Consider the following 71,797-nt stretch of genomic DNA (forward strand, 5'->3'; position numbering starts at 1 on the left):
TTGGAATTATCTTATTGAATTAAATTGGAATTAGTTTTTACTTTTGGTGGTTCTAACTTTTATACTTTTAAAATTATTTAGAATAACTAACCGCACATTTTTCCACAAAAATTTTAAATCCTTTAAATCTTTCTGTTGTTTTTAACCTTTCAACTTCTTCAACTAAGACTTCTGCAGTTTTTGCCAACAGGTTTAAATTATTCCACTATTTTATTTTCACCTTCAACCTGCTTCAACCAGGATTTCAGCAACTTGCTTTCAGCTAAACTTTCACTCTTTCTAGTTTTAGAAATGTCACACTTTAGAAATGTCAAGACATTTCACTTATTATCTGCTTGAAACCCTTTTGTTGTTCTTAACCCTTCAGCTTTTCTTTGCTGACAGTTACTCCAGCACCTTTGAATTGTTCCACTATTGTCTTTTTGACCTTCAAATTCCTTCAACCAGGACTAACAAGTACTCAGTACACACAGGACAACAAAAACGGAACGGAAAATACATTCGGAAAAATACACCTACGCCATTACTTCGGCCTAAGCTCCCTTTCCTTTTCTTCCTCCTCATTAATGAGCTTAATGGATAGGGAAATAAATGAGTAGTTGAGGCGATTATGTTTACAGAGTGGAACCCTGTACGTTCTTCCTGACTTTAATAATGTGTATTCTGGACTGAGCACATGTGATGTGCCAGTTGGAAACTCTGACGTTCTTTTGCACATTTTCAGCTGCTGAGTTCAGATGGCCTGAAGTGATTGAAGCATTAAAGAGACAGCAAGGAGAACAGGTTGATTTTGAATCGCTTGACTGGACTATAAAGTTCGAGATTCTGCGATCCAACCCTGTCACCTGCATGCGCTTGTTTGATAAGCGTGTTGAGGCACTATTCAGAGATCTGCTGCTCTCAGATGCTCAGCCACTGGGGAAAGTGATTGACTTTTTCTGCAGAGTTGAGTTTCAGCACAGAGGAAGTCCACATATTCATGCAATGCTTTGGGTTGACGGAGCACCTGAACTGGATGTTTGTGATGATCAGACTGTGTGTAATTTTGTAGACAGATATATCTCAGCACAACGGCCTGACCCAGAAACACAACCCGAACTGTTCCAGAAAGTCTCTGAAGTTCAGAAGCACAGTAAGAACCACACTAGGGGCTGATTCAAGAGTGTGAACTCTGGTTGTCGGTTTGGTTTTCCAAAGCCACCCTGCAGAATCAGCAGAGCTTTGGTTGTAAAAAAGGATTCAGACCCAGATGTGTTATGAGATGAATACATACAGATGAGAGATCAACATAGTTTAAGTGACAGCAGTTCATTTTTCAACAACCTGAAGTATCAGAAACAAACATTTCAATCAAAGGTAAATTCATTTGTGTTTGCCATACTGTAAGTTTTTAAAAAGTATTATTGAAAGGAGCTGGAGCTGTATGAAGGCAGAAAAGTAGAGAATAGAGAACATGCAAAGAAAGTGTTTTGTTGCCTGAGCTAGCATTAATATTACTGGACTCGTCCAGGTTAAGCTCTCAATTATTCCTTTCTTTCTAATATCAGAGTGCATTCCAATGGTCATATTAGCTTCTTTAAATGTTTATATGTTTCACAGCTGAACTTCTTTACATGGTAGTGTTCAGCACTGTTCTTTTTACATGTTCAAGTCGCTGTTTGTTTTTCTAATCCTCTCAGCTTTTATTCAGCTCCAGGTCCTTCAATAATTGTTTTTCAGCCCTTTTTCAACTAATTTTCTGCTAAGTTGTTTCCATCTTTTCAACTCCTTCTTCTTCTCAACAACTTTAGGTGCCATCATTCTATTATGATTGAAACAGAATTTAAAACTATCAACTGAATTCTTCTCCTTCTGTTCTTAATCAGGTCTTCAACCAAGACCAGGTCCTTTCAAAAATACCTTTGAAGTGCTTTGAAGCTTCAGCTAATAACTTTGTGCTAAATTTTCAGCTTTTTTAGCATGGTCAGCTATACCCATTCAGCAAATAAGCATTCTCACTGCTGTTTCGCAGGAACAGCTCTTTCTAGTTATTATTATTGTGAGAATGCATGGCATTCTCACTATTGTTTTCCTGTTTATCTTTATTATTATTATTATTATTATATTTTCCGTACGTTTTTTGCCGTTTAACTACTCCTTCATACTTTAACCGATTTCAACCATTTTGGTATCAAAACGTTCAGCTCCTTCAGGAGATTTATGCTATGACTTTTGGTGTTTATAACTTTTATACTTTTTAAACTATTTAACTTTTATTCAACTTTATTCCTCATTAAAATGAATGGCAATTTCTTTCAACTCTTCAAAAACGTCCTCCTCTTTCCAACCTAACTAGTTGAGCATACGTTCAGCTAGAGACACCATTCAAACTTTAAAATGTTCACAAGACATTCAGCTATTACCAAATGTTTCAGCTTTTTCAAATGTTAAGCCAATTTTGAAATATGACAGTTTCAAAATCATGAACATTTTTGCTCCTTCATGATTTTCATGCATGAAAATAGGACAGTTTGGGGCTCAACGAGCCCCAAACTGCCCTATTTTAGAGGGCTGTAACTCAGCCATACGGTATCACAGAGACATCATTCAAAGTTTGTATGTGACAGGAAAGACTCAACTTTAACTGTGGTAAAGGGCTTGTTAATAGCTTATACAGCTTTGACACAACGGCAGTTTACGTTTTATGGTGCCAGAGGACTTCGTCTGATGGAGCGCACACTCTAATTCCCACTCTAAAATGATTTAAAAAGAACTTCCTCAAACAAATGCCTCTCACGTCCAAAATGTCTGCCTGATCTAGACAAATTATACATCAAAACGTAGGTATTTTAGTCCTCTTTCACACAAAGTCACTCTCATTGAGCTTGGCCTCACAGATTTCTCACAAATCAACTCTAAGCGCAGAGAGCAGCACTCCAGCTCACATACTTTTCCATTATAAACAGGCTGAGCAATGAAATCAGTGAGAAAGACTCGTTTTAAAACTGCCATAAAAAACAAACCTTACACAAGATCAGAATAAAAATTACACCTCTGGCTTCCCACATCCCTTCTGGCGCTCACGGTGAAAGAATTATTCGGATACGACTTCTACTTTTCGAACAGCGACCGTTTGTTCCAGACTTGTCGTTCATTATTAAACCCCCAGATTTTAAGGGGACAAAGTGAGGTGCAGATTTGTCAGTGGGCACGTGCAGCTGTTGCCCACAGCAACTAATGAGGAGGCCAGACTCAACGAGCCCCAAACTGTCCTATTTTAGAGGGCAGTAACTCAGCCATACGGTATCACAGAGACATCATTCAAACTTTAAAATGTTCACAAGACATTCAGCTGGCTTTTTCAAATATTAAGCCAATTCTGAAATATGACAGTTTAAAAAACATGAACATTTTTGCTCCTTCTTGATTTTTATGAATGAGAAGATGAGAGTGGCAGACTGATCATTTTAACTTTTTCTGATATTCAAACAAATTACTCAAACTTTCATGCTGTTTAACTCAGACAAACAAATTATACCTTAAAATGTAGGTACACTTGTCCTCTCTCAGCTGATGTAACTACTAAATAGCTCACATTTACAGAATTTCAGCTATGAGCCTTGAAGCGAGAGAAACCTTTCAATTTCTCTCACTAACTCCAATGTAAATTTGGTGGAACGCCAGAGACAGGTTCAACTGTGTTCAACCTGCTGCCGTTTAAATTTTTTTCACTCCATTGAAATAAAAACTACATTGCCGCGTTCCTCCAAGCCTTCTGCTTCTTACGGTCTTCAAATTATTTTCCTCGCTCTTCCAGTTTTCTCACAGGAGGTCATAGTATCCAAAATGCAAGTTCTGCCGGTTATACAGGGAGAGAGCTGCAGCTGTTGACAAACATTGCTATCACTGATGACATCACTCTTCCACTCCTTGCTGTATATTACACTGAAGCCATTTTTACTATTATTCACTTGTTTCTGATAAATTTCCACTAGATTCAGCTATTTTGAGTATGTTCAACTAATCCATTCAACTTTAAATGCATTCTCACAGCTGTTTCGCAGGAACAGCTTTTTTCTAGTTGTGAGAATGCTTTAAGGCATTCTCACTATTGTTTTCCTGTTTCCCTTTATTATTATTATTGTGAGAATGCTTTAAGGCATTCTCACTATTGTTTTCCTGTTTCCCTTTATTATTATTATTATTATTATTATTCCGCCGTTTTTTGTAGCTTAACTACTCCTGCAATCTTTAACCGATTTCAACAATTTTGGTATCAAAACGTTCAGCTTGTTCAGGAGATTTGTGCTATGACTTTTGGTGTTGATATCTTTTACACTTTTTAAACTATTCAACTTCTATTCAACTTTTTTCCTCATTCAAATGAATGGGAATTTCTTTCAACTCTTCAAAAGCTTCCTCCTCTTTCCAACCTAACTAGTTGAGCATACGTTCAGCTAGAGACACCATTCAAATTTTAAAATGTTCACAAGACATTCAGCTATTACCAAATGTTTCAGCTTTTTCAAATGTTAAGCCAATTTTGAAATATGACAGTTTAAAAATCATGAACATTTTTGCTCCTTCATGATTTTCAAGCATGAAAATAGGACAGTTTGGGGCTCAACGAGCCCCAAACTGCCCTATTTTAGAGGGCTGTAACTCAGCCATACGGTATCACAGAGACATCATTCAAAGTTTGTATGTGACAGGAAAGACTCAACTTTAACTGTGGTAAAGGGCTTGCCAATAGCTTATACAGCTTTGACACAACGGCAGTTTACGTTTTATGGAGCCAGAGGACTTCGTCTGATGGAGCGCACACTCTAATTCCCACTCTAAAATGATTTAAAAAGAACTTCCTCAAACAAATGCCTCTCACGTCCAAAATGTCTGCCTGATCTAGACAAATTATACATCAAAACGTAGGTATTTTAGTCCTCTTTCACACAAAGTCACTCTCATTGAGCTTGGCCTCACAGATTTCTCACAAATCAACTCTAAGCGCAGAGAGCAGCACTCCAGCTCACATACTTTTCCATTATAAACAGGCTGAGCAATGAAATCAGTGAGAAAGACTCGTTTTAAAACTGCCATAAAAAACAAACCTTACACAAGATCAGAATAAAAATTACACCTCTGGCTTCCCACATCCCTTCTGGCGCTCACGGTGAAAGAATTATTCGGATACGACTTCTACTTTTCGAACAGCGACCGTTTGTTCCAGACTTGTCGTTCATTATTAAACCCCCAGATTTTAAGGGGACAAAGTGAGGTGCAGATTTGTCAGTGGGCACGTGCAGCTGTTGCCCACAGCAACTAATGAGGAGGCCAGACTCAACGAGCCCCAAACTGTCCTATTTTAGAGGGCAGTAACTCAGCCATACGGTATCACAGAGACATCATTCAAACTTTAAAATGTTCACAAGACATTCAGCTGGCTTTTTCAAATATTAAGCCAATTCCGAAATATGACAGTTTAAAAAACATGAAAATTTTTGCTCCTTCTTGATTTTTATGAATGAGAAGATTAGAGTGGCAGACTGATCATTTTAACTTTTTCTGATATTCAAACAAATTACTCAAACTTTCATGCTGTTTAACTCAGACAAACAAATTATACCTTAAAATGTAGGTACACTTGTCCTCTTTCAGCTGATGTAACTACTAAATAGCTCACATTTACAGAATTTCAGCTATGAGCCTTGAAGCGAGAGAAACCTTTCAATTTCTCTCACTAACTCCAATGTAAATTTGGTGGAACGCCAGAGACAGGTTCAACTGTGTTCAACCCGCTGCCGTTTAAATTTTTTTCACTCCATTGAAATAAAAACTACATTGCCGCGTTCCTCCAAGCCTTCTGCTTCTTACGGTCTTCAAATTATTTTCCTCGCTCTTCCAGTTTTCTCACAGGAGGTCATAGTATCCAAAATGCAATTTCTGCAGGTTATACAGGGAGAGAGCTGCAGCTGTTGACAAACATTGCTATCACTGATGACATCACTCTTCCACTCCTTGCTGTATATCACACTGAAGCCATTTTTACTATTATTCACTTGTTTCTGATAAATTTCCACTAGATTCAGCTTTTTGAGCATGTTCAACTAATCCATTCAGCTACTTTTCTGCCTTCTTAAAGCTCCAGCTCCTTTCAAAAATACATTTCAGGCCTTTTGAAACTGCAGCAAATTACTTTTTACTAATATTTCAACTGCACATTTTTCCTCAAAAATTTTTAACCTTTCTACTTCTTCAACTAAGACTTCTGCAGTTTTTTCCAAAAGGTTTAAATGATTCCACTATTTTATTTTCATCTTCACTGCTTCAACCAGGATTTCAGCAACTTGCTTTCTGCTAAACTTTCACTATTTTTAGTTTTAGAAATGTCACACTTTAGAAATGTCAAGACTTTTAACTTATTACCTGCTTGAAATCCTTTTGTTGTTTTTAACCCTTCAGCTTTTCTTTGCTGACAGTTACTCCAGCCAACATAGCGGCCCTATTGTAAAAGCTTTATGCCAGCCTGTGTTATGTGTGCTCCTAATACAATGTAACATGGCGTTATCTGTCTCTCAGCCATCACAGCACAAACTTCCATGATAAAGAAGCTGCACTTCTCTCCTTTAAACTGACAGTGAGGGCTGTATTCAAACTGCTATAAAACCTATATTTTACACAGGACCTTGATAGAAATGACATAACTGTCTGCAGCGTACCTTTCTGCTATTAACAGGTTAAAATAGTCTTTTACTATGACTTATAAATCTATTGAAGCAGCTGATTGTTCTGAACAGGCACAACCTGTCCTCCTCTGTCTCTCTGTGGCTCAGGCCATTCTATGTACTTTCCCTCACTCATGCTGTCTAAAGCACACATATGATACCTCAAAACGTGCGTCTGGGTCTGCAGAAGTGTGCTTGTATTTTTCTCTCTCATTACTAAAATGGTTTTTGAGAAAATGACCTTAGAATCAGCACTGTCCCTCTCTCTCCATTAGAAATACAGGGAAATCCACAGAAACCACTCATCCTCCACACTAATCACAGCCTAAAACCTCCTTAACATCCACAATTTCTCTTAAAACTGGATCAATTCTAGCTTAACATGAAGCTATTTATGTCTTCTTTCCATATTTGTGCTTTAACTTGTGCTTTTTCTCTCAAATCACCTCAGATTCAGAGCAAAATCACACATTTCCATTATAAACAGGCCCTCCTTCGCTCCTTTAAGCTGACAGTGAAGGCTGTATTCAAACTGCTATAAAACCTGTATTCTACACAGGACCTTGATAGAAATGACATAACTGTCTGCAGCATACCTTTCTGCTATTAACAGGTTAAAATAGTCTTTTACTATGACTTATAAATCTATTGAAGCAGCTGATTGTTCTGAACAGGCACAACCTGTCCTCCTCTGTCTCTCTGTGGCTCAGGCCATTCTGTGTACTTTCCCTCACTCATGCTGTCTAAAGCACACATATGATACCTCAAAACGTGCGTCTGGGTCTGCAGAAGTGTGCTTGTATTTTTCTCTCTCATTACTAAAATGGTTTTTGAGAAAATGACCTTAGAATCAGCACTGTCCCTCTCCATTAGAAATACAGGGAAATCCACAGAAACCACTCATCCTCCACACTAATCACAGCCTAAAACCTCCTTAACCTCCACAATTTCTCTTAAAAGTGGATAAATTCTAGCTTAACATGAAGCTATTTATGTCTTCTTTCCATATTTGTGCTTTAACTTATGCTTTTTCTCTCAAATCACCTCAGATTCAGAGCAAAATCACACATTTCCATGTGAAACAGGCCCTCCTTGGCTTCTTTAAGCTGACAGTGAAGGCTGTATTCAAACTGCTATAAAACCTATATTTTAAACAGGACCTTGATATAAATCACATCAGTGTCTTCAGCAGAGCTTTCTCTTACAGAAAAGTTCAATTTTTAAAAATTTTGACTAAGCCAATTCTCAAATATGACAGTTTAAAAAACATGAACATTTTTGCTCCTTCTTGATTTTTATGAATGAGAAGATTAGAGTGGCAGACTGATCATTTTAACTTTTTCTGATATTCAAACAAATTACTCTAACTTTCATGCTGTTTAACTCAGACAAACAAATTATACCTTAAAATGTAGGTACACTTGTCCTCTTTCAGCTGATGTAACTACTAAATAGCTCACATTTACAGAATTTCAGCTATGAGCCTTGAAGTGAGAGAAACCTTTCAATTTCTCTCACTAACTCCAATGTAAATTTGGTGGAACGCCAGAGACAGGTTCAACTGTGTTCAACCTGCTGCCGTTTAAGTTTTTTTCACTCCATTGAAATAAAAACTACATTGCTGCGTTCCTCCAAGCCTTCTGCTTCTTACGGTCTTCAAATTATTTTCCTCGCTCTTCCGGTTTTCTCACAGGAGGTCATAGTATCCAAAATGCAATTTCTGCAGGTTATACAGGGAGAGAGCTGCAGCTGTTGACAAACATTGCTGTCACTGATGACATCACTCTTCCACTCCCTGCTGTATATTACACTGAAGCCATTTTTACTATTATTCACTTGATTTCTGATAAATTTCAAATAGATTCAGCTATTTGAGCATGTTCAACTAATCCATTCAACTTAAAATGCATTCTCACTGCTGTTTCGCAGGAACAGCTCTTTCTAGTTATTATTATTATTATTATTCCGCCGTTTTTTGTAGCTTAACTACTCCTGCAATCTTTAACCGATTTCAACAATTTTGGTATCAAAACGTTCAGCTTGTTCAGGAGATTTGTGCTATGACTTTTGGTGTTGATATCTTTTACACTTTTTAAACTATTCAACTTCTATTCAACTTTTTTCCTCATTCAAATGAATGGGAATTTCTTTCAACTCTTCAAAAGCTTCCTCCTCTTTCCAACCTAACTAGTTGAGCATACGTTCAGCTAGAGACACCATTCAAATTTTAAAATGTTCACAAGACATTCAGCTATTACCAAATGTTTCAGCTTTTTCAAATATTCAGCCAATTTTGAAATATGACAGTTTCAAAATCATGAACATTTTTGCTCCTTCATGATTTTCATGCATGAAAATAGGACAGTTTGGGGCTCAACGAGCCCCAAACTGCCCTATTTTAGAGGGCTGTAACTCAGCCATACGGTATCACAGAGACATCATTCAAAGTTTGTATGTGACAGGAAAGACTCAACTTTAACTGTGGTAAAGGGCTTGCCAATAGCTTATACAGCTTTGACACAACGGCAGTTTACGTTTTATGGAGCCAGAGGACTTCGTCTGATGGAGCGCACACTCTAATTCCCACTCTAAAATAATTTAAAAAGAACTTCCTCAAACAAATGCCTCTCACGTCCAAAATGTCTGCCTGATCTAGACAAATTATACATCAAAACGTAGGTATTTTAGTCCTCTTTCACACAAAGTCACTCTCATTGAGCTTGGCCTCACAGATTTCTCACAAATCAACTCTAAGCGCAGAGAGCAGCACTCCAGCTCACATACTTTTCCATTATAAACAGGCTGAGCAATGAAATCAGTGAGAAAGACTCGTTTTAAAACTGCCATAAAAAACAAACCTTACACAAGATCAGAATAAAAATTACACCTCTGGCTTCCCACATCCCTTCTGGCGCTCACGGTGAAAGAATTATTCGGATACGACTTCTACTTTTCGAACAGCGACCGTTTGTTCCAGACTTGTCGTTCATTATTAAACCCCCAGATTTTAAGGGGACAAAGTGAGGTGCAGATTTGTCAGTGGGCACGTGCAGCTGTTGCCCACAGCAACTAATGAGGAGGCCAGACTCAACGAGCCCCAAACTGTCCTATTTTAGAGGGCAGTAACTCAGCCATACGGTATCACAGAGACATCATTCAAACTTTAAAATGTTCACAAGACATTCAGCTGGCTTTTTCAAATATTAAGCCAATTCCGAAATATGACAGTTTAAAAAACATGAAAATTTTTGCTCCTTCTTGATTTTTATGAATGAGAAGATTAGAGTGGCAGACTGATCATTTTAACTTTTTCTGATATTCAAACAAATTACTCAAACTTTCATGCTGTTTAACTCAGACAAACAAATTATACCTTAAAATGTAGGTACACTTGTCCTCTTTCAGCTGATGTAACTACTAAATAGCTCACATTTACAGAATTTCAGCTATGAGCCTTGAAGCGAGAGAAACCTTTCAATTTCTCTCACTAACTCCAATGTAAATTTGGTGGAACGCCAGAGACAGGTTCAACTGTGTTCAACCCGCTGCCGTTTAAATTTTTTTCACTCCATTGAAATAAAAACTACATTGCCGCGTTCCTCCAAGCCTTCTGCTTCTTACGGTCTTCAAATTATTTTCCTCGCTCTTCCAGTTTTCTCACAGGAGGTCATAGTATCCAAAATGCAATTTCTGCAGGTTATACAGGGAGAGAGCTGCAGCTGTTGACAAACATTGCTATCACTGATGACATCACTCTTCCACTCCCTGCTGTATATTACACTGAAGCCATTTTAACTATTACTCACTTGATTTCTGATAAATTTCCACTAGATTCAGCTTTTTGAGCATGTTCAACTAATCCATTCAGCTACTTTTCTGCCTTCTTAAAGCTCCAGCTCCTTTCAAAAATACATTTCAGGCCTTTTGAAACTGCAGCAAATTACTTTTTACTAATATTTCAACTGCACATTTTTCCTCAAAAATTTTTAACCTTTCAACTTCTTCAACTAAGACTTCTGCAGTTTTTTCCAAAAGGTTTAAATGATTCCACTATTTTATTTTCATCTTCACTGCTTCAACCAGGATTTCAGCAACTTGCTTTCTGCTAAACTTTCACTATTTTTAGTTTTAGAAATGTCACACTTTAGAAATGTCAAGACTTTTAACTTATTACCTGCTTGAAATCCTTTTGTTGTTTTTAACCCTTCAGCTTTTCTTTGCTGACAGTTACTCCAGCCAACATAGCGGCCCTATTGTAAAAGCTTTATGCCAGCCTGTGTTATGTGTGCTCCTAATACAATGTAACATGGCGTTATCTGTCTCTCAGCCATCACAGCACAAACTTCCATGATAAAGAAGCTGCACTTCTCTCCTTTAAACTGACAGTGAGGGCTGTATTCAAACTGCTATAAAACCTATATTTTACACAGGACCTTGATAGAAATGACATAACTGTCTGCAGCGTACCTTTCTGCTATTAACAGGTTAAAATAGTCTTTTACTATGACTTATAAATCTATTGAAGCAGCTGATTGTTCTGAACAGGCACAACCTGTCCTCCTCTGTCTCTCTGTGGCTCAGGCCATTCTATGTACTTTCCCTCACTCATGCTGTCTAAAGCACACATATGATACCTCAAAACGTGCGTCTGGGTCTGCAGAAGTGTGCTTGTATTTTTCTCTCTCATTACTAAAATGGTTTTTGAGAAAATGACCTTAGAATCAGCACTGTCCCTCTCTCTCCATTAGAAATACAGGGAAATCCACAGAAACCACTCATCCTCCACACTAATCACAGCCTAAAACCTCCTTAACATCCACAATTTCTCTTAAAACTGGATCAATTCTAGCTTAACATGAAGCTATTTATGTCTTCTTTCCATATTTGTGCTTTAACTTGTGCTTTTTCTCTCAAATCACCTCAGATTCAGAGCAAAATCACACATTTCCATTATAAACAGGCCCTCCTTCGCTCCTTTAAGCTGACAGTGAAGGCTGTATTCAAACTGCTATAAAACCTGTATTCTACACAGGACCTTGATAGAAATGACATAACTGTCTGCAGCATACCTTTCTGCTATTAACAGGTTAAAATAGTCTTTTACTATGACTTATAAATCTATTGAAGCAGCTGATTGTTCTGAACAGGCACAACCTGTCCTCCTCTGTCTCTCTGTGGCTCAGGCCATTCTGTGTACTTTCCCTCACTCATGCTGTCTAAAGCACACATATGATACCTCAAAACGTGCGTCTGGGTCTGCAGAAGTGTGCTTGTATTTTTCTCTCTCATTACTAAAATGGTTTTTGAGAAAATGACCTTAGAATCAGCACTGTCCCTCTCCATTAGAAATACAGGGAAATCCACAGAAACCACTCATCCTCCACACTAATCACAGCCTAAAACCTCCTTAACCTCCACAATTTCTCTTAAAAGTGGATAAATTCTAGCTTAACATGAAGCTATTTATGTCTTCTTTCCATATTTGTGCTTTAACTTATGCTTTTTCTCTCAAATCACCTCAGATTCAGAGCAAAATCACACATTTCCATGTGAAACAGGCCCTCCTTGGCTTCTTTAAGCTGACAGTGAAGGCTGTATTCAAACTGCTATAAAACCTATATTTTAAACAGGACCTTGATATAAATCACATCAGTGTCTTCAGCAGAGCTTTCTGTTACAGAAAAGTTCAATTTTTAAAAATTTTGACTAAGCCAATTCTGAAATATGACAGTTTAAAAAACATGAACATTTTTGCTCCTTCTTGATTTTTATGAATGAGAAGATTAGAGTGGCAGACTGATCATTTTAACTTTTTCTGATATTCAAACAAATTACTCTAACTTTCATGCTGTTTAACTCAGACAAACAAATTATACCTTAAAATGTAGGTACACTTGTCCTCTTTCAGCTGATGTAACTACTAAATAGCTCACATTTACAGAATTTCAGCTATGAGCCTTGAAGCGAGAGAAACCTTTCAATTTCTCTCACTAACTCCAATGTAAATTTGGTGGAACGCCAGAGACAGGTTCAACTGTGTTCAACCTGCTGCCGTTTAAGTTTTTTTCACTCCATTGAAATAAAAACTACATTGCTGCGTTCCTCCAAGCCTTCTGCTTCTTACGGTCTTCAAATTATTTTCCTCGCTCTTCCGGTTTTCTCACAGGAGGTCATAGTATCCAAAATGCAATTTCTGCAGGTTATACAGGGAGAGAGCTGCAGCTGTTGACAAACATTGCTGTCACTGATGACATCACTCTTCCACTCCTTGCTGTATATTACACTGAAGCCATTTTAACTATTAATCACTTGATTTCTGATAAATTTCAAATAGATTCAGCTATTTGAGCATGTTCAACTAATCCATTCAACTTAAAATGCATTCTCACTGCTGTTTCGCAGGAACAGCTCTTTCTAGTTATTATTATATTTTCCGTACGTTTTTTGCCGTTTAACTACTCCTTCATACTTTAACCGATTTCAACCATTTTGGTATCAAAACGTTCAGCTCCTTCAGGAGATTTATGCTATGACTTTTGGTGTTTATAACTTTTATACTTTTTAAACTATTTAACTTTTATTCAACTTTATTCCTCATTAAAATGAATGGCAATTTCTTTCAACTCTTCAAAAACGTCCTCCTCTTTCCAACCTAACTAGTTGAGCATACGTTCAGCTAGAGACACCATTCAAACTTTAAAATGTTCACAAGACATTCAGCTATTACCAAATGTTTCAGCCTTTTCAAATATTCAGCCAATTTTGAAATATGACAGTTTCAAAATCATGAACATTTTTGCTCCTTCATGATTTTCATGCATGAAAATAGGACAGTTTGGGGCTCAACGAGCCCCAAACTGCCCTATTTTAGAGGGCTGTAACTCAGCCATACGGTATCACAGAGACATCATTCAAAGTTTGTATGTGACAGGAAAGACTCAACTTTAACTGTGGTAAAGGGCTTGCCAATAGCTTATACAGCTTTGACACAACGGCAGTTTACGTTTTATGGTGCCAGAGGACTTCGTCTGATGGAGCGCACACTCTAATTCCCACTCTAAAATGATTTAAAAAGAACTTCCTCAAACAAATGCCTCTCACGTCCAAAATGTCTGCCTGATCTAGACAAATTATACATCAAAACGTAGGTATTTTAGTCCTCTTTCACACAAAGTCACTCTCATTGAGCTTGGCCTCACAGATTTCTCACAAATCAACTCTAAGCGCAGAGAGCAGCACTCCAGCTCACATACTTTTCCATTATAAACAGGCTGAGCAATGAAATCAGTGAGAAAGACTCGTTTTAAAACTGCCATAAAAAACAAACCTTACACAAGATCAGAATAAAAATTACACCTCTGGCTTCCCACATCCCTTCTGGCGCTCACGGTGAAAGAATTATTCGGATACGACTTCTACTTTTCGAACAGCGACCGTTTGTTCCAGACTTGTCGTTCATTATTAAACCCCCAGATTTTAAGGGGACAAAGTGAGGTGCAGATTTGTCAGTGGGCACGTGCAGCTGTTGCCCACAGCAACTAATGAGGAGGCCAGACTCAACGAGCCCCAAACTGTCCTATTTTAGAGGGCAGTAACTCAGCCATACGGTATCACAGAGACATCATTCAAACTTTAAAATGTTCACAAGACATTCAGCTATTATCTGATTATACGGCTTTTTCAAATATTAAGCCAATTCTGAAATATGACAGTTTAAAAAACATGAACATTTTTGCTCCTTCCTGATTTTTATGAATGAGAAGATTAGAGTGGCAGACTGATCATTTTAACTTTTTCTGATATTCAAACAAATTACTCTAACTTTCATACTGTTTAACTCAGACAAACAAATTATACCTTAAAATGTAGGTACACTTGTCCTCTTTCAGCTGATGTAACTACTAAATAGCTCACATTTACAGAATTTCAGCTATGAGCCTTGAAGCGAGAGAAACCTTTCAATTTCTCTCACTAACTCAAATGTAAATTTGGTGGAACGCCAGAGACAGGTTCAACTGTGTTCAACCTGCTGCCGTTTAAATTGTTTTCACTCCATTGAAATAAAAACTACATTGCCGCGTTCCTCCAAGCCTTCTGCTTCTTACGGTCTTCAAATTATTTTCCTCGCTCTTCCAGTTTTCTCACAGGAGGTCATAGTATCCAAAATGCAAGTTCTGCCGGTTATACAGGGAGAGAGCTGCAGCTGTTGACAAACATTGCTATCACTGATGACATCACTCTTCCACTCCTTGCTGTATATTACACTGAAGCCATTTTTACTATTATTCACTTGTTTCTGATAAATTTCCACTAGATTCAGCTATTTTGAGTATGTTCAACTAATCCATTCAACTTTAAATGCATTCTCACAGCTGTTTCGCAGGAACAGCTTTTTTCTAGTTATTATTATTATTCCGTACGTTTTTTGGCACTCAACTAGTTCTACAATCTTTGACCGATTTCAACAAATTTGGTATCAAAACGTTCAGCTCCTTCAGGAGATGATGGCTATCATTTTTCATGTTTATAACTTTTATACTTTTTAAACTATTTAACTTTTATTCAAATTTCCCCCTCATTCAAATGAATGGCAATTTCTTTCAACTCTTCAAAAACTTCCTCCTCTTTCCAACCTAACTAGTTGAGCATACGTTCAGCTAGAGACACCATTCAAACTTTAAAATGTTCACAAGACATTCAGCTATTACCAAATGTTTCAGCTTTTTCAAATGTTAAGCCAATTTTGAAATATGACAGTTTAAAAATCATGAACATTTTTGCTCCTTCATGATTTTCAAGCATGAAAATAGGGCAGTTTGGGGCTCAACGAGCCCCAAACTGCCCTATTTTAGAGGGCTGTAACTCAGCCGTACGGTATCACAGAGACATCATTCAAAGTTTGTATGTGACAGGAAAGTCTCAACTTTAACTGTGGTAAAGGGCTTGTCGATAGCTTATACAGCTTTGACACAACGGCAGTTTACGTTTTATGGAGCCAGAGGACTTCGTCTGATGGAGCGCACACTCTAATTCCCACTCTAAAATGATTTAAAAAGAACTTCCTCAAACAAATGCCTCTCACGTCCAAAATGTTTGCCTGATCTAGACAAATTATACATCAAAACGTAGGTATTTTAGTCCTCTTTCACACAAAGTCACTCTCATTGAGCTTGGCCTCACAGATTTCTCACAAATCACCTGTAAGCGCAGAGAGCAGCACTCCAGCTCACATACTTTTCCATTATAAACAGGCTGAGCAATGAAATCAGTGAGAAAGACTCGTTTTAAAACTGCCATAAAAAACAAACCTTACACAAGATCAGAATAAAAATTACACCTCTGGCTTCCCACATCCCTTCTGGCGCTCACGGTGAAAGAATTATTCGGATACGACTTCTACTTTTCGAACAGCGACCGTTTGTTCCAGACTTGTCGTTCATTATTAAACCCCCAGATTTTAAGGGGACAAAGTGAGGTGCAGATTTGTCAGTGGGCACGTGCAGCTGTTGCCCACAGCAACTAATGAGGAGGCCAGACTCAACGAGCCCCAAACTGTCCTATTATAGAGGGCAGTAACTCAGCCATACAGTATCACAGAGACATCATTCAAACTTTAAAATGTTCACAAGACATTCAGCTATTATCTGATTATACGGCTTTTTCAAATATTAAGCCAATTCTGAAATATGACAGTTTAAAAAACATGAACATTTTTGCTCCTTCCTGATTTTTATGAATGAGAAGATTAGAGTGGCAGACTGATCATTTTAACTTTTTCTGATATTCAAACAAATTACTCTAACTTTCATGCTGTTTAACTCAGACAAACAAATTATACCTTAAAATGTAGGTACACTTGTCCTCTTTCAGCTGATGTAACTACTAAATAGCTCACATTTACAGAATTTCAGCTATGAGCCTTGAAGCGAGAGAAACCTTTCAATTTCTCTCACTAACTCCAATGTAAATTTGGTGGAACGCCAGAGACAGGTTCAACTGTGTTCAACCTGCTGCCGTTTAAATTTTTTTCACTCCATTGAAATAAAAACTACATTGCCGCGTTCCTCCAAGCCTTCTGCTTCTTACGGTCTTCAAATTATTTTCCTCGCTCTTCCGGTTTTCTCACAGGAGGTCATAGTATCCAAAATGCAATTTCTGCAGGTTATACAGGGAGAGAGCTGCAGCTGTTGACAAACATTGCTGTCACTGATGACATCACTCTTCCACTCCCTGCTGTATAATACACTGAAGCCATTTTAACTATTATTCACTTGATTTCTGATAAATTTCCACTAGATTCAGCTATTTGAGCATGTTCAACTGATCCATTCAACTTAAAATGCATTCTCACTGCTGTTTCGCAGGAACAGCTCTTTCTAGTTATTATTATTATTCCGTACGTTTTTTGGCACTCAACTAGTTCTACAATCTTTGACCGATTTCAACAAATTTGGTATCAAAACGTTCAGCTCCTTCAGGAGATGATGGCTACTATTTTTTATGTTTATAACTTTTATACTTTTTAAACTATTTAACTTTTATTCAAATTTCCCCCTCATTCAAATGAATGGCAATTTCTTTCAACTCTTCAAAAACTTCCTCTTCTTTCCAACCTAACTAGTTGAGCATACATTCAGCTAGAGACACCATTCAACCTTTAAAATGTTCACAAGACATTCAGCTATTATCTGATTATACAGATTTTTCAAATATTCAGCCAATTCTGAAATATGACAGTTTAAAAAACATTAACATTTTTGCTCCTTCTTGATTTTTATGCATGAGAAGATTAGAGTGGCAGACTGATCATTTTAACTTTTTCTGATATTCAAACAAATTGCTCTAACTTTAAAACTATTCAACTCAGATAAACAAATTATACCTTAAAATGTAGGTACACTTGTCCTCTTTCAGCTGATGTAACTACTAAATAGCTCACATTTACAGAATTTCAGCTATGAGCCTTGAAGCGAGAGAAACTTTTCAATTTCTCTCACTAACTCCAATGTAAATTTGGTGGAACGCCAGAGACAGCTTCAACTGTGTTCAACCTGCTGCCGTTTAAATTTTTTTCACTCCATTCAAATAAAAACTACATTGCTGCGTTCCTCCAAGCCTTCTGCTTCTTACGGTCTTCAAATTATTTTCCTCGCTCTTCCGGTTTTCTCACAGGAGGTCATAGTATCCAAATATGCAATTTCTGCAGGTTACACAGGGAGAGAGCTCGTTAAGCTGCAGCTGTTGACAAACATTGCTGTCACTGATGACATCACTCTTCCACTCCCTGCTGTATATTACACTGAAGCCATTTAAACTATTATTCACTTGATTTCTGATAAATTTCCACTAGATTCAGCTATTTGAGCATGTTCAACTAATCCATTCAACTTAAAATGCATTCTCACTGCTGTTTCGCAGGAACAGCTCTTTCTAGTTATTATTATTATTCCGTACGTTTTTTGGCACTCAACTAGTTCTACAATCTTTGACCGATTTCAACAAATTTGGTATCAAAACGTTCAGCTCCTTCAGGAGATGATGGCTACTATTTTTCATGTTTATAACTTTTATACTTTTTAAACTATTTAACTTTTATTCAAATTTTCCCCTCATTCAAATGAATGGCAATTTCTTTCAACTCTTCAAAAACTTCCTCCTCTTTCCAACCTAACTAGTTGAGCATACATTCAGCTAGAGACACCATTCAAACTTTAAAATGTTCACAAGACATTCAGCTATTATCTGATTATACAGATTTTTCAAATATTCAGCCAATTTCGAAATATGACAGTTTAAAAAACATGAACATTTTTGCTCCTTCTTGATTTTTATGCATGAGAAGATTAGAGTGGCAGACTGATCATTTTAACTTTTTCTGATATTCAAACAAATTGCTCTAACTTTAAAACTGTTCAACTCAGATAAACAAATTATACCTTAAAATGTAGGTACACTTGTCCTCTTTCAGCTGATGTGACTACTAAATAGCTCACATTTACAGAATTTCAGCTATGAGCCTTGAAGCGAGAGAAACTTTTCAATTTCTCTCACTAACTCCAATGTAAATTTGGTGGAACGCCAGAGACAGGTTCAACTGTGTTCAACCTGCTGCCGTTTAAATTTTTTTCACTCCATTCAAATAAAAACTACATTGCTGCGTTCCTCCAAGCCTTCTGCTTCTTACGGTCTTCAAATTATTTTCCTCGCTCTTCCGGTTTTCTCACAGGAGGTCATAGTATCCAAATATGCAATTTCTGCAGGTTACACAGGGAGAGAGCTCGTTAAGCTGCAGCTGTTGACAAACATTGCTGTCACTGATGACATCACTCTTCCACTCCCTGCTGTATATTACACTGAAGCCATTTAAACTATTATTCACTTGATTTCTGATAAATTTCAACTAGATTCAGCTATTTGAGCATGTTCAACTAATCCATTCAACTTAAAATGCATTCTCACTGCTGTTTCGCAGGAACAGCTCTTTCTAGTTATTTTTCCGCTTCCGTCACGTTTTTCGGCGCGCTACTCGTCCCACAGCGTTGGTCCGACTAAAATAAAAAATACATGGCTGCGTGCGCGCCGATGGGCAGAAGTGTGCTATTACTTTTCTCTCTCATTACTCGACCGGAATAGCGGATAAATGGGAAAAAGCGGGCAAATTGTCAATGGGAAAATGAATGGAGAAGGCCTTAACGAGGCAGTTTTGGGCTCGAAGAGCCCAAAACTGCCTCCCCTTGGAGGCCTCTGAACTCAGCCATACAAGGTCACACACACATCATTCAAAGTTTGTGTGTGACAGGAAAGACTCAGCTTTAACTGGTGTAAAGGGCTTGTTAATAGCTTATACGGCTTTGACACAACGGCAGTTTACGTTTTAGGTGTCCAGAGGAGCTCATTTTGTGCCTCCTCCACTCTACCTCTCACTCTAAAAATCTTTAAAAAATTATTTTTCAAACAAATGCCTCTCACGTCCAAAATATCTGCCTGATCTGGATAAATTATACATCAAAACGTAGGTATTTTAGTTGTCTTTCACCCAATGTGACTTTCATTGAGCTGGGCCTCACAGGTTTCTCACAAATCACCTGTGAGCGCAAAGAGGGAACATTCCATCCCATTATAAAACGGCCGAGCCCTGAAATCAGTGTGAAAAATCATTTTAAAACTGCCATAATAAAGGAGCCACGGGGGTTAGAAGAATAAAAATGACACCGCTGGCTTCCCCCGTCCCTTCTGGCGCTCACGGTGAAAGAATTATTCGGATACGACTTCTACTTTTCGAACAGCGAGCGTTTGTATCCAGATTTCTGCCTCAATATGAAAACCCCATGATTTTAAGGGGACAAAGTGAGGTGCAGAATTTTCAGTTGGCAGTTGGCAGGCACAGCTGTTGCCCATAGCAACTAATGCTGACCACACCCAAGAAGGCTGCCCTGTTCTATCACAGCTGATGAGGGCAGAGCCAAGATGGCTGATGAGGGCAGAGCCAAGATGGCGGATGAGGGCAGAGCCAAGATGGCTGATGAGGTCAGAGTAAGCAGGGCAGGAGCAGGGCAGCAGCAGTGCAGGAGCAGGGCAGCAGCAGGGCAGAAGCGGGGCAACAGCAGGGCAGCCAACATGGTTAAACAGATTCATGCCAGCCGCTCGTGAGACAAGTGCGTGCGATAGCACGCATTAACTCATAAGTTTCCATTATTCAGAACAGATTAACAGGTTCATGCCAGCTGCGGAGGAGACAAATGCGTGCGATAGCACGCACTAACTCATGTTTTTCATTAATCTGAACAGATTAATAGGTTCATGCCAGCCCCTGATGAGACAAATGCGTGCGATAGCACGCACTAACTCATAAATTTCCATTATTCAGAACAGATTAACAGGTTCATGCCAGCTGCTGAGGAGACAAATGCGTGCGATAGCACGCACTAACTCATAAATTTCCATTATTCAGAACAGATTAACAGGTTCATGCCAGCTGCTGAGGAGACAAATGCGTGCGATAGCACGCACTAACTCATGTTTTTCATTAATCTGAACAGATTAATAGGTTCATGCCAGCTGCTGAGGAGACAAATGCGTGCGATAGCACGCACTAACTCATGTTTTTCATTAATCTGAACAGATTAACAGGTTCATGCCAGCTGCTGAGGAGACAAATGCGTGCGATAGCACGCACTAACTCATGTTTTTCATTAATGTGAACATATTAATAGGTTCATGCCAGCTGCTGATGAGACAAATGCGCGCGATAGCGCGCACTAACTCATGTTTTTCATTAATCTGAACAGATTAGCAGCTTCATGGCAGCCCCTGACGACACAAATGCGCGCGATAGCGCACACTAACTCATGTTTTTCATTAATCTGAACAGATTAGCAGCTTCATGGCAGCCCCTGACGACACAAATGCGCGCGATAGCGCGCACTAACTCATATGTTCTCCATTATTCTGAACAGATCAACTGGGCCTTATGTGTCTAAAGCAGGCAGATTTCACCAGAACAAGCCTGAATCTCATATTTAAGACTGGATTATGATCATATAATGCTTGACTGGCAACTACCAGCTTCTCTGTGTGTGTGTGTGGACGGGCAGAAGACGGGCAGCAGCTGGGCACCCATCAAAATTTCTTCAGAAATTTTCTAGTTATTATTATTCCGTACGTTTTTTGGCACTCAACTAGTTCTACAGTCTTTGACCGATTTCAACAAATTTGGTATCAAAACGTTCAGCTCCTTCAGGAGATGATGGCTATTATTTTTCATGTTTATAACTTTTATACTTTTTAAACTATTTAACTTTTATTCAAATTTCCCCCTCATTCAAATGAATGGCAATTTCTTTCAACTCTTCAAAAACTTCCTCCTCTTTCCAACCTAACTAGTTGAGCATACGTTCAGCTAGAGACACCATTCAAACTTTAAAATGTTCACAAGACATTCAGCTATTATCTGATTATACAGATTTTTCAAATATTCAGCCAATTTTGAAATATGACAGTTATAAAATCATGAACATTTTTGCTCCTTCATGATTTTTAAGCATTATTAAGCACTATTTTAGAGGGCTGTAACTCAGCCATACGGTATCACAGAGACATCATTCAAAGTTTGTATGTGACAGGAAAGACTCAACTTTAACTGTGGTAAAGGGATTGTCAATAGCTTATACAGCTTTGACACAACGGCAGTTTACGTTTTATGGAGCCAGAGGACTTCGTCTGATGGAGCGCACACTCTAATTCCCACTCTAAAATGATTTAAAAAGAACTTCCTCAAACAAATGCCTCTCACGTCCAAAATGTCTGCCTGATCTAGACAAATTATACATCAAAACGTAGGTATTTTAGTCCTCTTTCACACAAAGTCACTCTCATTGAGCTTGGCCTCACAGATTTCTCACAAATCACCTGTAAGCGCAGAGAGCAGCACTCCAGCTCACATACTTTTCCATTATAAACAGGCCGAGCAATGAAATCAGTGAGAAAGACTCGTTTTAAAACTGCCATAAAAAACAAACCTTACACAAGATCAGAATAAAAATTACACCTCTGGCTTCCCACATCCCTTCTGGCGCTCACGGTGAAAGAATTATTCGGATACGACTTCTACTTTTCGAACAGCGACCGTTTGTTCCAGACTTGTCGTTCATTATTAAACCCCCAGATTTTAAGGGGACAAAGTGAGGTGCAGATTTGGCAGTGGGCACGTGCAGCTGTTGCCCACAGCAACTAATGAGGAGGCCACACTCAACGAGCCCCAAACTGTCCTATTTTAGAGGGCAGTAACTCAGCCATACGGTATCACAGAGACATCATTCAAACTTTAAAATGTTCACAAGACATTCAGCTATTATCTGATTATACAGATTTTTCAAATATTCAGCCAATTCTCAAATATGACAGTTTAAAAAACATGAACATTTTTGCTCCTTCTTCATTTTTATGAATGAGAAGATTAGAGTGGCAGACTGATCATTTTAACTTTTTCTCATATTCAAACTAATTACTCTAACTTTCATGCTGTTTAACTCAGACAAACAAATTATACCTTAAAATGTAGGTACACTTGTCCTCTTTCAGCTGATGTAACTACCAAATAGCTCACATTTACAGAATTTCAGCTATGAGCCTTGAAGCGAGAGAAACCTTTCAATTTCTCTCACTAACTCCAATGTAAATTTGGTGGAACGCCAGAGACAGGTTCAACTGTGTTCAACCTGCTGCCGTTTAAATTTTTTTCACTCCATTGAAATAAAAACTACATTGCTGCGTTCCTCCAAGCCTTCTGCTTCTTACGGTCTTCAAATTATTTTCCTCGCTCTTCCGGTTTTCTCACAGGAGGTCATAGTATCCAAAATGCAATTTCTGCAGGTTATACAGGGAGAGAGCTGCAGCTGTTGACAAACATTGCTGTCACTGATGACATCACTCTTCCACTCCCTGCTGTATAATACACTGAAGCCATTTTAACTATTATTCACTTGATTTCTGATAAATTTCCACTAGATTCAACTATTTGAGCATGTTCAACTGATCCATTCAACTTAAAATGCATTCTCACTGCTGTTTCGCAGGAACAGCTCTTTCTAGTTGTGAGAATGCATTAAGGCATTCTCACTATTGTTTTCCTGTTTATCTTTATTATTATATGTTCCGTACGTTTTTTGCCGTTTAACTACTTCCACACACTTTAAGCAAATTAAATCATTTTTGCACAAAACGTTCAGCTCATTCTGGACATGATGGCTATGACTTTTGGTGTTTCTAACGTTTATAGTTTTTAAAATATTAAGGTTTTTGTGCAAAATTTTCTCCCTTTAAAAGTAATGGTAAATCCTTTCAAATCATTCAAAGAGCTTCCTCCTCTTTCAAATTTAACTACTTCAGCATACGTTAAGATAGAGACACCATTCAAACTTTAAAATGTTCACAAGACATTCAACTATTACTGAATGATTGAGCTTTTTAAAATATTCAGCCAATTTTGAACTATCACAGTTTAAAAATGTACTAAAATCCTTGATGATTTCTGAGTTTACAATGCATTCCAATGACACGGAATGTTCATGTGTAGAGTGGAGGCTCCAACTGGCAGAGTGGAAGAATACAGCAAGATTCTTCAGAAAAAAAGTTTTTAACCTGTCACTGTTTTCAAAATATTTAAGCCACAGAAATAATTTTAGCATTAAAACGTAGGTCATTTTGTCCTCTTTCAGCCAATGTGACTTTCATAGCCTTCAGGACTTTACTTTTTTAATTAGAAGCCTTTGAATCACAGCAGTACCTTCCAACTGCCAGTCCTTTTTGCATGTTTCTTCTCTTTCCTGTATGTTTCTGCCTTCATACAGCTCCACATCCTTTCAATAATGCATTTCAGGCCTTTTGAAGCTTCAGCAAATGAATTTCTACTAAATTTTCACAATTTTTCTATAGTGTTTCTCTTCTTTTTGAATTTATTCACTTTTTGTTTAGCATTTTTCTTCTCTGTCCTGTACATTTCTCAGGTCCTTCAGGTCCTTTCAAAAATACATTTCAGGCCTTTTCAAACTGCAGCAAATGACTTTCTACTAATATTTCACATTTTTAGCAATATTTAACATAACTAACTGCACATTTTTCCACAAAAATTTTAAATCCTTTAAATCTTTCTGTTGTTTTTAACCTTTCAACTTCTTCAACTAAGACTTCTGCAGTTTTTTGGACATTAACTACTGCATATTCTTCACCGATTTCTACAACTTTGGTATCAAAATGTTCAGCTATTTTAGGAGATTACTGCTATATCTCTTGGAATTATCTTATTGAATTAAATTGGAATTAGTTTTTACTTTTGGTGGTTCTAACTTTTATACTTTTAAAATGATTTAAAATAACTAACCGCACATTTTTCCACAAAAATTTTAAATCCTTCAAATCTTTCTGTTGTTTTTAACCTTTCAACTTCTTCAACTAAGACTTCTGCAGTTTTTGCCAACAGGTTTAAATTATTCCACTATTTTATTTTCACCTTCAACCTGCTTCAACCAGGATTTCAGCAACTTGCTTTCAGCTAAACTTTCACTCTTTCTAGTTTTAGAAATGTCACACTTTAGAAATGTCAAGACATTTCACTTATTATCTGCTTGAAACCCTTTTGTTGTTCTTAACCCTTCAGCTTTTCTTTGCTGACAGTTACTCCAGCACCTTTGAATTGTTCCACTATTGTCTTTTTGACCTTCAAATTCCTTCAACCAGGACTAACAAGTACCCAGTACACACAGGACAACAAAAACGGAACGGAAAATACATTCAGAAAAATACACCTACGCCATTACTTCGGCCTAAGCTCCCTTTCCTTTTCTTCCTCCTCATTAATGAGCTTAATGGATAGGGAAATAAATGAGTAGTTGAGGCGATTATGTTTACAGAGTGGAACCCTGTACGTTCTTCCTGACTTTAATAATGTGTATTCTGGACTGAGCACATGTGATGTGCCAGTTGGAAACTCTGACGTTCTTTTGCACATTTTCAGCTGCTGAGTTCAGGTGGCCTGAAGTGATTGAAGCAATAAAGAGACAGCAAGGAGAACAGGTTGATTTTGAATCGCTTGACTGGACTGTAAAGTGTGAGATTCTGCGATCCAACCCTGTCACCTGCATGCGCTTGTTTGATAAGTGTGTTGAGGCACTATTCAGAGATCTGCTGCTCTCAGATGCTCAGCCACTGGGGAAAGTGATTGACTTTTTCTGCAGAGTTGAGTTTCAGCACAGAGGAAGTCCACATATTCATGCAATGCTTTGGGTTGACGGAGCACCTGAACTGGATGTTTGTGATGATCAGACTGTGTGTGATTTTGTAGACAGATATATCTCAGCACAACGGCCTGACCCAGAAACACAACCCGAACTGTTCCAGAAAGTCTATGAAGTTCAGAAGCACAGTAAGAACCACACTAGGGGCTGATTCAAGAGTGTGAACTCTGGTTGTCGGTTTGGTTTTCCAAAGCCACCCTGCAGAATCAGCAGAGCTTTGGTTGTAAAAAAGGATTCAGACCCAGATGTGTTATGAGATGAATACATACAGATGAGAGATCAACATAGTTTAAGTGACAGCAGTTCATTTTTCAACAACCTGAAGTATCAGAAACAAACATTTCAATCAAAGGTAAATTCATTTGTGTTTGCCATACTGTAAGTTTTTAAAAAGTATTATTGAAAGGAGCTGGAGCTGTATGAAGGCAGAAAAGTAGAGAATAGAGAACATGCAAAGAAAGTGTTTTGTTGCCTGAGCTAGCATTAATATTACTGGACTCGTCCAGTTTAAGCTCTCAATTATTCCTTTCTTTCTAATATCAGAGTGCATTCCAATGGTCATATTAGCTTCTTTAAATGTTTATATGTTTCACAGCTGAACTTCTTTACATGGTAGTGTTCAGCACTGTTCTTTTTACATGTTCAAGTCGCTGTTTGTTTTTCTAATCCTCTCAGCTTTTATTCAGCTCCAGGTCCTTCAATAATTGTTTTTCAGCCCTTTTTCAACTAATTTTCTGCTAAGTTGTTTCCATCTTTTCAACTCCTTCTTCTTCTCAACAACTTTAGGTGCCATCATTCTATTATGATTGAAAGAGAATTTAAAACTATCAACTGAATTCTTCTCCTTCTGTTCTTAATCAGGTCTTCAACCAAGACCAGGTCCTTTCAAAAATACCTTTCAAGTGCTTTGAAGCTTCAGCTAATAACTTTGTGCTAAATTTTCAGCTTTTTTAGCATGGTCAGCTATACCCATTCAGCAAATAAGCATTCTCACTGCTGTTTCGCAGGAACAGCTCTTTCTAGTTGTGAGAATGCTTTAAGGCATTCTCACTATTGTTTTCCTGTTTCCCTTTATTGTGAGAATGCATTAAGGCATTCTCACTATTGTTTTCCTGTTTCCCTTTATTATTATTATTATTATTATTATTATTATTCCGTACGTTTTTTGACACGCTACTACTCCTGCAATCTTTCACCGATTTCAACAAATTTGGTATCAAAACGTTCAGCTCCTTCAGGAGATTCCTGCTACTATTTTTTATGTTTATAACTTTTATACTTTTTAAACTATTTAACTTTTATTCAAATTTCCCCCTCATTCAAATGAATGGCAATTTCTTTCAACTCTTCAAAAACTTCCTCCTCTTTCCAATCTAACTAGTTGAGCATACGTTCAGCTAGAGACACCATTCAAACTTTAAAATGTTCACAAGACATTCAGCTATTATATGATTATACAGATTTTTCAAATATTCAGCCAATTTTGAAATATGACAGTTTAAAAAACATGAACATTTTTGCTCCTTCATGATTTTTAAGCATGAAAGCAGGGCAGTTTGGGGCTCAACGAGCCCCAAACTGCCCTATTTTAGAGGGCTGTAACTCAGCCATACGGTATCACAGAGACATCATTCAAAGTTTGTATGTGACAGGAAAGACTCAACTTTAACTATGGTAAAGGGCTTGTCAATAGCTTATACAGCTTTGACACAACGGCAGTTTACGTTTTATGGTGCCAGAGGACTTCGTCTGATGGAGCGCACACTCTAATTCCCACTCTAAAATGATTTAAAAATAACTTCCTCAAACAAATGCCTCTCACGTCCAAAATGTTTGCCTGATCTAGACAAATTATACATCAAAACGTAGGTATTTTAGTCCTCTTTCACACAAAGTCACTCTCATTGAGCTTGGCCTCACAGATTTCTCACAAATCACCTGTAAGCGCAGAGAGCAGCACTCCAGCTCACATACTTTTCCATTATAAACAGGCTGAGCAATGAAATCAGTGAGAAAGACTCGTTTTAAAACTGCCATAAAAAACAAACCTTACACAAGATCAGAATAAAAATTACACCTCTGGCTTCCCACATCCCTTCTGGCGCTCACGGTGAAAGAATTATTCGGATACGACTTCTACTTTTCGAACAGCGACCGTTTGTTCCAGACTTGTCGTTCATTATTAAACCCCCAGATTTTAAGGGGACAAAGTGAGGTGCAGATTTGGCAGTGGGCACGTGCAGCTGTTGCCCACAGCAACTAATGAGGAGGCCACACTCAACGAGCCCCAAACTGTCCTATTTTAGAGGGAAGTAACTCAGCCATACGGTATCACAGAGACATCATTCAAACTTTAAAATGTTCACAAGACATTCAGCTATTATCTGATTATACAGATTTTTCAAATATTCAGCCAATTCTCAAATATGACAGTTTAAAAAACATGAACATTTTTGCTCCTTCTTCATTTTTATGAATGAGAAGATTAGAGTGGCAGACTGATCATTTTAACTTTTTCTCATATTCAAACAAATTACTCTAACTTTCATGCTGTTTAACTCAGACAAACAAATTATACCTTAAAATGTAGGTACACGTGTCCTCTTTCAGCTGATGTAACTACTAAATAGCTCACATTTACAGAATTTCAGCTATGAGCCTTGAAGCGAGAGAAACCTTTCAATTTCTCTCACTAACTCCAATGTAAATTTGGTGGAACGCCAGAGACAGGTTCAACTGTGTTCAACCTGCTGCCGTTTAATTTTTTTTCACTCCATTGAAATAAAAACTACATTGCTGCGTTCCTCCAAGCCTTCTGCTTCTTACGGTCTTCAAATTATTTTCCTCGCTCTTCCGGTTTTCTCACAGGAGGTCATAGTATCCAAAATGCAATTTCTGCAGGTTATACAGGGAGAGAGCTGCAGCTGTTGACAAACATTGCTATCACTGATGACATCACTCTTCCACTCCCTGCTGTATATTACACTGAAGCCATTTTTACTATTATTCACTTGATTTCTGATAAATTTCAAATAGATTCAGCTATTTGAGCATGTTCAACTAATCCCATTCAGCTACTTTCCTGCCTTCTTAAAGCTCCAGCTCCTTTCAAAAAGACATTTCAGGCCTTTTGAAACTGCAGCAAATTACTTTTTACTAATATTTCAACTGCACATTTTTCCTAAAAAAAAATTTAACCTTTCAACTTCTTCAACTAAGACTTCTGCAGTTTTTTCCAAAACGTTTAAATGATTCCACTATTTTATTTTCACCTTCACTGCTTCAACCAGGATTTCAGCAACTTGCTTTGTGCTAAACTTTCACTATTTTTAGTTTTAGAAATGTCACACTTTAGAAATGTCAAGACTTTTCCCTTATTACCTGCTTGAAATCCTTTTGTTGTTTTTAACCCTTCAGCTTTTCTTTGCTGACAGTTACTCCAGCCAACATGGCGGCCCTATTGTAAAAGCTTTATGCCAGCCTGTGTTATGTGTGCTCCTAATAGAATGTAACATGGCGTTATCTGTCTCTCAGCCATCACAGCACAAACTTCCATGATAAAGAAGCTGCACTTCTCTCCTTTAAACTGACAGTGAGGGCTGTGCTAAAACTGCCATAAAACCTGTATTCTACACAGGACCTTGATAGAAATGACTTAACTGTCTGCAGCATACCTTTCTGCTATTAACAGGTTAAAATAGTCTTTTACTATGACTTATAAATCTATTGAAGCAGCTGATTGTTCTGAACAGGTACAACCTGTCCTCCTCTGTGTCTCTGGCTTAGGACGTCCTTCTGTGTGCTTTCCCTCATACTGGCCTGGTAAAACCTTACTGCTTTTGGCATCATGACTGTCATATTTCAGACTGGATTTGCTATATTTTATGCTTTACTGGTAAGTAGCTGGCCTCTCAGCACAGCATCTTCCAACAACCAGTCCTTTTTGCATGTTTCTTCTCTTTTCTGTACTTTTCTGACTTCATAAAGCTTCAGCTCCTTTCAAAAACACATTTCAGGCCTTTTGAAACTCCAGCAAATAATTATCTGCTAAATATTCACATTTTTCTGCAGTGTTTCTCTTCTTTTTGAATGTATTCACTTTTTGTTTAGCATTTATCTTCTCTTTCCTGTACTTTTCTGCCTTCATCTAGCTCCAGGTCCTTTAAAAAATTCAAGGTAAAGATCAAGGTTACTTTATTCGTCTCCATTGGAGAAATGTGTCTTGGATAAAAGCCAAATTGCAGTGCAATACAAAAAAGAAAACACTAAAAACATATGTATAGACACACACTCAAAAACTCATAATAAATACACTCAAAACGATTCGACATAATGTGCAAAACACATTCAGAAAAGTACACCCATACACCACTACTTTGGCCTCAGCTTCCTTTCCTTTTCTTCTCATGAATGATCTTAATGGATAGGGGGATAAATTAGTATTTGAGGCGATTACGTTTACAGAGTGGAACCCTGTACCTTCTTCCTGACTTTAATAATGTGTATTCTGGACTGAGCACACGTCATGTGTCAGTGAGGATGTTTTTGGCCTGCTTGATAGCAGCCTGCTCAGAAAGGTCTTGTGGGGAGGAAAGGGCAGGTTTCCGAGTGCCCCTGAACGTCTCTCGATGTTTATGGGGTCATTCGCGGATACTTCACTTCATCTTTTTTCGTCGATCCAGGTAAGACAACTCAAACTGTGCGTGTTGTAAATGAGAATTTCATGAACCCTGTGACATCTTTGCTGTTTAAATCAATGACATAGGGTTTTTTAACAGTTAAATATCTTGTTCTGTGAGCCACTGTAACATATGACATTTTGGCTTGCTATCGTTAACGCCGTTAGCATTAGCATCAATGCTAACGTTGGCTAAGTCTGGCTGGTGTTAATAAGCAATACAATTTAAAACAAAAAAAAATCTGAAGAACATTTGATGGCTGGCAATGGAGCTACTACCCGCTTAGATACCTTATTGTTGCCTAAGATTACATCCAACATGAAACAGCAAAGATACAGATATAGACCGAAATATAGTTTGGCATATGATATAATGGCTTGCTACGGTGAAACCCGCCTGCTGGACTGAGGATGTCCTCACAATGTTTGTCTGAGTGGATATGTGTTTGCTTCATGTGTCTGTATGTAGGCTCCATGCGTGAGTGTGTTCAGAGAAGCAGAGGTCGTAGAATGCTTTTACTATCCTATCAGAGGTTAAATGCTCACACAGAGGCTGCCATGTTTTACTCATGCTGTATTAGGAGCAGAAATAACACAGTGGCTGTTATAACATGTCGGCCATCTTGACTGTCGGCCATCTTGTGCCCTTTTAATGACAATCGGCTCAATGTATGTGTTTCCTTCATGTGTCTGTATGTAGGCTTCATGCGTGAGTGTGTTCAGAGAAGCAGAGGTTGTAGTATGCTTTACTATCCTATCAGAGGTTAAATGCTCACACAGAGGCTGCCATGTTTTACTCATGCTGTATTAGGAGCAGAAATAACACAGTGGCTGTTATAACATGTCGTTCATCTTGTGCCCTTTTAATGACAATCGGCTCAATGTATGTGTTTCCTTCATGTGTCTGTATGTAGGCTCCATGCGTGAGTGTGTTCAGAGAAGCAGAGGTCGTAGTATGCTTTTACTATCCTATCAGAGGTTAAATGATCACACAGTTTGCCATGTTTTACTCATGCTGTAATGGGAGCAGAAATAACACAGTGGCTGTTATAACATGTCGGCCATCTTGTGCCCTTTTAATAACAATCGGCTCAATGTATGTGTTTCCTTCATGTGTCTGTATGTAGGCTTCATGCGTGAGTGTGTTCAGAGAAGCAGAGGTCGTAGTATGCTTTTACTATCCTATCGGAGGTTAAATGCTCACACAGAGGCTGCCATGTTTTACTCATGCTGTAATGGGAGCAGAAATAACACAGTGGCTGTTATAACATGTCGGCCATCTTGTGCCCTTTTAATAACAATCGGCTCAATGTATGTGTTTCCTTCATGTGTCTGTATGTAGGCTTCATGCGTGAGTGTGTTCAGAGAAGCAGAGGTCGTAGTATGCTTTTACTATCCTATCGGAGGTTAAATGCTCACACAGAGGCTGCCATGTTTTACTCATGCTGTATTAGGAGCAGAAATAACACAGTGGCTGTTATAACATGTCGGCCATCTTGACTGTCGGCCATCTTCTGCCCTTTTAATGACAATCGGCTCAATGTATGTGTTTCCTTCATGTGTCTGTATGTAGGCTTCATGCGTGAGTGTGTTCAGAGAAGCAGAGGTCGTAGTATGCTTTTACTATCCTATCGGAGGTTAAATGCTCACACAGAGGCTGCCATGTTTTACTCATGCTGTAATGGGAGCAGAAATAACACAGTGGCTGTTATAACATGTCGGCCATCTTGTGCCCTTTTAATAACAATCGGCTCAATGTATGTGTTTCCTTCATGTGTCTGTATGTAGGCTTCATGCGTGAGTGTGTTCAGAGAAGCAGAGGTCGTAGTATGCTTTTACTATCCTATCGGAGGTTAAATGCTCACACAGAGGCTGCCATGTTTTACTCATGCTGTATTAGGAGCAGAAATAACACAGTGGCTGTTATAACATGTCGGCCATCTTGACTGTCGGCCATCTTCTGCCCTTTTAATGACAATCGGCTCAATGTATGTGTTTCCTTCATGTGTCTGTATGTAGGCTTCATGCGTGAGTGTGTTCAGAGAAGCAGAGGTCGTAGAATGCTTTTACTATCCTATCAGAGGTTAAATCTTCACAGAGGCTGCCATGTTTTACTCATGCTGTATTAGGAGCAGAAATAACACAGTGGCTGTTATAACATGTCGGCCATCTTGTGCCCTTTTAATGACAATCGGCTCAATGTATGTGTTTCCTTCATGTGTCTGTATGTAGGCTTCATGCGTGAGTGTGTTCAGAGAAGCAGAGGTCGTAGTATGCTTTTACTATCCTATCAGAGGTTAAATGCTCACACAGAGGCTGCCATGTTTTACTCAAGCTGTATTAGGAGCAGAAATAACACAGTGGCTGTTATAACATGTCGGCCATCTTGACTGTCGGCCATCTTGTGCCCTTTTAATGACAATCGGCTCAATGTATGTGTTTCCTTCATGTGTCTGTATGTAGGCTCCATGCGTGAGTGTGTTCAGAGAAGCAGAGGTCGTAGAATGCTTTTACTATCCTATCAGAGGTTAAATGCTCACACAGAGGCTGCCATGTTTTACTCATGCTGTATTAGGAGCAGAAATAACACAGTGGCTGTTATAACATGTCGGCCATCTTGTGCCCTTTTAATGACAATCGGCTCAATGTATGTGTTTCCTTCATGTGTCTGTATGTAGACTTCATGCGTGAGTGTGTTCAGAGAAGCAGAGGTCGTAGAATGCTTTACTATCCTATCAGAGGTTAAATGCTCACACAGAGGCTGCCATGTTTTACTCATGCTGTATTAGGAGCAGAAATAACACAGTGGCTGTTATAACATGTCGGCCATCTTGTGCCCTTTTAATGACAATCGGCTCAATGTATGTGTAACAATATCTAAACTGAGAGTTGTTAGAAATGTGAAGTATTTTTGTTGATGAACAATAAGATATAAATAATTGTTACAGAAAGAAAAATCGAAATGGTGTATTCATGGTACGTATTATTTGCAAAAACTTTCCGAGTGCCCCTGAACTTCTCTGTGTTTATTGCGTCATTCGGAGACTTCATCCTTTTTCGATCCAGGTAAGACAACTCAAACTGTGCGTATTGTAAATGAGAATTTCATGAACTCTGATACATCTTTGCTGTTTAAATCAATGACATAGGGTTTTGTAACAGTTAAATATCTTGTTCTGTGAGCCACTGTAACATATGACATTTTGGCTTGCTATGGTTATCGCCGTTAGCGTTATCATCAATGCTAACGTTGGCTAAGTCTGGTGGGTGGTCATAAGCGATACAATTTAAAACAAAAAAAATCTGAAGAACATTTGATGGCTGGCAATTGAGCTACTATCCGCTTAGGTACCTTATTGTTGCCTAAGATTACATCCAACATGAAACAGCAAAGATACAGATATATACCGAAATATAGTTTGGCATATGATATAATGGCTTGCTACGGTGAAACCCGCGTGCTGGACTGAGGATGTCCTCACAATGTTTGTCTGAGTGGATATGTGTTTCCTTCATGTGTCTGTATGTAGGCTCCATGCGTGAGTGTGTTCAGAGAAGCAGAGGTCGTAGAATGCTTTTACTATCCTATCAGAGGTTAAATGCTCACACAGAGGCTGCCATGTTTTACTCATGCTGTATTAGGAGCAGAAATAACACAGTGGCTGTTATAACATGTCGGCCATCTTGACTGTCGGCCATCTTGTGCCCTTATGAGAATCAGCTGGGTCATTAGTTGATATGAAGACGGCTGCATATGTAAGAGGAAATAAGGACACCACACATGGCTCGAAAAGACAGAAAGGCTCCAGAAAACTTTGTGGAACAAACAGTCTTTGTTTGAAAACTATAAGTCTAATCTGAAAGGACGGCAGAAGCCACTGGTGTAATTTTTATGCTGCTTCTATGTAGTAGTAGTAACCTTTATTTAACCAGGCAAAAATTGCTAAGAAAGTATCTTTGTATGTACGGTATTTTTGTTATGGCAGTTTAAAAACACCCCTCACTTTGAGACAGAAGTTCATGAAGAAGCGTGTGTTACAGCTGATGTGTCATTGTTCTGATGTTACAGATCTGTGATTCCCAAAGCTTTGGATAGTCTCTTTTTAGATGAGGCTGTCTTATCTGAAAAGGACGGCAGAAGCCACTGGTGTCATTTTTATCCTGCTCCTATGTACAGTATATTTTTTGTATGGCAGGTTTAAAAACACCCGTCATTTGAAACGGAAGAAGCGGAATAAGTGTGCACAACAGTAATTTGTGTGCCATGATGCCTCGGCATTGACACCATATATGCTGCTGTCGTCTTAATTTTTTCAGCCCCTGTTGGGTTTGCTAATGGAATAATGAATGATGTTAGAGCTAATGTCTGTTTCTGAGTCTTTATATTGTGCCTTTTAGTGTCGGTCAAAGCTGAACCTGTCAGTTCTCTTGGTGGAGGTCTCTGTGTCATTGAAAGTTGATGTGACATAATAATCACACAGACCCAGTAAAACTCATGAAGCAGCTGTGTTTCATAGTGAGTTTGGCTCAGACACTTGAACTGGACTTTATGATACTGGTTCTATTAAATAACACAAACCACATCATGTTAATGTCTCTGAGACATTATAGTAAATCCATTTAAATTCATGACTGTAAATTATCAGAGAGACGACTCATAATGAGCAGTACCCCCCCCTCTGTGTTCTGTGGTTCAGCTAGATTCACTCTTTACACTGTGTGTCTTTTTTCAGACTGAGATACGAAACCCGATCGCTGCTTTGGCTGGTAAGTACAGAGTTACTGTAAAGTTAAACAGGCTGTAGATCACATAAGCCGACTGAGTTGATATGTTCTGTATTTAAAGATCATTGGACTCTGATCAGATGAACTTTGTTTGGGTTACATCAGAGTTTGTGAGTGAATTTCCTCCTGAACAGACATTTAATGAACACAGAAATATTCTGTCCACACTTACTGAAGCTTTTAGGAAACATCTTCACTTTGTTGGTAGATTTTCTGTTGGATTCAGAAACTGTCACCTGGAAATACTGAATGGATGTGTGGACTGGTGATGATTAAACTGTGCATTGATGCATGTTTCACAGACAGTTTTAGTCCAAACTTTCCATTCAGACTGAAATATTTCAACTGTCTCAACGAGTCTCCCATGTCAGCAACAAGTATTTCCTCACATCTGGATACCCCCATTTTACTGTCCTGTTCCTGTGGGCGGTGTCAGTGATTGACAGATAAAGCAGCCAATCGCAGCAGCTCAGCACATGATGTTCACTGCAGGGCAGCTGACAGAAGATGGGACTTTGTGCTGTTTCTAACTTTGTCTCATCAGTCATTTTCTCTGAAAATAAAGCTGAAATGACAGCACAGCTGTGCTCTTTACATGTTCTGGATGCTGATGGAACAGCTGAGTTAGAAAAGCCCACAACAACAGCAGCTCCATGTCCCAGTGAGACACAGTCTAAGCTGCAGTGTCATTACATGGTGTTTTATTGTCTCCCTGTTGGTGAACCTGCTGTGTCCTCAGCTGGAAGCATTTAACTGACAACTCTTTTTTCCTCCTTTCTTTAGACTACCTGAACTCTGACCCCTGCTCCTGGTGAGGACAAACAGTTAGTTATTTGATGGATGTGTTCCTGATAGCTGCTCTGCTTCCTGTCAGTGTGCAGCTGTGTAACATCTGGCAGACCTGTCCTTCTCAAACTGCATGAATGAAGTGAAACATTGATCATTAGCCAGAGAACAGCTTTCACAGCTGATGTGTTACTGCTCTGTTTTCCACCTGATCTCTGATCACCAAAGCTTTGGATGGTCTCTGTGAGCAGAACTGGGAAAGTTTCCATGTTTCTGATCATGAACACATTCAGACTCTCTGAAGTGATCATCAACCAACAACATTTAACTACTTAAAGTCCACAAAAGTCTGGACCAAAGCTCATCCTGTACAGACAGGAGCAGAACCAATCAGCTGTGAGATCAGGTGATGTGTGTGTTCAGAGTCTTCTGCTCAGATACTAACATACTTTCTCCTCTCAGACCCAAAGAGAACTCAGAGGCAGAGAGAACTGGACCAGAACTCCTGGTTGGCTGGTGAGCAGATTTCTAGTCAGTGTTTTTATGGTTTAACACAACTGCTGAGTTCACACATGAATATAAATATAAATGTGATCCTGTAGAGTACAGAGCAGAACCAATCAGCTGTGAGAGCAGATGTTTTGAGTCTACCCTACACTTTTGTGTTCATTTGCAAATATTTTATCATTTAATATTTAAAACCTTTCCATTGTGATTAAATTCAGTGTTTTAGTGGTTTAACAGACCTGCTGATTCAAACCGAGTTCACACTTTAATATAAATCTTGTTGTAAAGGTTATGATAAACTTAATCATATGTGCTGTTCTGGCATGGGAAACAAAAGAAAAGTACACCTTAAAGGGATCGGTGGTGAGAAGATGACAACATCAGCACGTCCAAACTGGACGTCTGAATCAGTAACAAAAAGCCAGCACAGAGGGAAATTTTATGATCCTGATTCACTTGAAGCGTGTTTTTGCTCTCCCTGTGAGTCAAATGTTCAGTTCAGCAGCTCTGCCTCACAGCAACATATTTCCTTCACAGCCTGATTTATAGAACAGACAGAAAATACCACCATTTTCAATGTTATTCACATTTCTGTGCTGGACATTGATGCAGATCAGCACTTTCTTGGCTGGAGAATAGTTCATAACATAATATCATAGGTTAAGTCAGAAAGTGGGAAATAAGCCACAGTAAAACACTTCAGAAGTTTCTTCAGCAGGAGCTTCTTTAGAACATCTGCTCTATTAAACGGTGTGATGTTTTTGTGTCTTCCAGGTGCCCTGCGGTTCAAGACCTCTTTCTCCTCCTCCTTCTCCATCACCAGCAATTCTATCTTTCCTGTCCCACCTACCCGCTCTATCTAATATTTGGAAATTCTCTCTTGTATCCATCTATCCCTGCTCTAACTCATTTTTTGGATCTCCTCTATCATTGGACATTCTACCTTTCCTGTCTGAATACCGCCTTCTATCTGTTAATAAAGACCAAAGACTTACTCACTTGAAAAGCTTGAAATCCAATTGTTTGGAAGTTGCAAAGTTCTGATACCGAATTGTTTGGAAGTTGAAAGTTCTGATTCCAGTTTTGGAAACTTGAGGTTGATTGGAACCTTGTCTTGCTGTTTTTGGAATCTGAGACTCTACTCTCACTGCTCTCTCTACCTGTCTACCTGTCTCATACATCTTAGAAAAATAAATCAATTGGCACATTTTCTTTATTCAAATTTGGCTCAAAGTCTCAAATATTGTGATACACATTTAATTCTTGAAGAGAAATCCCCCAAAATATATTTTATACACAGATTTGTAGAAATCTAAAGCATAACTTCTGTTTTGGATAAGATATTCTGATACTAATTTGAAAGAAATCAATTAAAAGATTCTTGATCTTTGAATCTATAAATTCCTATCTGAAAACAGTGCTTCCAGAAATGTAACAGTTAATTCTTGTTATAGACCCAAAGAAACACATTTAGTGAAGTGAAATAAAAGCACTGCATCTGTTCCTGTGCTGCTGACTCACTGCAGGTTTGTTCATACAAGTGTTGAAATAAAACACATCTGTAAGGAGGATTGGAGTCTGTCTGCTGTCTGCTCTGAACTGACCAGAAGTGGAATCCAGCTACCAGAAGCATCCGTCATCCTGCTGCTGCTGAGATCCTGATCTGCATCACAACCCTTCATATATATATATATAAGAGCTTTCAGAGATTTGAATTCAGCTTGTTGTCATTAAATCTGTCTGAAATAATAAATCCATCTGTGATTCAGAAGCTAATAATAGTGAGAGTACGTCAACAGATTGTAGCTGATTGAACTACTGATCATTTATCTTTGGTTTGTTCATTCTGTAACACATTACTTTTGAGATCCTGCTAACATTTTCATAACTTCACTTTCATACTTTTTGCAAAATAATAGTTCTAATTTGGAAGAAAATAAAGAACCACTGAACGTAATTCTAACCTGACATTTTAAAAATTGGAAAGAAGTGAAACAAGTTAAAACTTTTAATTGGATACTTTCTTATTCCATAATAAAATTAGCTGAAGTTTTGGTCTGTTGGAATCTTCAGATTAAAGTTTAACTTCTTCTCTGTGTCATAATAAATGTCTGTTTTTTCTGTTTGATAAGAATTTTTCTGCTATCGATAGACGTGTAAATCTGTTAACTGAAAAGAGCATTGATACTGATAAACTACACAAAGTTACATTTGAAATATCACAACTGTGAATAAAACCTGTGTGTTGGTGACGTCACTACAAATAAAGTTTTGAGGTTTTGAAGCAGCAATAATGCCAAGGAAGGGTCGGCGTTCTCAGGCTTGTAAGCTCAGGTGGCAGAAGGAGAAAGAATCTCAGAGTGAACTACCAGAACGTGTCCCAGTGTCACAGAAGTTATCTTATGCTGAGGTTGTAAAGAGAGATCGTCACAGTGATGGTGTGTGTGTTGGAGAGTCTTCTGATGGACAGCAGGTAAACAGCAGAGGTCAGAGTGCAGTTTCTGATGGGAACACTGTCATGAATGCTTTCCAGCATGATAAAGACCAACAGGTAAAGCAGAGTGTGCCTCAGGTGTCTTATGCTGACATGGTAAAGAGAGGACGTGATGCAGCTGGAGCGTCTCATCAACACAGTGTGAATGTGGAACCTCAGCCATCAGTGACACATGTCTGTGCCTCACGCAGTCAGGCTTCATTAAAATATGGAAAATACAGGAACAGTCAGTGTGTGGCCAACAGTTTGGTGTTTCTGTCCTTTCTTCATGAGAATGAAAAGATTAGCAGAGCAGATCTTGACCTAGTTCTGGATAAAGGAGATGCTGTGTACAGACAGGCCAGAGAAAGGTTTCCTAACAGTGTCCATTTGGCATCTGATGAACTTCCAGATGAAGTTAGTGCACGCAGGTCAAAGTATCAGGTGGACTTCGCTCAGCTGTCGGTGTATGGAACATTTGGAGGTGGAGAGAGGCTTCTCAGCCTTGAACATGGACTGAGCTTTTTGTCATCAGATGTACAGTATGGGCTGCTGATCATGGCAGGGTTATGTGTCGCAGTTTTCAGATGCAGATCTGGTCAGTACGGATACTTTGACCCACACTCCAGGAACAAAGATGGACTGCCACTGTCACCCAGGCTGTTGAACTTTGGTACTGCTGTGATGCTGAAATTCACACATCTGAGAGACATGATTGACAGGATCAAGTTGTGTTACACAATGTTTGATATCCAGTCATCTTGTATGTTCGAACTCAAGCCTCTGTCATTTCACAGTGTGAACACATCCAACCAGAGAAATGCTGTTTCAGACACAGACTGCAGACACACAGCTGTTGATGCACCTCCTCTGTTACAGGAAGCTGTCAATGAATCAAAAACACACACTGCCACTGATCAGTCTGAGAACATTTCACCAGAAATGTCAGCTGACACAAATGTTGAACAAGTTGAAATGACAACGTTCCCATCACAGAATTTTCCTCAGAATGAGCCAAACTTATCTGCCTCAGTGATGCCCACTGTTCTTAATGATCTCTGTTGCAATGTTTTGGAGGAATTATCCACTGATATGACTTCTCCAGCATCTGTGAGACAAGAACAGAACACAGTTCCTTGTGCCCAAGTTGAACATGAACCATGTGTTGAAATCATTTGCCCTCCAAATGATGCTTCTCACAGTGGATCAAATATCTGTCACAGTGATCTTCCAGATAATGGTTTGAAGGGAATCTCATGTAATCTGTCCAAACTTAGTAAACACGAGAGGAGAAAAATGAAAAGGAGAATGATGGCAAGAAAAAAACCTAGCCAGAGAAAAGAGAATCAAAAAAGGAGAGAAAGGGAAATATATTCATCTAATGAAATGCAGAGAGAAAAGAAAAGATCACGCATCAGAATGTCATATCAAAAGAATGCAGAATTCAGAGAGAAACAAAAGTCATACATCAAGAGATCTTACAGAGAAAAAGAAGGATTCAGAGAGAAACAAAAGTCATATATCAAGAGATCTTACAGAGAAAAAGAAGGATTCAGAGAGAAACAAAAGTCATACATCAGGAGATCTTACAGAGAAAAAGAAGGATTCAGAGAGAAACAAAAGTCATACATCAGGAGATCTTACAGAGAAAAAGAAGGATTCAGAGAGAAACAAAAGTCATACATCAGGAGATCTTACAGAGAAAAAGAAGGATTCAGAGAGAAACAAAAGTCATATATCAAGAGATCTTACAGAGAAAAAGAAGGATTCAGAGAGAAACAAAAGTCATACATCAGGAGATCTTACAGAGAAAAAGAAGGATTTTCACAAAGACAAAAGATGTACATAATAAACCGTTACAGACAGAGTGAAAGCTTTCGACAGAGGCAGAGAACTTATATTACTCAACGTTATGGGAATGACAGACTATACAGAATCAGACACAGACAGCTGATGAAAAAAATCATGAGAAACAGATACAGGAACAGTCAGTCATTCAGGATGATGGATAACATCAGACGTGCTATGAGCATTAAAAGAAAATACAGACGAATGAACAGAAACACTCAAACAGAGACCAGAGAAGTACAGAGTGTGCAACATGAGACAGTTGAGAACAGGTTGATCAATGAAGCCATATCTGTGTTCAGATCTAATATTAAGGCTGGTCCCACTTATGTCTGCACTGTGTGTCATAAGGCCTCGTTTCCCAACCAGGTACGAACCTGCACAAGGTCAAATTATGGCAAAAATCCTAATGTGGTTTCACAGTGTCTGACAGGAAAGTATGTTCATGTTTGTGATGAAGCCTGCAGAAATGAACCATGCACAGTTCCTGATGAGAGAAGGAAAGAGTGGATTTGTCACACGTGCCACGCTCATCTAAAAAAAGGATGCATGCCAAGCCTCGCAGCAGCTAATAAACTCCAGTTGTCTGAAACTCCCAGTGAACTGTCAGATCTGAATATTCTGGAAAGACATTTGATTGCTAAGTGCATACCGTTTGCAAAGATCATTCCTCTTCCAAGAGGCAGACAAAGACTGATCAGGGGAAATGTTGTGTGTGTACCATCTGAGGTCCAAGAAACAGTCAATGCATTACCCAGACTGAGGAGTGAGTCTCAGGTGATGAGAGTGAAACTGAAAAGACGTTTGTCTTACAGAGGGCATCAGCTTTTTCAGACAGTAACCTGGTCTAAACTAGTCTCTGCATTACTGAAACTGAAGCAGGTTCATCCAGAGTATCAGGACGTTACTATCAGAGATGAAGCAGAACTCTGTGACCCAACACTTCCTGATGATGAGGATGATGATGATGATGAGGATAGTGATGTCAGCATGGGGGAGGATGACTATGATGATGCAGATTTGATGGAAATTGACATGTGTGAGAGAAATGCACTGTGTGAGGTAGAAAATGAGCCTGAAAATGATCCGAACTGTGAATGTGAACAACCACAGCAGCAGAGAGATGATGGAGATGAAGGTGATCTGCCAAATGGAGGGTTTGCTTTAGAATCATGCCTTCAGCCTCTTGACATATCAGAAGAGATCCTCTGTTACAGTGATAACACTTATTGTGTGGCACCTGCCCAGAGAAATAGTCCAGTTAGCTTCTTCAGGACTCCAAATTTGGAATCCATGTCATTCCCTGTACAATTTCCTACGGGTGAGAACACTTTGGACCAAATGAGACACATTAAAGTCAGTCCAAGTGGATATTTCAAGTCAAGGCTTTTTAATGTGGATGATCGTTTTGCCAGAGACCCAAACTACTTGTTCTTTGCACAGTTTGTGATAGAGATACACTTGGCTAATAACAGCATGACGATACAGCTGAGAAAAGGTAAAACTATGACCAGAGATGGACGCATGATAACCTCGGGCATGTTACAAGACAAACGAGAGGTTGAGAGACTGGTGAGAAATAAAGATGCAGTCAGATTCATGCAGCCACTGAGAGGGACTCCAGTATACTGGGAGAAAACCACTAAAGATCTGTTTGCCATGATCAGACAGTTGGGAACTCCGACATTCTTCTGCACATTTTCAGCTGCTGAGTTCAGATGGCCTGAAGTGATTGAAGCAATAAAGAGACAGCAAGGAGAACAGGTTGATTTTGAATCACTTGACTGGACTGTAAAGTGTGAGATTCTGCGATCCAACCCTGTCACCTGCATGCGTTTGTTTGATAAGCGTGTTGAGGCACTATTCAGAGATCTGCTGCTCTCAGATGCTCAGCCACTGGGGAAAGTGATTGACTTTTTCTACAGAGTTGAGTTTCAGCACAGAGGAAGTCCACATATTCATGCAATGCTTTGGGTTGATGGAGCACCTGAACTGGATGTTTGTGATGATCAGACTGTGTGTAATTTTGTAGACAGATACATCTCAGCACAACTGCCTGACCCAGAAACACAACCTGAACTGTTCCAGAAAGTCTCTGAAGTTCAGAAGCACAGTAAGAACCACACTAGGAGCTGCTTCAAGAGTGTGAACTCTGGTTGTCGGTTTGGTTTTCCAAAGCCACCCTGCACAAAAACAATGATCACCAGACCCGGTGAGGATGATAACACTGAAACTGCAAAGAGCAAACTCAGACCTCTGCTGCAGCTGCTGAATGAACCTGAAATTGCTTCCTTGAGTCTAGAGCAGGTCCTCTCTCGATGCAACTTGACGCTGGCAGAGTATGAACGGTGCCTTCAGAGTATGAACAGAAAGACTGCAATCTACCTGAAGCGTGATCCCAAAGACAGCTGGATAAATGGGTACAACCCACATCTGCTTAAAGCCTGGGACAGTAACATCGATGTGTCCTTCATTCTGAATGCTTACTCGTGTATACAGTATCTGACCAAATACATCACAAAGAAGGAAAGTGGTCTGTCAGAGTACCTGAAAACTGTCATGGAGAATTCCAACATGGACAGAGTTAATGAGTGTGATGAAATGAGAGCTGTCATGCAGGCTTACTCAAAAAAGAGAGAGATCAGTGCTCAGGAGTGTGTGACTCGTGCATGTGGAATAAAGATGAAAAAGTGTTCACGCAGTGTTGTGTTCGTTCCTACTGATGACAATCCAGTGAAAATGAGTCGCCCCATGTCATTCTTGGAGGACACCCCGTCAGAGTCTTGTAATGTGTGGATGACGAGTTTGAGTGATAAATACAAAGCCAGACCTGAGACACCAGAGTATGAGGAGATGTGCTCGGCTGATTTTGCTGCCACCTGCAGGTTTGTCAGTGCAGACCACTCAAAGCGTGATGGTGTTTTACCACTTCTGAATGAGCTGGGATTTGTCCAAAGGAGGAAAAATGATAAGCCCTCTATCATCAGATATTACCACTGTTCAAAGGAGAAACACCCTGAGCAATTTTATGCCAGATTACTGAGACTGTACCTTCCTCACCGATCTGAGTATGAAATAAGAAGTGCCGATCTTCCGACCTACGAGTCTTTTTACAACTCTGGCTGGGTCCAGCTACCAGGCTCAAACCGTCCTGAGAGTGTGAAAAGTATTGTCAAAGCAAACAGAGACAAATATGAGAAAAACACTGAGGAGATTGAGAATGCACTTGTAGAGTTTGAGGAGAGCAGAGACCATGTGATTGATGAATGGTGTAATCTTGCTCCTGAATCTGAAGTTGTGAGGTTGCAGTGTGATGATGAACTGCAGGAAAGAGAGCCAGACGATGAACAGGAAAATGTGCCCGACTATTGTCCTCAGTCTGATGCTGTAACAGAAATGAGAGCCACCAGAGAACCCCCCGCTATGGATCCAGCTGTGCTACGACAGATGTATCAGAACCTGAACCAGAAGCAGGCCTGTGTGTTCTATGCAATCAGAGACTGGTGTAATAAACTTGTGTGTGGCCTAAATCCAGAGCAGTTTTTCTTCTATGTTAACGGTGGTGCAGGAACAGGAAAGTCACACCTGATCAAATGCATTTACTCAGAGGCATCTAAGATACTGAGCAAACTGCAGCTCTACTCAGAGGAGTTTGACATATCAAACCCAACTGTTTTACTCTCTTCTTTCACTGGAACTGCAGCTTTCAACATCTGTGGCACAACACTTCACTCCCTCCTGAAGCTTCCACGCAGTCTTAAACCACCAATCCAAGGACTTGGTAACCAACTGGATGAACTCAGATCTGAACTGTTTAATGCTCAAATCATCATAATCGATGAGATCTCGATGGTTTCAAAGCCTCTTTTTGCTTATGTGGACGCACGACTGAAACAGATCAAAGGCAATCAGAGAGCGTTTGGTGGAATGTCAGTTTTAGCTGTTGGAGATTTTTATCAGCTGCCACCTGTGCGACAGTCTAAACCGCTCTGTGTGCACAATCCAGCAGATATTGACCTGTGGCAGGAACATTTCCAGATGATCACTCTGACTGAGATCATGAGACAGAAAGATGATGTTGCCTTTGCAGACGTGCTGAACAGGATTCGGGTGAAACAAAAGGCAGATGAGCTGTCTCAGGCTGACAGAGATTTGTTGTCACAGGCCATCACTGAACCAGCTCGTTGTCCCACTGAGGTTCTGCACATTTTCCCCACAAATAAGTTGGTTGATGAACACAACTCAGCAACACTGACTTTGTTCCATTCCAATATTATAACCATAGATGCAGATGACTTCCAGAAAGATCCCCGAACAGGCAGAATGGCACGAAAAGACACGCCATGTAAGGGAGGTCGAAATGATTTAGCAGACACTCTGAAAGTTGCTGAAGGTGCTCGTGTCATGCTCACCAGAAACTTTGATGTTCAGAATGGTCTGGTTAACGGTGCTTTTGCCACACTGATGAGCGTAGTGACTTCTGAGGATGATCAACACATCACTAAGCTGGGCCTGAGGATGGATAATCAGACCGGTGTAACAAGAGACCAGAGTGGAGCTCCAGAATCTGCCAGTCTGGTTTACATCGAGAGAGCAGAGGAGAAGCTGAAACAGAACGGAGTGGTACGTAGACAGTTTCCTGTCAGGCTGGCGTTCGCATGCACTGTCCATAAAACCCAGGGCCTCACAACACGTGCAGCTGTGGTGTCACTGCAGAAAATCTTTGAAGCAGGTATGGCTTATGTAGCTCTGAGCAGAGTGACGTCTCTCAGTGGTCTTTATTTACTAGATTTGGATGAAAAGAAAATATACGCCAATCCTGAAGTGACTGCAGCGCTCGAGACCATGAGACAAGCCCATGTGGATCACATGATGCCTCTTCTTCAGGTGAGAGAAACAGTAAACAGGCCCGACACTCTGACCCTTGTTCATCACAACACAGAGGGACTGCCATCTCACATCGGTGACATCAAGAGACATCATGAGCTGTGTCTAGCAGATGTTCTGTGTCTGACAGAGACTCACCTGCAAGGCTCCTTTGTTGCAGACAGTCTTCAGCTGGACGGCTACAACATGTTCAAACGCAACAGACACACGTCCTACACTAAATATCCTCAGATGGCCAGCAAAGGAGGTGGTGGAGTTGCTGTTTATGTGAGAAACCACATCCAGGTGCGTGAAAGACAGTATTTACATAATGTGACTGATCTTGAGTTTGTGGCTTTGAAGGTTGAGGCTCCATTCTGTGCAGTGATTGCAGCTGTGTACAGACCTCCTGACTACAGTCTGAGACCGTTCCTGGAAAACCTGGTAAGCCTTTTGGATGCACTTGAGGTGTTGGACTGTCACCCTGTTATTGTGTGTGGAGACTTCAATGAGAATCAGCTGCACGGGTCAACAAAGCCAATTCTAGAACTGTTTCAGTCTAAGGGATATGTGCAGCTGATCACCTCTGCCACCACAGACAAGAACACACTGCTTGATCTCATTTTCATTTCCCAGCCACAGAGATGTCTCCAGTCAGGTGTCATGAGAACGTATTACAGCTATCACAACCCGGTGTTCTGTGTCCTGTCCACCAGTGAACCATGAAGAGGTCGGTGAGTCTTAGAAATCATGAAAAATATAAGAAATTATCGTCTGAAGTTTGAATTTTTGGTGAAGAGGTAATAATGTTTTCTTTACAATGCTTTGATAAAGTCAAAATGTGTTTCACATGATGCCTGCTGATGATTGCTGAGAATAATGAGTATAACTTTGAACGACTCTCTGTATGTTATCTGACTTTTAGGCTGACGGCTGAGGTATGTCTGTTCCTGTTTAATGTATTTTGTATTTGTCTGAAGATAATCTGATTTTGGTGTCACACTAGTATCAGTTTGGTGTTTTCATTTTTTAACTGTTGGATGAAATTATGGGACTTAATTATTTTAATCAGAAAGACACATTTTACCCGATATTGAACATTTTTCAGACACTGATAGAAATAGATGTTTTTCCAGAATTGTATTTAGATATTTTACAGATATTAAATGAATAATAATAAAACTACATCTTATAATAATGTATAATGTAGAATATAGTAATATAAATATAATATATAGACAGATGATATCAATAATATAATAACAAATAATACAGTATATAATCATATATACTCATATGCTATATCAATACTTATAATATAAATAGTATAAATTATACAAATAATAATAAAATAACACTGATAATATAATGTATAATATAGAATATCGTAATAATAAAATAATAGTATCTATTATACTATATACTATATAGTATATATATAGTATACTATAAATAATATAATATATAACACAGTATATGATAATATTTATACATATAGAATCATATAAATACATTTATAGGAACTTCATCATGTTGTGGCCTGTGCATTTATCTGGGTGGGTTGGGTCAGGATTGATAAATGCACAGGCCACAACTGTCTGAGCAGCTCTATAAAAGCTGCTATATTTACCAGAACATAGAAGAAACATCAGAAAGCATGAGCTCTACGTGCAGCACATGCTTTCTGATGTACCAACAACACCAGCTGATACCCCACTGGGGTGGAGGGCAAAGTGGGTTGGGGGTGGGGTGGGCGATCAAAGAACTATAACTATGTTTTATAACTAAAACTGTTTAGATGTTTAGCTTTATTTCTTCCACATAGGAGACATGTTCTCCTGTATCCTCCTTGACAACATCCTCCATGACAACATCCTCCAGCACCAACTCCAGCACAACAACACACACTTCAACATCATCTTCATGAACTGTCAGTCCAAACCAGACCCATCACAGAGAAACTTCCACATCCTGCCATCCCAGCCTTTCTTCAAAGCAGAGGATAAAATGGCCCCTGTTAACCCTCACCTGACCACCTGGCTGACCCTGAGAAAAACCACACATCATGCTGCCTCAGACCACCAGCAACAGTGAACTCAGCACTGCTGCATCACACAGAGACATGTCCTCCTCCTGCCAGAGACCAGGGTTCTTCTCAGCTGACAGAAGGTAGAGTGGAGATCTTCTCTTTGGAAAGAAAAAAATGCTAGTGTGTTGACTGTTTATATCATTATATTGAAACTATTATTTCATGGTCCATTTTCACAGTCTTTCTTCAGGCCTTCCTGTCCTGTGAATCCTTTATAGCTGAGATACGCACAGTTGCACAGAAAGTTATCATCAACACTTCTGAAACATCTACATGTAAAATCATGTTGGACAAAATGTGATTTTACGCTCTCCGGCAATCTTTAAGGTACTTAATTATTGCATGGTGTAATATTTTGACCTGTGTTTTTTAAACAAAAGTTCATTATAAGATCTGTTCTGTCTTATTTTCTCAGGAACAGCTCTGTCTTCATGTCTGCACATGTCCACCTCACCACTCTGGGAGAGACTACTCTTAACCCTTCAGCAGGTGATCAGGCATTTGGCTGCAGGGACACACACTGCTCGAGATCAGTCATTGTTTTCAAACTGCCTTTGTCTCCTCTGTCCAGCTTCAGGCAGCATCGGACTACTAGTGAAAGATCTCACTTTGAGAAAGGAACTAACAACTCAAATGATGTTAGAAATACATATTTCTCTTTTTCTTTAAGGCCTGTGCTCTTCATTAGCAGATTCATGGAAGCAGAAGTTTGTCACTGAACATGAAAAATGTCACATGGTGAACTTATCTTACATCTTTACACTGCCACGGCCCGTCTTTGACTCTTTGGTTTGCATCACAAGATTCAATAAACAACGCAAATACAAAATGAACCATTACAAAATGTAGGACTCTGAATAGCAGCAGTAATTTAACAACTAAAACCCATTTCATGCTATGTATTTCTGTATAGTGTATGTTTATTTTTTATGTTTCAGAACAGTGCAGTATTTTTACTTTTCATTTAATCATATTTCCTCTGTATCTTTTTAGTGTTTAAACGGTAAAGAAAGTAGTGAGGCTGAAATTAAAAGTTAATTGATATAGTTATCGTTTGCAAGTTAACTCGATAACAGAGAATAACATTTAGTAATTGCAGGAGGCTTAAGGCGGGACTCACACATACATATTTTGTGTTATAGCTTGATGGTTGGTATGCATTATGTTTGGGAATGGATTTTAATCATTCACCCAATCTGACTGGTGACTGCCATTTGAAAAGATTAACTTCTTACAACTTTCCCAAATGAGTTATTCAAGCAAGGCAAAGCGGATCCTAAAGATAACTTTGGTAGTTAAAAGCATCAGACATTCATGAATGAATTAGAAGCTAAGCCACTGAAGCATGGAAAAAAAGTCTGTGTGAATCCTGCCTCAGCGTGGGGTATCAGCTGGTTTACAGGTATGATGTGTTTTCCGTATTTGTGCAGTTAGGCCAGACTAATCTATATACAGCATAAGTCCAGTGTGAAATTTAAATTCAGCGTTTTAAGCGATGTTTTTACAATGCTCCCAACTATCAGGTCACACAGACCACATGTAATATGAGGGTTTGCTTGTCTTTGGTCACACAGGGGACTTATGTCTTAAAAGAAAAACACTATCACAAGTTGATTAATTTATTATTACAACATGACTATCTCTAGTGAAGATGAGGGGGGTATGTTTCACTACTATTTTGATTTATTCAGTACTATCTCTTTCTTTTGGGGTTGGGGGCTATTTGTTTTTCAATTTATTCAACAATGATGAGGATGAAAGATAGGAAATAATCTTTTAAATTTATTTCACCTACTTTGTTTAAGATATATATTCCACATGGATATGAATTCACAACCTCCTTGATGTGTTGAACTATCTGACACATTAATAATATATTCAGCAAAGGATCAGTGTTTCCAAGTTTGTTACTATTGCACGCTATATTACTATGAACAGTATATTGTAGATAATATGGATGAAGAAAGGATATTGTAACAGATTGTGACTGATATTATTGAAATCCCAACTTTAAAAACTATTGCAGTGTGGATTTTCATTTTGCAAGTTTCATAGACATTGTTTTGTGGTTGTTATTTGGTCATTGTTCTACTCTTACTTTGATACATTTTGTCATGTATTTGTGCACTGTTGCATCCCAACAAGAAGGTTTATGGACTGAACCTTGGCTGAGGCCTTGACATGCTCTCCCCTACCCTGTCTCAGTTCTCTACGTGTTCTTTAGCTTCCTTCCACATTTGAGAAAACATGCATGTTATGTTAAATTAGGATTCTAAATTGATCGTAGGGATCTAGCCCTGTCACTGACTTATGACCTGTCCAAGATTTACCACACCTCTCAACCCTAAACAGGATTAAGTGAGCATAAACATTGTTCCTATGTTTCTTTAAAAAAAAGAGAAAACCTTAACATTTAAATCGTATATTTTATTTGTAAATTTAACTTGTGTCCTCAGGTTGCTTTTTACACATTAACAATGGGGGTGCATGATAATCAATAATTAATATCAGTGTCATCTGACCTTTTGACTATTAAAGTTTTCACACAAGTTTAAGTTTACTTTTCCATGGCTGTTGTATACAAGGCCAATAAGGTATGACAGTTGCAACAAGTAATTTACAAAATCTATCTATCTATCCTTTCTGACCATATTTTGTGCTAAAATGACTACCAATATTTAGATGTATCAGTTTATTAGCATTATGTATGACTCCATGTTTGTATGCTGTAATATGACTCAACAATTCATGGCTGTGTTACTGTTATTATTAAAATAAAATAAATAAATAAAATAAAATAACTGCAGATTGAAATTGAGCATTTTCTTAATTTTGTCCTTTCTGAATCTCAGTGACTGTGAATCTGAGTACATATGCAGAATGTTGATGTTTCTGCATTTGGCAGACACTTTTATCCAAAGCAGAAGAAAAAGATCCTGCTTTTCTACTTTGACAAGCTTATATATTGTCACGTGGAGATGTCTAGTCACAAATTTGGGGTGTATGAGCCCCAAACTTGAAGCTCTCAGTTCTGGGAACAGCTAAGATACTGTGTTGAGCCTTCAAGTTGGGTGGCTTAAGGTAATGTGTAAGAACAGAAAACAAGACATTCAGCTAAATATTTGCTATTTCTTTTTCCACGTTTGTCAGTGTCCCAAGATACTTTCATGATTCATGTTTAAAGGAAAAAAAGAACATCTCTAAATTGACAGCTGGGATGAAATTCTTCTCTCTAAGCGCTCTGTATCCTACACCTGTTGCTTATCCATTGAGCTAAGTCCCATGCTGAGGATGCAGTTTGTAACAGGGAATATCTAAAAGCAATTGTGTATATCTCTATATGTGTGGTGGGGATAGCTGATGCTATTTCAGTATTTCTACTCTGTACTGAATCAAACTGTCATCCAGTTGAATTTGTTTGTCAGACTTTAGACTTTCAGACGAGGAATCAAACAAAGGACATGAGAAACTCACACAGCCAAACTGTTCTCCATCATGGACAGTGACCAGCACCCTCTCCATCACAGGTTAAGATACACAGCGGAGTACCTTCTCTCACAGGCTGCTGCAGCTCCGCTGTCAAAGGGACAGATTCAGGAAATTTTTCCTGCCACATGCCATCACACTGTACAATAACAGCTGAGACTCTGAAGAACACCGTTTATTGATACACTTTAATATTGCTATTTTCAATTTGTCCAGGTTGTCCTTTTCTAATTGATTTAATGCTCCACTGTAATTTCCCAGCTTGAGATATATCAAGTTTATCTATATCTATACACGGAACAATGTCAGTTTGCCTGTGTTTTGCAACTCACCTGAGGTCAAACGGCTGATTTAGATGTCAGAAAAAAAAGCCAAAATGACTTCTTAATAAACTGTCCACTATGAAAAATGTAATTGTACAATTAGCTCTTTTGAAAGTGTGTTTACGACGTTGCGGGGTTATTAGTTTAGATCTAAGCACCATCTGTACTTCTAAATGAAAATGGAAATCATCAGAAATGTCATATAGTTGCCATTGTCCAACAAAGAAAGCTGCTTCCGTTTTAGCTCTGTGCTCCCATGTATGTCATTTCTGCTTCAATAATTGGCATGAAATCAGTTAAATGCCACTGAGACTCAAACATTAATGTTAACGTTATCCAAACAGCATGACTTAAGTAATGTATTTGCAATAAAACCATAAAAGATTCTACTCAAAAAAGATTACTCAACCAGTTTAACACAGAAATCTGTGAAGCTACATAAGAAATCACACACAAAGGTCCTGGTCATCAAGTACAGCCAGAGTAATTGCAGATGTACTGTCAGCTACAGTAAATGCACTGAGTCAGCATCCTTGAAGAGATACCTGCTGTGGAACTTTTTCATTGACACTCGGCTTCTACCTCTGAGCTGCTGTAACAACTGAACTTAACCTGCTGAAATCAATGAAAGTTTAAAATCTGAAAGGCTTTTACTTTTATATAATGACACCACAAATATCTTCTGTAACAGAAAAAGACTTGCAAATTACAACAGAAGATCTTCTTAATGCAAGCATTATTGATGCTAAGTCTGCTTGATGGGTTTGCTGGCTAAATTGACAGGATTCTAATGTACATGTTTGGTTGTGTAAGGTTTTTTTCTTTAACATTTTCTGTCTGAATTATTGTTTTTTTCATTTGACACTTAGTTTTTTATCAAAAAAGTTCAGGTTGGATACTCACCTGCCAATGCCAAACTGGCTAAAAGATTAAAGTATTAACCGAATATCGGTTTTAATGCCAAACAGCCGCGATAAACCTGAGCAAACAATTCAGTTAAACCATATAACAATGTTTCACTGAAACATTTAAAATGAATTGAAGATAGTCTTTAGCGTGGGCCTCAGCACTTTGCTGTGAAACAATACCACACCATGCAAAACCATATATCACATACATTTTTATTTCACATTAAACAACTCTTAAGAACACGCAATGATAAATGAACTATTTACAATAACAAGGGAACTTTTCCTTCTTTTAAACTCTTTTGATTTCACTTATCATTTTCCCTTCAACCTTAATTTCCACTTTGACAGGATGTTTTTGGAGTTCCTCGTCAAAGGGCCTCCACAGCTTCTCCTCGATTTCAAGGCAAGTGTCTTCGGCTTCAAGGAGGAGATGAAGGGTGCCCGGTCTCCCACTCACTTCATCCACACCAATGATGGTCACCTCAGAAAAATCCATTTTCTTTTTCTGTTGAAACAGGAAACACACGTCTTGATATGAGAACTTTGTGAAAACATGAAGCAACAATAATAGCCTGCATACCACAGACTGATGTGCAGGGCTATAGAAAAGAAACTTTCACAAAAATGAAGACATATGCAACTTGGATGTTCATGAGATGAAAAGTTGAAAAATAGAGAACACCCCCTGAATCTCTCAGTGAACTGATGGTGTTCATGTGGAAATATGTATAGTTTAAATCCACAATCAAAGTTAACAAAGAGCCATAGGCAACCAGACACACTCAGGCTCATACCTAAAGCTGTTTGGAATGACCAGTTAAGACGATTCATTCTCTGGTTGTGAGAAGAGCCTGGAGCAAACCCTCACAGACACAAGGTGTAAGTAAATGTTCATAAGTAAAGTGTGTGAAGTTTAAAAGAATCTTGATGCTCTGAGATCAAGTACTACATACTCCTTTATAAACAGAGGAAAATGCAGTAGCATTTATTGGCATATAACTTATCTACTTATGTCTTTAACAGCAAAGTACCTCCACTTTAGTGAGGCTAGATGACTGGAGCTGAACCCCATAGCTGGTGCTGGACACCTTCATATGTGTCAGTGTGAGGACTTCTCCCAGGCTGATGTCACTGCTTACTGATGCTTCCCTCCACAGGCAAATGTTCACAGTAACTTGGTCCTGTGGAAGATAAGGTAAGAAGAATACATTTTCTTGTATGAAATATCCCAATAACATCATTGTTAAAAGTAGTTAGACAAAAAAAAAAGTTAAACCAGGACCAAGTCCTCACACATGACTCTTTAGCATGATTGTTTTACACCTATCACCATTTAATTATTTCAGATTTGGTCTACCTGTTGCAGTCTCATGTTCCTCACTGGGATGTGTTCCCTTCCTGAAAGGACCTTCTTCACAGCTGAGACCTAAAAATCACAGCATATAAACGTGTTTCATTTTCCACTTTGTTCTCTGTCTTGATACTTTAAAAGCCCCGACAAAAAAAGAACAATGAAAGTTACCTCCACAACATTTCCTTCCACAGAAATGAGGCCTTTGACGTCCGTGCAGCTCCTCAGATGTGTAAGAGGGGCTGGTGGGTCCAGAACATCATCTACCTGGTTTAGCAGCTCCTCACACACAGTCACCTCCGATCCTCTGAAGAACTGCGTTCTGGATGTGATATTTATGTGGAATGGGGGAGCTTGGCCCCGCAGATTGTGCCCCCTCATTACATAATATGAACCTGCTTTTAGTTTTTCTGCAAATTCCTCATAAACGGTGACTCTGGCAAGGGAGTCACCGTCTGAGATTACAGCCAATTTATTGTTTTTTATTGTGGCTGGCCTGGCTCCAGATTCATCAAATTGCCAAGTAACCACCTTTGGCTGATCAATCAGCTTTAGGACAGCGATTGGAAGGGCTGGGGGTTTAAAATATGGGGTTTGTGGCTTCTCACTCAAAAGTTTTCTTAGAGCCATTCTGGAAAAGAAAAGGATGAAACAGCAGCATAAATGACACAAACTATATGGGCATTTGCAACAATGCAGACATATTTTTTATGTATGCTAAGTATGTGTCTCCTCACATCTGCATTAAATGATGTATTATTCATTTAACTATCAGTCAATGTATTTAACTTACATATATATATATATATAACATGTAAGTACAAGGCTTGCACATTGCTGACAGATTTTATATGTCTCTGATTATCTCTCTTTAACAGCATCTCTCCATCTCTCCAGCATAACACCATTCATTTCATTTCATTTTTTGAAAAAAAATTAATGATGTAAATCCTACAATATACTGGCCTGTATATCTTCTCCCACATAGGATGAATAAATTCACTTACCTCTCAATTTTCTCTCTGTCCAGTGACTTCAAAACCAAATGTCCTTCTAGCAAATGTCCAGGAGAGTGAAGCCCAAGGTTTACAGTTATTTGTCAACACTGACTGTTGGTAAAGGTTACTAATTGGCTAATGCATTTGGTGTTTTATTCCTACTGGCTAAAGGATATGTCATCATGCATGTACGGCACGCTAGTGGTCAAGAAAGTGTAAACTTTGACTGTCATTCTCATGGACACCTGCAAGAAGGACAGTTGCACTCTATTTGTAAATGCAGCTTTGTTCATGTCTACATTTTTAGTTTCATGTTTTGGTGAGGCTTTTCAAAGATGTCATTTGAAGTTTCTTTTTGAAGACCTAGACTGGAATTTTAATACCATACAGTCCACATATTCACACAGCAAAGGTTGAACCTGCACACTTCAAAGAACACATCTGCAACAAGGTTAGCCTGTTAAAACATAAAAGAGCTTACAGATACAAAGGCCTTTTCTATGTGCTACACCTTTTTGAGTTATATAAAATTCCATACAATATTCCATACGTTACTTTTAAGTATTATAATCTTCTCCGTTGAAGTGAAAAGTGAAAGAGAATGATTTAAAAGTAATCAACACAATATTAGATATAGGAATATATTTGTAATAAAACCATAAAAGGTAAGTCAAAATGTGTTTAACAGGATGCCTGTTGATGGTTGCTGAGAATAATGAGCACTAACTTTGAACAAGTCATTGTATGTTATCTGAGTTTTAGGCTGACAGCTTCATTGTGTTTCATATAAGAAAATCTCATTTTGGCATCACAGTGTAAAAATTATATAAAGTGAAATTGGAATGAGTTTGCTATTTAAATTTTTCAGATATGGATTCTTTTTCTGATGAACAGCTAAAACAATACTTTTGATATCAATGACATGATATCACCATCTGGGTGGGTTGGGTCAGGCTCGATAAGAGGTGTTCTTTGAAGTGTGCAGGTTTAACCTTTGCTGTGTGAATATGTGGACTGTATGGTATTAAGTTTCCAGTCTAGGTCTTCAAAAAGAAACTTCAAATGACATCTTTGAAAAGCCTCACCAAAACATGAAACTGAAAATGTAGACATGAACAAAGCTGCATTTACAAATAGAGTGCAACTGTCCTTCTTGCAGGTGTCCATGAGAATGACAGTCAAAGTTTACACTTTCTTGACCACTAGCGTGCCGTACATGCATGATGACATATCCTTTAGCCAGTAGGAATAAAACACCAAATGTATTAGCCAATTAGTAACCTTTACCAACAGTCAGTGTTGACAAATAACTGTAAACCTTGGGCTTCACTCTCCTGGACATTTGCTAGAAGGACATTTGGTTTTGAAGTCACTGGACAGAGAGAAAATTGAGAGGTAAGTGAATTTATTCATCCTATGTGGGAGAAGATATACAGGCCAGTATATTGTAGGATTTACATCATTAATTTTTTTTCAAAAAATGAAATGAAATGAATGGTGTTATGCTGGAGAGATGGAGAGATGCTGTTAAAGAGAGATAATCAGAGACATATAAAATCTGTCAGCAATGTGCAAGCCTTGTACTTACATGTTATATATATATATATATGTAAGTTAAATACATTGACTGATAGTTAAATGAATAATACATCATTTAATGCAGATGTGAGGAGACACATACTTAGCATACATAAAAAATATGTCTGCATTGTTGCAAATGCCCATATAGTTTGTGTCATTTATGCTGCTGTTTCATCCTTTTCTTTTCCAGAATGGCTCTAAGAAAACTTTTGAGTGAGAAGCCACAAACCCCATATTTTAAACCCCCAGCCCTTCCAATCGCTGTCCTAAAGCTGATTGATCAGCCAAAGGTGGTTACTTGGCAATTTGATGAATCTGGAGCCAGGCCAGCCACAATAAAAAACAATAAATTGGCTGTAATCTCAGACGGTGACTCCCTTGCCAGAGTCACCGTTTATGAGGAATTTGCAGAAAAACTAAAAGCAGGTTCATATTATGTAATGAGGGGGCACAATCTGCGGGGCCAAGCTCCCCCATTCCACATAAATATCACATCCAGAACGCAGTTCTTCAGAGGATCGGAGGTGACTGTGTGTGAGGAGCTGCTAAACCAGGTAGATGATGTTCTGGACCCACCAGCCCCTCTTACACATCTGAGGAGCTGCACGGACGTCAAAGGCCTCATTTCTGTGGAAGGAAATGTTGTGGAGGTAACTTTCATTGTTCTTTTTTTGTCGGGGCTTTTAAAGTATCAAGACAGAGAACAAAGTGGAAAATGAAACACGTTTATATGCTGTGATTTTTAGGTCTCAGCTGTGAAGAAGGTCCTTTCAGGAAGGGAACACATCCCAGTGAGGAACATGAGACTGCAACAGGTAGACCAAATCTGAAATAATTAAATGGTGATAGGTGTAAAACAATCATGCTAAAGAGTCATGTGTGAGGACTTGGTCCTGGTTTAACTTTTTTTTTTGTCTAACTACTTTTAACAATGATGTTATTGGGATATTTCATACAAGAAAATGTATTCTTCTTACCTTATCTTCCACAGGACCAAGTTACTGTGAACATTTGCCTGTGGAGGGAAGCATCAGTAAGCAGTGACATCAGCCTGGGAGAAGTCCTCACACTGACACATATGAAGGTGTCCAGCACCAGCTATGGGGTTCAGCTCCAATCATCTAGCCTCACTAAAGTGGAGGTACTTTGCTGTTAAAGACATAAGTAGATAAGTTATATGCCAATAAATGCTACTGCATTTTCCTCTGTTTATAAAGGAGTATGTAGTACTTGATCTCAGAGCATCAAGATTCTTTTAAACTTCACACACTTTACTTATGAACATTTACTTACACCTTGTGTCTGTGAGGGTTTGCTCCAGGCTCTTCTCACAACCAGAGAATGAATCGTCTTAACTGGTCATTCCAAACAGCTTTAGGTATGAGCCTGAGTGTGTCTGGTTGCCTATGGCTCTTTGTTAACTTTGATTGTGGATTTAAACTATACATATTTCCACATGAACACCATCAGTTCACTGAGAGATTCAGGGGGTGTTCTCTATTTTTCAACTTTTCATCTCATGAACATCCAAGTTGCATATGTCTTCATTTTTGTGAAAGTTTCTTTTCTATAGCCCTGCACATCAGTCTGTGGTATGCAGGCTATTATTGTTGCTTCATGTTTTCACAAAGTTCTCATATCAAGACGTGTGTTTCCTGTTTCAACAGAAAAAGAAAATGGATTTTTCTGAGGTGACCATCATTGGTGTGGATGAAGTGAGTGGGAGACCGGGCACCCTTCATGTCCTCCTTGAAGCCGAAGACACTTGCCTTGAAATCGAGGAGAAGCTGTGGAGGCCCTTTGACGAGGAACTCCAAAAACATCCTGTCAAAGTGGAAATTAAGGTTGAAGGGAAAATGATAAGTGAAATCAAAAGAGTTTAAAAGAAGGAAAAGTTCCCTTGTTATTGTAAATAGTTCATTTATCATTGCGTGTTCTTAAGAGTTGTTTAATGTGAAATAAAAATGTATGTGATATATGGTTTTGCATGGTGTGGTATTGTTTCACAGCAAAGTACTGAGGCCCACGCTAAAGACTATCTTCAATTCATTTTAAATGTTTCAGTGAAACATTGTTATATGGTTTAACTGAATTGTTTGCTCAGGTTTATCGCGGCTGTTTGGCATTAAAACCGATATTCGGTTAATACTTTAATCTTTTAGCCAGTTTGGCATTGGCAGGTGAGTATCCAACCTGAACTTTTTTGATAAAAAACTAAGTGTCAAATGAAAAAAACAATAATTCAGACAGAAAATGTTAAAGAAAAAAACCTTACACAACCAAACATGTACATTAGAATCCTGTCAATTTAGCCAGCAAACCCATCAAGCAGACTTAGCATCAATAATGCTTGCATGTTAATGTAGTGGCATGAGGCACCTCTGTCACATTGAATACCAGCCTCTGTTGCACCATGTTGTCTCTCTGTGGCTTATTAGCGAATCATCATTCAGGTAGACGGGATAAAAATAGGCTGCGTCTCACAGATTTCTCACAAATCAACTCTAAGCGCAGAGAGCAGCACTCCAGCTCACATACTTTTCCATTATAAACAGGCTGAGCAATGAAATCAGTGAGAAAGACTCGTTTTAAAACTGCCATAAAAAACAAACCTTACACAAGATCAGAATAAAAATTACACCTCTGGCTTCCCATATCCCTTCTGGCGCTCACGGTGAAAGAATTATTCGGATACGACTTCTACTTTTCGAACAGCGACCGTTTGTTCCAGACTTGTCGTTCATTATTAAACCCCCAGATTTTAAGGGGACAAAGTGAGGTGCAGATTTGGCAGTGGGCACGTGCAGCTGTTGCCCACAGCAACTAATGAGGAGGCCACACTCAACGAGCCCCTTCAAATTATTTTCCTCGCTCTTCCAGTTTTCTCACAGGAGGTCATAGTATCCAAAATGCAATTTCTGCAGGTTATACAGGGAGAGAGCTGCAGCTGTTGACAAACATTGCTGTCACTGATGACATCACTCTTCCACTCCCTGCTGTATATTACACTGAAGCCATTTTAACCTATAACCTCCTTAACATCCACAATTTCTGTTAAAACTGGATAAATTCTTGCTTAAGATGAAGCTATTTATGTCTTCTTTCCATATTTGTGCTTTAACTTATGCTTTGACGCTCAAATCACCTGAGATTCAGAGCAAAATCACACATTTCCATTATAAACAGGCCCTCCTTCGCTCCTTTAAGCTGACAGTGAAGGCTGTATTCAAACTGCTATAAAACCTATATTTTACACAGGACCTTGATATAAATCACATCAGTGTCTTCAGCAGAGCATTCTCTTACTGAAAAGTTCAATATTTTTAAATTTTGACTTTTAAATCCATTCAAACAGCTGTTTGTTCTCAGGGGGCACTTCAAATTATTTTCCTCGCTCTTCCAGTTTTCTCACAGGAGGTCATAGTATCCAAAATGCAATTTCTGCAGGTTATACAGGGAGAGAGCTGCAGCTGTTGACAAACATTTCTATCACTGATGACATCACTCTTCCACTCCCTGCTGTATATTACACTGAAGCCATTTTAACCTATAACCTCCTTAACATCCACAATTTCTGTTAAAACTGGATAAATTCTTGCTTAAGATGAAGCTATTTATGTCTTCTTTCCATATTTGTGCTTTAACTTATGCTTTGACGCTCAAATCACCTGAGATTCAGAGCAAAATCACACATTTCCATTATAAACAGGCCCTCCTTCGCTCCTTTAAGCTGACAGTGAAGGCTGTATTCAAACTGCTATAAAACCTATATTTTACACAGGACCTTGATATAAATCACATCAGTGTCTTCAGCAGAGCATTCTCTTACTGAAAAGTTCAATATTTTTAAAGTTTGACTTTTAAATCCATTCAAACAGCTGTTTGTTCTCAGGGGGCACAGCCTGTCCTCTGTCTCTCTGTGGCTCAGGCCTTCATTCCGTGTACTTTCCCTCACTCATGCTGTCTAAAGCACACATATGATACCTCAAAACGTGCGTCTAGGTCTGCAGAAGTGTGCTTGTATTTTTCTCTCTCATTACTAAAATGGTTTTTGAGAAAATGACCTTAGAATCAGCACTGTCCCTCTCCATTAGAAATACAGGGAAATCCACAGAAACCACTCATCCTCCACACTAATCACAGCCTAAAACCTCCTTAACATCCACAATTTCTGTTAAAACTGGATAAATTCTAGCTTAACATGAAGCTATTTATGTCTTCTTTCCATATTTGTGCTTTAACCTATGCTTTTTCGCTCAAATCACCTCAGATTCAGAGCAAAATCACACATTTCCATGTGAAACAGGCCCTCCTTCGCTCCTTTAAGCTGACAGTGAAGGCTGTATTCAAACTGCCATAAAACCTGTATTCTACACAGGACCTTGGTAGAAATGACTTAACTGTCTGCAGCATACCTTTCTGCTATTAACAGGTTAAAATTGTCTTTTACTATGACTTATAAATCTATTGAAGCAGCTGATTGTTCTGAACAGGCACAACCTGTCCTCCTCTGTGTCTCTGGCTTAGGACGTCCTTCTGTGTGATTTTCCTCATACTGGCCTGGTAAAACCTTTCTGCTTTAGGCATCACGACTGTCATATTTCAGACTGGGTTCGCAATATTTAATGGTTGACTGGCAATTAGCAGGTCACTCAGCACAGCATCTTCCAACTGACAGTCCTTTTTGCATGTTTCTTCTCTTTTCAGTACTTTTCTGACTTCATAAAGCTTCATCTCCTTTCAAACATACATTTAAGGCCTTTTGAAACTCCAGCAAATAATTTTCTGCTAAATATTCACATTTTCCTGCATTGTTTGTCATCTTTCTGATCTTTTTCCCTTTTAGTTTAGAATTTTCCTTCTCTTTCCTGTACTTTTATGCCTTCATCTAGCTTCAGGTGGCTTAAACATTCACATTTTTCTGCATTATGAACAGAATTCATCTCACATCTCCTTCTTTAAACCTTCAATTTTTTCTGCTAGGTCTTGTAACTTTTTTATAAGACATTTAATCAATTCTTCCTTTTTTCCAGTAAGTTCAAGTCATTCCAATGTTCAAATGTTCAAATTCTTTCAACCCAGACTTAAGCAACTGTTTTCTGCTCAATTTTCACTATTTTCAACTTTTTCAGCATGGTCAGCTATCCCCATTCAGCTAATAAGCATTCTCACAGCTGTTTCGCAGGAACAGCTTTTTTTCTAGTTATGATTGTTGTTGTTGTCTAATATACAATCATTGGAAATATTTATATTTTAATGAGCTACTTGACTAATTTGAATTTCCCTCACTGGGGGATGAATAAAATATTTATCTATTCTATTCTATTCTATTCTATTCTATTCTATTCTATTGTAGCCACCTAAAACTCACTTTTATTTTGAGGCTTTTTTAAATGGGGAAAAAGAGAACAAAGTGAGGAAAGGTGGGACAGATGAACCCCAGCAGTCTAATCCTATAGCAGCTTAACTATGGGATGTTTCAGGATCACCTGAGCCATCCCTAACTATAAGCTTTATCAAAAAGGAAAGTTTTAAGCCTAATCTTAAAAGTGGAAAGGGTGTCTGCTTCAGTTTGAATGTGGAAAAAGGTTTATTTTGGAAACATTTTAAAAACTGACATTATTCTGTCTTGGAAAACACTGCTAGTGGGAAACATTACACTGGTTGCTGAAAACTGGCAGAAGTGGACCTTCCAACGTGACAGTGACATGAAGTATTCAGCTGAAGTCGTCAAGTGATTAACAGAGAACAAAAATCAACATTCTGGAATCCGGACTTCAATTCCATTCAGAATCTGTGGTTGGAATCACAGACCAGAAGAGAGACAGAACAGAGGCCTTCAAACCTGCAGATCATCACAGAATGAGGTCCAATTTTCCAGTGGAGGCATGAAGAAAGCAGTCGTGAGTACCATAACATACAATGAATGCATTAAAACTGACCTGGACAATAATATTTTGAGATTTCACAGAAAAAAGTTTAAAAATGTATAATCATAAAACTGAACAAGAGAGCAAAACAACACACAAGATGGTGACTGAGAACGGAATGCCATTGCTCTTTTTTAGTCTTATCACTAAATTGTGATGTCATCACTGATGACATCACTGATGACATCACAATCTCTCTTCTGGTCTTCTGGTCATCACTGATGATGACATCACAATTGATGTCACCACTGATGTTGTTTGACATCACAATTGATGTCACCACTGATGTTGTTTGACATCACAAATGTTATATAGGCCAGACATTTTCCCTCCTATTTCACAGTTCGTCAGGAGTTTATCTGAAGAAACACGTCCAGTTTTCGAAGCGAATTTGAAAGTCACAGCAAACGGTTTTCACATCGTCTAAAAAAACAACACTTAATTACTATCTTAAATAGTAATTTTGACAAACTATTAAAAACAACACTTAATTACTATCTTAAATAGTAATTTTGACAAGCTCTTAAAAACAACAAGCAAAATGAGTCAAACCAAGATATCATCTGCTCCACTTCAGTGGTGTGACATGGTAGAGGACGATTTACCTGAGGATATCTACACATATACCATTACTTTTGGCGATAATGAAGGTTATGAGGAACCCACCAACAGGTCAGAAAATGAGCTGTGTGAAAAAGAACAATGCCAGGCCTCTGAGGATTCCCCGTCTCCTCAAACAGTAAATGACGAAGAGGAAAAAGAACCATCCCAGGTCTCTGCTGCGGCTGTGACTCCTCATTCCGAGGACGTCCAGCTGGTGCAGGATCATCCCCAGGCCTCCAAAGTACGTTGCGTCACGTGGAAGTTTCCAAATTCACAAACCGACAAACAAGCCCAGGCCTCCAACAAATATAACATTACTTTTGGCAGTAATGAAAGTTATAAGAAACCCACCAACAGGCAAGAAATTTTAACATCAAGCCTAGAAAATGACCTGTTTGAAAAAGAACAATCTCAGGCGTCCTACAATTATAACATTACTTTTGTCAGTAAGGAAAGTTATAAGGAACCCACCAACAGGCGAGAAATTTTAAAATCAAACCTAGAAAATGACCTGTTTGAAAAAGAACAATCTCAGGCGTCCTACAAATATAACATTACTTTTGGCAGTGATGAAAGTTTGGAGGAACCCACCAACAGATCAGAAATGTTGGACGTGTTGGAAAAGGAACAATCCCAGGTCTCTGCTGCGGCTGTGACTCCTCATTCCGAGGACGTCCAGCTTGTGCAGGATCATCCCCAGGCCTCCAAAGTTCGTCGCCTCACGTGGAAGTTTCCAATTTCACAAACCGAGGAGATTCCCTCTAATGCCTCTGCTGCCGACGATGATTATGGATCAGAAAAATTACAGGAATCTTACCAACATAATAAGGACAAGATCAACTATTTATACCATCGGATGGATATTGTCAGGACTAAGCTGCTGAAAAAGAATTTCTTTCTAACACGAGAAAAAGACAGAAGAGTCGCAGCAGAGAATAGCTGCTCCATTTCTGAGGAAAAACTCAAGGACCTGGAAAACTGTTTGAAGTGTGAGCGTCATCTCCGTGAAAAGTGTGAGCAGGAGCTCAAGGAATGCAATGACGTAATTGCAGAATTGATTGAAACACTGAAACCACCAGTATCTGAAACTGAATATCAGTCAGTTGTAAAAGAGGTAGAGAGCTTGAAAGAACAACTCAAAGAAAAGACTGCCTCCAATATTGATCTTGCCTCCAAACTAAAGGCACAGGAGGAGGAAACAAAGACACAGGAAAAGAAGGTGGCAGAACTTATGAAGGCTGTATTTCTATCCCTCATCATCAAGCCAGAAGAAAAAACAGAGCTGTACATCCTCCCAGAACTCCATTTAGATCAGATACGTCTTCCACCAAAGAACATAACTGTAGAAGAGCTGGCTTCACAAGTGGAAGTATCGAATCCAGAAGTGGATGGAGTCAACAAAACAGAACCACAAGGGATCCCTGAGCCACCAAAAGAGAACGTTACATCAAAGAAGCGTCGGCGCAAGAACAAAAAGATGCCAGAAACCATTGTAAAGAACCTGCCTGAAGTCATCCAGGAACCTCAAGACACGGAGGACATTTCATCACCGATTTATATCCAGGAACCAGAGAAGATTTCTGAACCCGTGGAAGAAAAGGAAATAGAAAGGGCTTCTGAAGACTCACAGGAAGTGATTCCATCAGATTTGGCTCATCAGGCTGGAGTGCCACAACCAGACGTGGTCCCAGAGCTGGTGAGTGACATCGAAATGGAATTAGTCCCACAACCAAAAGATGTCTCAGAGCCACCAAAGGAGAAAGTTTCCTCTAAAAAGCGTCGGCGCGAAAGCAAAAAGACGGTAGAGACCATTATAAAGAACGACCAGTCTGAAGTCATGCAGGAAACTCAAGACACGGAGGACATTTCATCACTGATCGTTGTCCAAGAACCACTTCCAAAGCAAAATCAAGAAAGAACTTTCATTGTCATCGAAATGGAACCAGCCTCTAAACAGTCAGAGGACTCTCCAACATCAAACCCCTTACATGCCACAGAAGACTTGTCTCTTCAACTTGCAGTACCAGAACAAGCAGTGGACAAGTTTAACCCCTCAGAAGAAAGACCAGAGCTGCCTTCAATGTGGAGGCTCTTCAAAAAATATATGACGCCAAAACATCGTAGACAATACAAATACAACAACATCAAGAGAGAAAGTAGCAGCAGCGTTTAGTATTCGCGCACAAGACTAGTCCATCCATCCATCCATCATCTGCCGCTTATCCGGGGGTCGGGTCGCGGGGGCAGCAGCTTGAGCAGAGAAACCCAGACGTCTCTGTCCCCGGCCACTTCTTCCAGCTCTTCCGGGGGGACCCCGAGGCGTTCCCAGGCCAGCCGAGAGACATAGTCTCTCCAGCGTGTCCTGGGTCTTCCCCGGGGTCTCCTCCCAGTGGGACGTGCCCGGAACACCTCCCCAGGGAGGCGCCCAGGGGGCATCCTAACCAGATGCCCGAGCCACCTCATCTGACTCCTCTCAAGACTAGTCATCCAATTAAATCTCTATACCTCCTGTTACAGTAACATCAATAAAAATACTTCAAATGTATCTATCTTTTGCACGACTCTATCTTTTCATCCTGAACAACTGATTCAGGATGTGGGGATTTATGCTGGAAGCATCCCCACATGTGAGAATCTGGTGTTCTCACAACTGTTCAGAGCATTATTGTGTCATTCAAATAAGAATATGAATAAGATCCTACACAAATTATTATTACATTGATTTATGTGTTTAAATAAAATAAAACATGAAAAAAAAAATTACGCACTTGTTTGGATTCTTTTATCAAAATAAGAAACAATTAAAAGGTCATTTTCTTCAAAAGTTATTCTTCCAAAGACAAATAAGGTATTTTTGATATTGTTGAGGGTTTGATATCCCCTTTTATTGTACACATTTATGCACTGTGCTTACATAGAGTTGATACACTCCTTTTTTAAAGGAACAAGCATTGACCGCACAGTGTGAAGTGTTAGAACACTACATGCTTACAGGGGGAGTCAAAACAGGTCAAAATATTTGAATAATGAATAGATTTTACTGGTGTTAAAAGATGAGTTTCCCTGTTTAGTGTCACGGCAGCTGGAATGTACATCAGCATATGAATTAGTATCTAACAGGAGGACTCCACTCTGGACGCAGCAGAGGACGTCTTGAGAAAGTGGAGCCAAAGAGAGTAAAACCACCAAGCTGCTTAAAGCTGCTTGATCTGACTGCCCAGGTGTTTTTTGTGTGTTTGACCCATCAAACACACCTCCATCCTCTTACACATGAGGAAACTCTGGTGCTCTGCTGCATTTCTCAATAGAAATTAAATATATGTATACATGTGATTTTGTTTAAAAAGTTAGATAACGTATGTGTGGAACACTTTAACTGCAGGAGTATTTGTTGGAATGAAACAATGCAAAAAGTTCAATAAACTTTTAGTAAATTGTTGCTCGTGTTCTTTAGCCTCATCAGAGCCATGTTTCCTCTTGCCTGCGGAAGGATTAAAGATCTTGGACTTTCTATATAAAGACAGTGGAACAAAGAGTAGATTTTATTCACCAATCTGACAACATCATTTACAACAAAAAGTACTCTTCAACAGAACAGAAAGATTCAGGAAACACTGAACAGCATCAACACCTGAACTCATTCAGCAGTGTGGTGAAAACAGAAAAATACTGAAACTTCTCTGTTTAAAGGAGAAACTTTCAGCTGTGGGGCAAGATTTCCCTGCAGGCTCCTGATTTTCTCTTTGTTCGCTCAGTCTGTTGTTTTCTGTCCTCACTTTAATCAACACAGTCCGACAGTAAAAGCTCATTCTCTCTCTTTATCTGGTGTTTACATCACTGTGTCGACAGCACAGTTACACATGTATGCTGTTAAGTCAACGTTCACTTTTTATGCTGTTTCACATGTTCTGCTTTGAACATAAAATCTGACATCATTGGAGCTTTTATCATTAGCATCAAATATTTAAAAGAACGTTGTTGGACATAAAAACACATTTTTCATTTTTAACAGACTTCAATAAATTCAAATTGTAAGAATATGTGTGTCAGACAGGAATAACGGGATCACACTCCTCAGCCTCCCTGGTAAGGTCTATTCGGGGGTACTGGAGAGGAGGAACGACATTTTCACAGTTTTCTGTGTAAAGGTTCGTTATAAAAGAAGAGTCCACAAAGCCTGAGTAGCAGACCTGTGCTTCATCTTGACTTGAGGCATTTCAGGAGAAACTGTCTTGCAATTATAACCCCAGGGAGCCTCCCGCAGAATGAATCTGGTTTTAATTATTGTCAAAACTGGTAAACTTTCTTTCACTTTAGTCTCATGGCATACTAATAACTATTTGAATGATAGAGGATCAGTGTAAATAACTAAAATTATTTAATTTAATATTACTCCTCCGCATTTGACCTATCCAGGTTGGGACCTGTTGAACACACACATGCACAGGGTGACACACTCATGGAGACAGATGCCATACACTGGAGCAGTGGGGCAGCCAATTACAGCGCCCGGGGAGCATGGGGGGTACGGAGCCTTCTTCAAGGGCCGTGGAGGTGGAGGTGGACTACCAGTGAGTACTGATATTTCCTCACTCTTGTGTTTTGGAGTGACTGAGGGTTTGTTCCACCACCAGAGTTGGATGTCTGTCACTTGCCCCAGAGAGTTGGAGAGTGAGATGATCCAGAGGCTGTGGGATCCTTGGCGGAGATTTTGGGCTGGGTTACCTATTTTATGACAATAAATCTTGTAAAATACCAGTTAGACTCCTGTTTTTTTAAGTCTGCTCAAACCTTGTTTTGATTAAGAACCTGTACGTGTCTTTAGAGTCTTGGGCTCTCAAACCTAGGTGGCGTTGTCAACCTCTTTTAATCACTATATCTTTAGAATCTATAAATATATGAATATAATTTATTTATAAGGCCCACAACCTCCACCAAAGCAGTACGACAGACAAACTGTGGAGCTCCTTTAGTGACAGGTTGTACTATATAAAACATGTTACGAAGACGTATCACAAGGCATTTACAATGAATACTGGGCCCAATGCTCCCTCTGACAGGCCTTCAGTAACTTCTAATTCACTGTGCACTTCACTCATGTGAGTATAGGAAAGAACTTACTTTGGAGGCACCGATTGTGAAATTGTGGGCCGATACATATGTTAGAAATGACCAGATTTTAAACAAATTAACATCAGTGAAACAATTATATATATATATATATGGAAAGGTTAGTATATCAGCCCCTCATCATACTATCCTTGAATGAGCTCAAATTCTTTTAAAAAGGTTTTTTAACCGACCTCTACTATACACTTTCACATCAGAAAAATCCTTTGTGTGAAAAATAACAGTTTCAAAAGCCCCTTTAACATGTTAAAGTATGCCCAAATCAATGACTTTTCAGTACTTAACTGACCAAACAAGATGTTCTTGTGAAAAATTTAAAACATAATTTAGGTTTGTTAGCTCTGAGACCCTGGAGGAAATGTTTATGCCTAAATATCTAATATTTCCTGACTGTAAAGTGATTGCAGGTATATTCTGGACCCTACAGTTAATGGGCAGAACTGTGGTCTTAGACCAGTTGATAGAGTAGTCAGAAAGTGCTGAGAATTTATTTATGAGTGTGATCGTGTGTGTGAGAGACGTCTGTGAGTTCTGAAGGAAAAGTAATACATCATCAGCATAAAGACTTATTTTATGCTCAATATTTTGGGATTGGATGCCTTTAATATTTCTATCTTGTCTGATAGAAGCTGCTAAAGGTTTGATGAAAAAAGCAAAAAATGAGGAAGAAAATGGGCAACCCTGTCTTGTACCTCTCTGCAGACTGAAGCTTGGAGAAGTTTGATCATTTGTCCTGACACTTGCATTTGGGGAGCTATATAATATCCTTATCCATTTGATGAAGTGTGACCCAAACCCGAATTTGTTTAATGTTGCGAATAAAAATTTCCAGTTCACTCGATCAAATGCTTTTTCTGCATCTAGAGAGTCGATTGTGGTTTCCAACTTGTTGAAGGTAGAATAGTCTATGAGATTAATGATCCGGTTTGTGAACGAACTGTTGTGCCTACTGCTCTTCAGCCTGTCAAATGAAACGTAGAATTTGAAACGTGACAAATGAACAAAGACCCAAGGAGTTGAGTCATAAACGAATCAATACTGTTTCCTGTGCGAGGACCCGTCAGCCGAGGAGTTGAGTCGTGAACGAATCAATACTGTTTCCTGTCCTGCTGACTGAACTTATGAAGCTGCCGCCTGCCATGTGGTGAGGAAGGCTACTGCATGAAATTGAACAAATCACTCACTGAGACAACTCGTTACTCCCGAGTCATATAAAAAATTAGTTCATATCGAACAAATCGCTCACGAACGACACATCACTATCTATTTGACGAGTTATGCATGAATTCGGATTTTGCAATAAAATTAATTCCTTCTCTCAAACCAAGTTCAAACTGCTTTGTCCTTCATATTTATCTACTTCTAATCTAGTTTCAACAATAAACAACACTGTATTTTGTAGTATGAAAAAGAACCAGACCTAATTTTCAGCAATAAGCTTCTCTCCAGGAGATATGAAAGAATACAGATTTTGCTATAAAATGAAATCCTTCTATCAAACTTACTTAAAACGGTTTGTCCTTATTTCTTCACTTCTGATGAAGTTTCAACAATAAACAACAAACTTTGTATTATGAGAAAGAACCAGACTCATTCTTCAGGAATCCGAAAATAAGCTCTATTTTACGAGTTATGCACGAATTCGGATTCTACTATAAAACGAATTCCTTAACTCAAACCAAGTTAAGACTGCTTTGTCCTTCATATTTATTCATGTCTAATCAAGTTTCAACGATAAACAACGTTGTACTTTGTAGAATGAGAAAGAACTTCTTCAGCAATAAGCATCTCTTGACATATGACGAAATACAGATTTTGCTATAAAATTAATTCCTTCTATCAGCCTGACTTAAAACTGTTTGTCCTCCTTATTTATCCACTTCAAATCAAGTTTTAACAATTAAAAAAATGTTGTAGTTTGAGAAAGAACAACTTAATCTTCAGCAATCAGTATAAAAAGAGGGTAAGAAAAGGTGCAAATGCCAACCATACATCACTAAAAGGTGGAGCGGAAGTATTCGGCTGCAAGTAGGTGGGAATGTTCGACCATAATTTGTAAAAAGCGGGTAAGAAAAGGTTCGAATGCCCGACTATATATTAACAAAAGTGGGAGGAGAGGTCTTCGGATGAGAGTGGGTGAGAATTTCCAACCATAATCTATAAAATGCGGTGAAAAAAAAGGTGTGAATACCCCATAGAACACTAAAAGGTGAAGCGGAAGTGTTCGGCTGCAAGAAGGTGTGAATGTCAGACCATAGTTGGTAAAAAGCGGGTAAGAAAAGGTTAAAATACCCAACTGTACACAATCAATAACGGAAGCGGAGGTGTTAGGCTACTAAAAGATGTGAAAGTCCGACCCTGGTTTGTAAAAAGCAGGTAAGAAAAGCTGCGAATGCCCGACAATGTATGATTAAAAGAGGGAGCGGAGGTTTTCGGCTGCAAGAAGGTCTGAATGTCCAACCATAATTTGTAAAAACCGGGGAAGAAAAGGCTCGAAAGCCCGACTATACACAATCAAAAGCGGAAGCGGAGGTGTTCAGCTGAAAGAAGGTCTGAATGTCCATCAATAATTGCTAGAAAACATGAAAGAAAATTTTCGAATATCAAACCACACATGATCATAAGTGGGAGAGGAGGTGTTCAGCTGCAAGAAGGTGTGAATTTCCACCCATAATTACTGAAAAATGGGTAAGAAAAGGTGCAATTTACCTCTTCCTTATTTTTTGTTTTTTCGTTTGGTGTCATCTGACATCTTTGATTTGCATGGTGCAAAGATTCAATTCTTCATAATGGTCCCCGTACCCAGGAGCCGCCGGTGTAACGTGTGCCACTGTACCCACAACCTATCAGGCTCTGTGGTTAGAGTGGGTCCTCCAATAACCTTCCATTCCTAATCTCGCCGCTCCGTACCCCCCATGCTCCCTGGGCGCTGAGTGTGTCACCCCGTGCATGTGTGTGTTCAACAGGTGCCAACCTGGATGAGTCAGATGCGGAGAGTCATTTCGTGTGACTACATGAGAATAAAGTAATCTTAATAAAGTCATCTTAGTTACTTACATTGATTCTTTACCATTCAAATGGTTATTAGTATGCCATGAGAGACCCAGAGGAAACAAGTTTTGCTTTTTTGATATTTTTATGATAATTTAAGTATTGTGGTTGAAAGAAACATACTGCAACAATTTTTTTTCAAAAACATTGTTTATTTATTTTTTCTGGACTGTCCCTTGTGGTGGACATCGGGTCTTGTTTGATATAAAATGTAATGATGTAATGTTATAATACCGAATTCATTTTCATGTGGATTTCTTTTAAAAAATCTTCTTATTTCATAAACATTAAAATAGATGAAGACATCTGAATGATCTGGCTATTTTACATGAGGGAGGAAATCAGCACATTTCTGTCTGACCTATACTATCGCAATTTCTCACTGTCAACTCTTCAAACTACCAAACAGGGTTAGTTAAACATGGCACCAAAATAAACACATATTTACTGGAATATCCTTACTGGTACTCCCCACAATAAACATTTGAACAAGAATTTAAACTTAGCAGAACACCCAACAATGTTTGAATACTCAAATTTACGGCATCACATACAGCTCCAAATCACAGTGTATCATGAATGGTACAACAGGAAACAGTTTTTGGCCTTTGAAACACACAGAAACATGTTATGCTTGATGCACTTGACATATGTGTCCCCTTTGCATCCCTCTCTTCTGCACCGTGATGAATGAGCAGCCTCCTCCATCTTTGGCAAATGGACTGCCCTGTATTTTTGGACATTGGCATTGGGCTGAGGTTCAACAGGCCTCCTCTTCTTTGTTGGAATGTACTCTTCATCAGTACTCATCTCTTCATCATCACTGGCCACATTGTCAGCCTTGTGATCTCCCTGTGCCTGAGCAATCATCTCCTCAGCCAGCAGCAGTTTGAAGTCGAAATACTGCAG

The 71,797-nt window shown here is 38.9% G+C and overlaps 1 long non-coding RNA gene across 1 annotated transcript; it reads left to right on the top strand.

Moving 5' to 3' along the window:
• The first annotated feature begins 30,130 nt into the window (after positions 1 to 30,130).
• On the top strand, positions 30,131 to 37,441 carry LOC140275501 (uncharacterized). Its single transcript, XR_011908409.1, has 5 exons — positions 30,131 to 30,174; positions 34,904 to 34,937; positions 35,739 to 35,766; positions 36,204 to 36,257; positions 37,023 to 37,441. It is a non-coding gene; the product is annotated as an uncharacterized lncRNA (long non-coding RNA).
• Positions 37,442 to 71,797: the final 34,356 nt, after the last annotated feature.

Source organism: Leuresthes tenuis, unplaced genomic scaffold, assembly GCF_036924035.1.
Source record: "Leuresthes tenuis unplaced genomic scaffold, fLeuTen1.0.hap1 SCAF_18, whole genome shotgun sequence".
Classification (NCBI taxonomy): domain Eukaryota; kingdom Metazoa; phylum Chordata; class Actinopteri; order Atheriniformes; family Atherinopsidae; genus Leuresthes; species Leuresthes tenuis.